Raw genomic sequence first — 72,089 nt, forward strand, 5'->3', positions numbered from 1 at the left:
ATTTCTCCTATACCTACATCTGCTGGTAAAGAGGACAAACCCGTATGTGTAGTAAATGGCACCGTCAGTTTTGAATTATATTCATCCTAAGAAATGCTATTTTTTCTTTATTTCTTATGTGGTGTAAATAAATACAGATAACATTTGTTAGAGGTTTGAAATTGAAACGATACTTTCTAGTTGTCTATATATCTTCTCATTGAACTAAATGTATGATCTTTTCCACTATGAACTGTGTTTCGTCTATTTCTTTCTCGTATTTTTAGCAGCCCTTTACCTAAGCTGATCTAAAATTATGTGATATTTACTACCTTGTTTTTCAAAATCGTCATATTTTTCTTCATTTAATAAATCCATGTCAATTCTATGGAATGTATTCAATGTTTTTTCCCTTTTACATTTGCAAATTATTTTGATTTCTGGATAATCTTCTTGATTTTCAATTTTATTATAGTCGCTTCTAGATAAACCGAGATTTTCTATCTCAACATTTCCTGTATCAAGTATAAAAATAAAACGACAACTTTCAAGCAGACTATCAAGTGGTCTGTTTTGTTTGTTATCACAAAATGAGATCCAGTAGCCTTGCTGATTGCTTCCGAGATTATCTGCAATATCTTTGAGTTGAAGAATGGCAATTGTCACTTCTTTTTCAAAGCCAAGAACTGCAATATCTGAAATGAGACACACATGAATTAGTTGATGTCACTAAATAATAATGGATATATGAATGAATTCTAAATTAGGGTACGTGTAAATAAGACATCCAGCATTAGACATGAGATACGCACAAAAACTTAAAAAATCAGACACAAAATAGCCATGAGATCTAAAAGATGTTTTCTTTTTATCCGAGACCATTCATGATCTATACCAATAAACGTCAGATATAACTTAAGATTTTAGAAGTTCCTGAATTGATAGACTTTTCCCGTGGCCCAGGTTTAATATAGCATTTTGCGGAATCGCTGCTACTTTCAATCTTGGTAAAATTACAAAAAATAACATTGACCGACGTACAAAGAAATCAAGATAGAAAAACAATTAAATTAAAAATCACCAGTATTAAAGAAAACCACAACTCAGATACAAATGAAAAAAAAAAAATACATCGTTAAAAAAAAATTCAGGACAGAAGCACAATTCAAATAATTGTATAAATATCACTTTTATTAAAGAAAACAACTCATATATAGTTTTTTAAAATAATGGACGGAAAAACAATTCAATTAAATATCACTGGTGGTAAAGAAAATAACAAGTCTGAAACAGATAGAATACAAAATTTATTCCGTATGAATAAACTGGAAGCAACAATAGTTTACCGATGCTCCTACTATCATCATTCGCCATGCGAATCTTCATTCAGTCAAAATTTCACAATCGATAATAGGATAAAAATAGTAAAATTACAGATCAGACGACTATTCTGGTATTCAAAGATATAAAACTGCATAAATGTTCTGCTTTTGAGTTGACACAGCGTGTCGGTCGTCGTGATCGTGACCTTAAAATTTAGGTAGTGTCGATTTCAGTCGCCCCTTCTCAAAACTCTGTTTGAGCTGTTTTGTTTCAGGAGCGCACTTTTGATTAATTCCTGTTAATGTGAATATGAACGACCGTAACGTATTAATAAAATAAACTCTATACGTTGGGACAGAAGCTATGTTAATGCTGAGAAATGGAAGTTGGCATTTACAAGTTGAAATCATTACGTTCTCCGTTGCTTTTAGTTTGAAATCGATCATCTTTGCACATCATAAAGCGTCAACTTGAAATAATGTTTCAATACTGAATTCTAAATTCTTATATGCTCTCATATATATTATCGAAGTAAACTTCGAACAGAAATCATGCATGTTTTAAGAAAACATTGTTTTGTGCACTTTTCGACGTAAGACTGTAATATGTGCCTGCGCATAATTTATCATTTAATTGTTTAATTACCTATGATTTTCCAAATCTTGAAGCAATAGAGGTTTGATATCACATTTATAATTACTAAAATGTATTCAGGTTTACGTATGTACAAGAAAGTAATGTTAACTTCAACAAAGTATTACATGTAACATATCTCATTTCAATTCATGGTATAATACCATTTTTTTGTGTTTTCTTGTCCCTCCAATTTTAAGTTTAAAATTTTCACAGACTAAATCGATGTTGACATTAAAAAAATAGGATTATCATTCTTTGGGCCACTCAGTCATATTCGGTAATAGGGTACAATTGATTAAAGATTAACGACAGTGTTCTGGTATATAAACATCAAAATAATGTAAGTACAAAGGATACGCGTTGGGTCGTTAAAAAGATACCACGAACCCAGGTACACAATCCAACGCTTATCCATTGTGTCTATCATTTATACTATTGTTGAGACGACTTTTCAAAATAACAGTTCTTTCATTAATTAGGCCCTTATTATCAGGGAGTTCAAATAACTATCAAATGATCTTGAATGATTCACTTGGAATGTCCCAACTATGTACTGGCTTCCGAAGCTGCACATAACACCTTACAAATATAGATTTATTTCGTCTTCAAGCCGTTGTTCCACAACTTAACTGTCTGTTCTACTTACTTGTGCACCTGGTACAATCAAAAACCTGGTAATGAATTTTTTTGTTAGAAATAGTGGAATCATTTACTTTTGGAGTGTCAAACATTTGTGGAAAGTAATTGATAAGTTGCATGCTCATATTGGTGCTTTCAATTTTGTTCAAAGTTTTGATTTTTCTACCCTATATACCACTTTGCCTCATAATCTCATTAAGAAAAAATCACATACATAATTGGATGGGCATTTAAAAATTCAGAATGTGAATATAAATATTTTCAAACTCTTTTAAGTCATTTTGTAGTAATAGCGGGGATCAAAAGAAATGTGTCAATTTGACCTGCTTTGAATTTTTAATAGATAACATTTTTATTCGCTATGGAGATTCCATATATCGCCAAGTTATCGGAATTCCAACGTGGACTAACTGTGCACCACTTATTGTGGACTTGTTTCTGCATTGTCACGAATCACAGTATAAGTGTAAAGACCCATCGAAACAGCATCCGATACTTAAACATTATCGATGTTTTTTTTTCTAACGGGAGAGTGTTTCTCAGCAACCTACAATCACATCGAAGGGCGACAGCCCTGAGATTCGATATTGCCGAAAAACATCCTCGAGTTTGGAAGATCATTGGTAATCTGTTTATCTGTATTTTGCCTTTCATTGACAACGGCACGCGCGCCCTTAGTTTCTGACGATAATTTTCTATCTCAAGCGAGTAACATGATATGAAAAATTATCACAAAAAAAGGAAAAAGGAAAAGTACACAAAATAGCGATAAAAAATTAAATAACACTTTCAGATATTTGGATGATATTTTGGCTCTCAATAGTGACGACAGTATGTACACTAAAGAGATTTATACGTTGAACTTACTTTGAATAAAACTAATACTAACAATAATGAACACAGACCTTTCCAAGATCTTGATATCTATATCTCTAACGGGAAGCTTAACGCTAAAATGTACGATACAAGAGATGATTTTTCATTTCCAATTGTTAATTATCCGTTTTTAGATGGTGACATCCCTTGGCATCATCGTGTTTATCTATATCTCAATTTGTTCGATTCGCACATGTATGTAACAAAGTATGTTAAACACTCATCCGGGAATAACCTTTATGCTGATAATTTACTCTTATGAAATATTCTTATCATAGCAATTTAAATTTTATGAAATAAATATATATCTGCAAGTATTGACAAGCAGTTCTTTTATTTGAGATCGTAAATATATTGATGAATTGTCATTTTCTATGTATTTTTTTTTTAAATTTAGTTATCTTTTCATTGAACTAATACTGAAATAAGAATAGGAGAAGTCGAGATCTACAATAATAACTCCTTTGTATATGCTATATATAAAGGTGCAAGCCCTGTGTGTCCATTGTACCGGTTTGTATAATATTTTAAAATTGATGTGTTCGATATGATGGAGATCAGTCATACATATCATAAATATTTTCAATTTGTCCAAAGCGGGAAAGTCTCCTGGTTGTGATGAAATTCCGATGGAGATGTATAAAAATCCGACAGCTATAAATGCCCTTACTCATGTGTTCAATATTTATTATAATACCGGAACTATGGAGTAGAGGAATAATCACCCGAATACCAAAGAGATCGACTTCCGACCCTCGAGACCCAATGTCTTACTGAGGAAATACATTGGCGCCAACTTCATATAAACTGTATTGCGGAGTACTGAATTCAAGATTAACTGTAAAGCTTGATGAACTAAATTTTATACATGATGAACAAAATGGTTTTAGGTCAAATCGTAGTACTGTTGATCATTTATCAACAATTATTAACATTATTGAAACGAGAAAAATGTGTAAACTATCAACTTTTGCAGCTTTTATTGATTTAAAAAAAAATTGATGCTGTAAACAGATTTTTATTATTTTGTAAACTTGAGTCAATAGGAATTAGTAGTAAAATGTTAAATGCTTTAAAATCTTAATACCATAAAGTACAGTCATGTGTTAAAGTTGATGGGAATTTAACCCAATGGTTTGATGTTAAATGTGGTCTAAAACAAGGATGTGTGTTATCGCCCATTTTATTTAATATTTTTTATTAATAACTTAGTAAATGAGGTTAAAAGTTTAAATGTTGGTATTCCGCTAGAGAAAGAGAAAATATGTATTTTGCTATATGCTGATGATATTGTTTTACTTGCTGATATTGAATCAGACTTGCAAATGCTCTTAGGTGTTTTACATATTTGGTGTCATAAAAATGATACTAGTATTTATCTAAATAAATTTAAGAGTATTCATTTTAGAACACCTTCATCTCCAAGGTCTATTAATAAATTTATGCTTGGTAGTGATAATATTGAAATTGTTTAAGAAATAATTAATGGGGGCTTGAATATATGACAAATATTTTACCCTGAGCGATAGCGAGGTTTAAAATATCGGCATAAACGGACAACCCGTGGTAAAATCACGATATATTCAAGCCCCAATGAATTATTTCGATTCTAATAGGACAAATACGGCAATTCTTTTGGATCGAAGCGCTCTTGGTGAAGGCATTATTTGCCGTTCCCATAAATAAACGCACCATTAAATTGACGTAAACGAACGGAGCAAACTGAATAAATGGCATGCTTAAACTATTTACAATGACATATTTAGATAGGTTTGGATGAATCTAAATGATAATTGTATTTATATGTCTTATATGTAAACAATAAATGGCGTATATAACACATTTAAGCATCGTTTGTTTACGTTTTCTTGTTGTGATGATTTTCGGTTTCACAAGCGTGTATTTTCCCGTAGGACAACCGGGTGTGCCTTTTCGGCCAAAATGTGATTCGGCGGCGCTCAGTAGTCCTACGCCGAAATTGGACTATTTTGCGTCGGCCGACGTCAACTGAAAAATGGCGCGCTTTTGTATTTTTTTTCCGTTCGTTTGCGGCAAAGTACCGACGATAAATACTGTTGATTGTAAGCAAATTTATTTGAGAAAAATATATGAATTTACATATTATTTTCATTTTTGAACATTAAAATAAAAGGAAATCTCATTTTTTTATATCTAAACATAGAATTTCGGATATTGATTTTCTGCACTCTAGGATAAAATGGCTATATTAAAAATGGGAACAAAAAAATACCTATCCTTCGATTTTCTAAAAAATTTTACATCACACTCTCGCTAGTTTGTGGCATCGAAATTCGTAAAGAACAGGAGTGTTCAAGCCAGGGCAAAAATCTGTTCCCATTTTAATGTAGGGGTCTCAATTTTTAATAGGTTTTTCCTTGCATGGTCGGTAGATTTAGAAATTGGAAGAGTTTCTGTTTTTAAAGTAAATATTTATTCAATTCTCATGGAAAAGTGAATCAGTAGATATTAAACCCCTTTTAAAAATAACAATATGTGTCAATAAATTGCGAAACAATAGATTTTTTTCGAAATTGAAGAAGGCGTCATTTTCGTCTATTTTTCTATTACGTCTATTGGTCTGCTAAAATTATTAGCTGTTTCTAAAAAAAATTCTCTGCCTCGATTTTTTTTTATACTTTCATATAATTATCTTTGGTACATAATGTATATGTTATGAAAAAATTAGGCACTTCTATCGAGTAGAAATGGAGAACGGTCATCTTTATTTTGTATGTTCCCACTATGGGGGCGTGGTCCTCCCTAAACCTTGTTTCTGAAGTACACGATAGCTATTCTTCTCTCAAAAATAATTATCCACTAAAATTTATTGAAACATAACAAATATATTTTAAGACATCAATAAATTCTAACTGCTGGAGATTTTTTGAAGCAGAATTGCCGGAATCGACCTCAACCGATGTTGTGTCAGTATATAGACCAACGTTGTTAATTTCCGGCGCCGAAAATGTCACCGAAAATGTCATTAAAAGTTGGGTTCTTTACTTCTTTTTAGCAATTTTGTTTATCTGAATGCCAAGGAAGTAATGCGATATGTTGAATTCATATCAACGTTATACCAAAACAGGCCGAGCTTGGTAAACTAACAGTTTTAGGCCTTCATCATCATGGGATTGATTATTTGTTGATATCGTACTTCGTTGATCCATATTTATTTCGTGAATATTGTTAGTTTGTTACCGTCCGATGAGTTTTTAATGAATATCTAATCTGAATAGGCCGTAGAAAAGCTATCGGTTTGATCATTAAGTAAAGTGCACAACTGCCGCAAGATTTGTCCCACCAACTTTCATTTGTGATATAAATATCCATTTATTCAGGTAGAATATACAAAAAGTATTAAAGCAAAATTGAGTTCTTCTACAACATATGGGTAAATGTCTAATTTTTCATGAATAAAGTCCAATAATTCTGGAAAGGCAAAATTTGAATTCGCCAAAAGCAAAGTGAGCTTTCTGTAAATTACACTCGTACAAAATAAAAGGAAAACACTTGAGGCCAGACATGTCAGAGGGAAGATATATTCGGTTGTCAAAAGTATAAAATAAAACATTTGGAATCTTATTAATTATATAACAGTAATATTGCTTTGAAAAAAAAATTCATGAAAACAACTGAGTCAATAATCTGAATTTTTTACTAAATATTGTAACATTTCACTTATGCACATTTTAATGTTGATGAGTCTGTCATATTTAAAAATCCTCTTTTGACTTCACTTTGGAGCCCATAGTCTGCTAAAGCTTCATTTATTTAATTCTGCATTAGTTCAACTAAAATGTCTGCTAATAATCATTTGAACCACCTGGGTTATTTGGTGGGGTTACCATTCTGTACATGAATATATATATCTCTCTTAATAAATTGCATATACATTTTGTAAATTGCTGATTCCAGGTATTTAATTTTTTATCCCCCAGGAAAATTATTCTTCTGACATGATGTGTTGTGTACTGAAAAAAAGAAAATATTTTGTTTTTAAATAAAGTTTGTTAATTCAATCAAAACGTAATGAAGAATGATAATTATAATATATTGTATTTAATTGTTATGGCCATCTATGACCCCAATACAGTCTGCTTAAGTCATTCTCTTCTCTGAAAAACATGGACAAATTCATTAAAACACTTCATTAGGATATAATGCACATCTTGTAAGAGTTACTTCCCTTATATTGTTTTTAATCATTTAAATTTATTTTAAATTACTGTATCCTTCATTCTTGAAATTAGGTTTTAAATCCAAAAGAAACAATATTGACATTTATACAGCATAGATAATAGAATAAAATCTTTAAACTATTTAAAAGTATACCGTTTGGCATTAAAGTCCGAATGATTCCTTGGCCTATATCCTAAAAATTTTAAGTTCCAGTCCCAATTTATTCCAATGGCAACTTTCATGTCTGACTGTTAAATGCAGAATATTTTCAGTCTGTTTCCTTTTGAAAACAGTTTAAATACCATGTATATTATGTTTTTGTTTCATATTTGGGGGATTGAAATCATAGCACATTGTCAACAACCCCCTTTTGTAACCTAAACAGACAATTTTGGATTACTTACCTTTAATATGATGTAGTCTTATTGTTTTCTGTTAACAAAAATAATTTTGCTTTCAACATCACTGGACATTCCATTTGATTACTGTTTTCTTGTTGTATGTACAGAATATCATACATGTACTGTAAGTATTTTTGTTTGAATATATACTAAATTATTCAAAGCAAGATTAAACTTTATATTGTTATTATCAACACATGAATACAAATTTGCCAAATAAATAACCAAGAAAATACATGAACATGTATTTATAAAGTATTATAGATAATTATGCTCCCAGCATTTTTGCTCAATACATGTACGTGTACATAAAAGTTTCAGACAAAGAAAACATTTCAAAAGTCTTGAAACATAATGGTTAGGTTTAACAAGGAGCAAATTTATGTTATACCAAACCTTTTTATAACATTTATATATTTAATAGTTTGCATACACATCATAAGATCATAACATGTCCATTGTACAATGCAAGCTGAAATTTTATACATTTTGGGGGCACTCACAACCCAGTTTTATTTTAATTTAAATCCTGGAACCACCACTGTCATGACTGTATTGTCACTAAATTGACACCAATATTAATGAAGTTTTAGAAAGTAATATTGTTAATGGATTATCATTTCTAATTAGATTGTGTATATAATCATTGGAAGAATATAACATGTCAGATATAACATTTATAAAGAAATTGTAAATTAATTAGTTTCTGGGGATTCATGTAATGCAAAGCAGCATGTGTACAAGCTTTTCTAATGATTGGGTGATTAGTTAATTTCAATGTGTAAATTTCTTTTATAATTTCAGAGATATGATTTAGAGGATGGCTATCTTAATTAATTTTTTTATGGGAAAGATCTGGTACATGTCCATGTAATCATGGTAATAACCGAACATAAAATAAACATTGCTCAAGAATGCTGACACAGGATGAACATGAATATTCTATCCAATAAAAAGGAAAGAACAATTGTGTACAGATTGACAAAAAATTAATAAGCCATAATAGCAAAATAAGAAAATGAATATAATGTCTCCTTAAATTCCTCCTACCCACCCACCCACATAAAAATAAAAATGTTCGTTCGAGTATGGATAGTGAACCCCCCATTAACAGAAACAAGTGCTTGTGATTGATTTCCCTTTGTATTATATGTTAATGTAATAATGAAAGTTTTTTTAAATATTAAATTTTGGTGTATATGAAATGTGACGAATCTATTAATATTAGACCAGCTATAAAATATCCAACAGTTGAAGTGAATATGTTTTACATTCTAATGATTTGCAGTGGCGGGTCCAGAAATTTTAATTAGAGGGGCCCACTAACTGCCTAAGAGGGGGCCCGTCCAGTCATGCGTCAGTGATTCCGTATATAATCAACCAAATTTTTCCCACAAAGGGGTGGGGGGGCTGACCCCCTAAATCCGCCTCTGATTTGATAATGGACTTTTGAGTTGAATTTGAGACGGTCAGCAAAATTAATGTGTATTTGGGGGAGAAATTACTCCCCTTTTTTTAGAGAACTTACAGTCGGCATTACACGTGATCATCCGTGCTTTCAAATTTGATTAATTTTGGTCTGTATTTGCTGTTAGAGGTTTACAATGTTCTATTATCTGAGCACGAAGTGATAGCGTGAATATTTTCCAGGGAGATTGTGAAGAACACTTTGAACAGTTTGAAAACGGATGTTGACAACTTGTGTGGGTATAATATTCCCGGAGACAAGGACGGATACCTAAGACCGAAATCCGAATATAATTCACCAGTGGTTGGTGTAAAAAGTGTATTCAATATATGAAAAGGAAACGATGAAAAATGGGATTTCAATTTTCATATTTCATATAATTTTACACTTTATTTTTGCCGTTTAAATCATTTTTTGAGATCCCACTTATTTGACAATAATTAACTCGGTATATCTGTAATAATCCTTTACCTTTCATGTTGTGTGGCATTAAGTTTTAGCATCCAAGAATGTCATAAATGCATCTTTACAGCGTGGAATGCCAAATCCAACGTCAAACAATGGCCGCCATTACGTGTTAACAACGTCGTCTAGTGAACCGTATCACTGAGCACCGAAATTAATACACAGGTGCTTCCGGTTGTCCTACTGGTTAGAATACACAATATACTTACCTTGGTTTACATCTTACAGAGTTTTTAAATTACGATTTAATGCCAAAAGCTATTGCCAAGTCTGCAAGTAGAGCTCTTGGGTTATTGATCGCCAAATGTAAATCAAATGGTGGTTTTTGTTACTCTACTTATACAAAGCTTTTTGACACACTTGCATGGTCCGTCATCGATTATGGCGCTTCAATTTGGGGAACAAGAGAAATGTCTTGCATAAATGCAGTTAAAAACAGAGCGATCAGATTTTTATTGGTGTACGGAAATATAGTTACACAAAACTTATCTCTGTATGGTGATATGGGCTGGATTTCATGCAATGTAAAGCAATGGACATATGTTTTTAGATTATGGTCCAGATTTTGTAAAATGGACAATGATAGATTGAACAAACGAGTATTTATGTGGTCGTATAAGTATGGAAATAAACCAATTAAAAATTGGTGATTCAAAGTAATGACTAAGTTTAAAGAGTATTATAATAATCTTGAACCATATTGTAATTGTGATATATTGTTAACTAAAAATGTAATTAAGGATATAGAATGCTTAGCTATTGATTTATATAAAAACGAATGGCATAATAAGTTGGTTTCGAATGAATATGCCAAACTAAGTACTCATAAATTGTTCAAAACAGAAATTAAGGTAAAAAATTATATTTGTAAAAATATTGCAGGGAAATATAGAAGCGTTTTTGCAAAATTTCGCTGTGGTGTTGCACCCCTAAAAATTGAAACGGGCCGGTATCAGAACTTACCTATTAATGATAGAATATATTTTAATTGTAATGATAATACAATTAAAGATGAGAAACATGTAATTTTTAAATGTCCACTATATTCAGATTTTCGTGCTGTTTTGTTTAGTTATGCTTATTCTTTTTGTCATGATTTTAATAGTATGTCAGATGACGATAAATTTGTATTTTTATTTAGTGATGAAAATGTTTACTTTTATACTGCCAGAATCTGCTATGATATTTTATTGATAAGAAAATGTTTATTATATTCTTAAAATGTATATTTTTATTATGTTTTAAGTTTTATATTTTATGTGTGTATATATAATTTATATATATTTTTTATAGTCTCTCATAACTCTTTAGAGTGGCTCTTGTTTTATATGTGAAATTGTAATATTATGTAAATGTTTTGTAAGAGGTGAGAATTTAATAAAAGATGGTCTTGTTTTGTCTTGTCTACATAATAGACTCCAAGGAGGGTGTTCCATTCCCAGTGAAGGCAAATGCAAATTAAAAAAGTTAAAGGTAAATTTAAGAACTTCTCAGACCGTGAAATGGTACGAAAAATGTCAAAACGTTTGAAGGGTACCGGTTTCTGAATAAGTCAGCAATTCCCACCTGAAATTTTGGAGAAAAGGAAAAAACTGCTACCTGTGATGTTCCAGAAAAGAAAAGAAAAACTCTCAGCTTACTTAGTTGACGATAAATTATATGTCGATGGTAAATTATGGGAGAAATAGGAATCCGAGGAGCATGATACTAGTGAAAAATCAATTTCGAAAAATTTAAAAATATGCTCGTGGAATATTTCAAAGGGCCTACTACGTAAATTAACAGACGAAGAATTTGTAAATATGTTGTGTGAATACGATGTTATATGTTTTAATGAGTGTTGGGTCAAATGCCCTAAGGAATTCAATTTAATTGGATATGAAAAGAAATAATTATCTAGAGAAAAGTGTAACGGGGTGGCGTAATAGTGTTCTATAAGAAATGGTTAAAGTCTTATTTAGAAGTTATCGATTGTTGTATTGATTGTATGATATGGATAAAAATTGATAAAAATATAATGTTCGATAATGAAAATTTCTATATTTGTGCTACAAAAAATGTTTATTATAGAAAGTATGATATTGACGTTTTCGATGTTTTACAACAACAAATTGAAATTTATTCAAAATTTGGTAACATTGCCGTTATTGGTGATTTAAACGGCCGAGTGGTTAATGAACCAGACTACATTTTACAAGACGGGTTAAACAGAGAATTACTGGACAAAGTTGACAATTTAATTGAGTATACTGCGGATGTACCGTTAATTAATGGATTGAATGAAGATTTTAAAAAACCGAACTCTTTTGGTAAACGCATATTAAATTTGTGTAAATCTGCTGGCCTTAGGATATGTAATGGACGTTTTGGTGACTCAAGTAGACAGTATACATTTCAAAATAAAAATGGTTGCAGTGTTATAGATTACATGTTGTTATCTTGTAACTCATTTTCAATTGTTAACAGTTTTATTGTAGGAAATTTTACAACTTTTTCATGTCATGCTCCATTATTTGTAGATATTAAATGAAAAGATTTATGTCAGAAAACTGTATGTACATGTAAAAAAATAAAGTATAATACGATACGATGGAATGAAGAGTTCAGGGATGAAGTCAGAGAAGATCTAATACATAATGCACAAAAATTCGAAGAACTGCACAAAAGTATTACTGAAGATGCTGATGCTATTAATAATGCTGTGAATGAAATGAATGTTATTTTGACAAATATTTTTGAAAAATATACACATAAAGAAGTAGATGTACTGGATTCTTCCCAGAACTTTGGGTGAAAAGTATAATAGTGCCGTTATTTAAAAAAGGTCCGGTTAATGACCCTGGAAATTACCGAGGTATATCATTAGTGTCTCATATAGGAAAACTTTTTACAGCCACTATCAATACTAGACTGTTGAAATGGAGCGAGGAACACAGTATCATCACAGACGCGCAGTTCGGATGCAGACCTGGCCACGGAACTCATGATGCAATATTTGCTCTTCATTCCATCATATCAAAATCTTTGAGAAACGGAAAAAGGTTATATTGTTGTTTTATTGATTATAAAAAGGCTTTTGACAGTGTTAAGCATTTTAAATTATGGATGAAATTAGCTAAATGTGGTATAACCGGAAAATTGTTACATTTAATAAAATCAATGTATTCTAACTTGAAATCATGTGTTAAACATGAGGGAATTTTTTCTGAGTTCTTTAACTGTGACTTTGGTCTAATGCAAGGGGAATCCTTATCACCTTTTTTATATGCTATGTATGTCAATGATATTGAAATAGAATTAATAAAACAGGGTTGTCAATCATATGACATGAGAATGCTCAATCTTTACTTATTGATGTATGCTGACGATACTGTTATTTTCAGCGAAAATATAAACGATCTTCAAAAAATGATAGATGTTGTACAAATATGTTCTGAAGGGTATAATTTACATATGAATATGTTAAAAACTAAGATTGTTGTATTTAGAAACAGAGGTGTTATCAAACCAGAAGAAAAATGGTTCATTAATGGAGAGAATATTGAGTTATGTGATGAATTTATATATCTGGGTATACTGTTAAATTATAATGGTATTTTTACTAATACTCAGAAAATGTTGTCAAATCAAGGTAAAAAAACTGTTTTTAGTTTATTCAGTAAAATTCAAGAAGACTTTTTAATACAGAAACACTACTGTCTTTATTACAAATTACATGGTGATTTTGAACTAGGTAGAGTCCCATTGTATGTTCATAGATACTGTAAAATGATGAAATATTGGTGTAAATTGTTAAAAACTGACAATTGTATTCTGAAAAATTGTTATGCAGAAATGCTGGAGGCTAGCAATGTAAAAAGTAAAAATAAATTGAATTGGTCATGTAAAATAAGAGATTTATTATGTAATTTTGGCTTAAGTCATGTCTGGTTGACACAGAATGTTTTAAATGTAGATGTTTTTATATCTGATTTCAAACAGCGTGTTACTGATAGGTTTATATCTGAAGCAATGTCATTTTTTGAGTCTTCTAAATGTCAGTTTTACAAATAGATATAAGAAGATGTGGTATGAGTGCCAATGAGACAACTCTCCATCCAAGTCAAAATTTATAAAAGTAAACCATTATAGGTCACAGTACGGTCTTCAACACGGAGGTTTGGCTCACACCGAACAGTAAGCTATAAAGGGCCACCAAAATTACTAGTGTAAAACCATATATGACAGTCATGGTTTGTAGTTTTATTTTAGTAGACCTGTTAATTTTAGATATAAACCATTAATAAGCAAGTACCGTATACATGCACATAACTTGAACATTGAAACTGGAAGGTTTTTAAATATAAACAGAAACGAAAGAATATGTAATGTGTGCAACTGTAATTCTGTTGAAGATGAATATCATTTTATTTTGGAATGTATTGGACACAAAGATATTCGTATGAAGTATATTAAACTTTATCATTGGAGAAATCCATCAGTATTTAAACTTATACAATTGTTATCTGTTCGTAATATAAAAGAACTTAATAATTTTGGGAAGCATTTATATATTGCCGAAAAAATTCGTAATCGTTGCCGAATGTGTATATCATACTTTAATTAAGATTGTTAAATTATGCTAATTAATATCATGCTCCTACATTTGTTTTTAATTGTATGAATTGTATATTAATGAATTACCTTATTGTAATATGTGTTGCTTACTATATTTAATGTGATATTTATTGTACTTGATACCTATAAGCTGTATTGCTTTTGGAATAAAGAATGTATATATATATATATATATAACTTAAATTATTTCTGTTAGTGAACAGAAAGCAGTAAATCAGCAAACTCAAACTTAATGAAATTAAGCACAAAAAGGAAACAGGTGCATATAATTTGGTGAGTCCATTCCAGCGACATATTAAGGAAGCGTTGATTTTAGAAAAGAAGCAACGGTTAATAAATAGTCCTGACTTCACGGCAATTTAGTTGTGACATAGACATATCGTATTGGTCAAATAATTGGTGATGGTTGCCGTAACTCGTATGAAGTGTTGATTTCAGTCGTTCTTCCTCATCACTATGCTTTTGCAGTTTTATGTGTCAGGAGCACACAGTTGTAAATGAAGTCCGTACAATGTGACCATTTGAAACGGGAAACTCTACACACGAAGTTACGACATAAGGGACGATTTTTGGTTCCCAGGCGCGTAGCTACGTTTACGTCAAAACGCATGGGCGTACACATGGATTTTGGAGAAAAAATATTTTAATCTAAATAAATTAAAAGATCTGGCTAAAAGCACATGAGCCTTGTAGTTCTTTCTCCACTGACTTGTAAATGAAGCTAACAGTCGGAAGAAATTTACTTTTTAATCAAATGGTATCATATTACTTATTTGTTCGTTTTCTGTCAAAATCTGAATCTACTGTGAATTATCCTCCCTTTCCTATAGTTTAAAGCAATTTATTATTGCTGAGATACGATATGCAGTTTTGTCGAGCCTGCGAGACATTCCGTAATCGGCGTTGGCGTCGTCAATATTTACATGTATGTTCAGCCTGTGGTTAAATTTTTTTTTTAAACATCAATAAATTTGTAAAACCTTTATGAAATTTTACAGAATAGGCAGAAACTTTTTTTATGATCAAACGAGTATCCAGAGCATAATTATGAAAATTTACTTTTAATTTTTCCGCATTTTACAGAAAAGAACATTGTTTTTATTAGTTAACAAGTAAATACTGTTTGTTACGCATCAATTACTTTGTCAAAACTTCATCGAATTTTCCGAAAAATGTTAACACCAACTGTACAATTTTCTTTTACACCAGATGCGCATTTCGACAATTAATGTCTCATCAGTGATGCTCGAGGCCGAAATATTTGAAAATCCAAAACCTAATAAAAACATTGGAAGAGCTGATCAAAATAAAACGTACATAAAGTATAGCCAATTCCGGATAAAGAATCAGAGATATAATTATTCCTTTATTTTTAAATGATTTCAAAACTTTTATAACAGTCGGCAAATTTCAGTCTAAAAATTATATTTTTTTTCATTTTTCAGTATTTTACCATTTTTTGGGGTCAATTAACAGACGGTCTTGAATTAAATATTTTTCACCTGCTACATTTGTAAACTTTCATAGATTGTTATGAAACTTGGACAGAAGCTTATCTTCCAAGATCAAGAAAAACATTTAAAGAAAAGTTTGATTTCTTTTAAATCCTGTATTTGACTGATAAATGGATTCACTTTTTATAGTTTAACCGACAGCAGCTATCCCAGGCGAAACACAGGATTCCTCGGAACCGTTTGAGTATGTTTATATCACACCTGACCATCTATGAAAATTTATAATTGCATGTACTTGTCCATTAACGAAATTTACGCATAAAAGGGGAGAAAACTGGATTCGTCATGATAATCAAAAGAACGACACCATTGAAAATGTAGACTTGTTTTTTATATTTCGAAAGGTTTGGATCTTTGGCCGATTGATTGTTTTGCCCCACATCTCCTTTTAAACATATTTCATAGTAACAACTATTGGCCATTAGATTCCATATCAACACACTGAATAAATTATTATACATGAAAAAATCAAGAAATTAGACTTTAAAGTATGTTGCTATTGATGAGTTTTAATGACAGAAAAAGTATCTCTCTCTCAATAAATCGTTATCTTCCGTCGGACCCCTGATGGGAGGTCCCTTGCCCTGTACCCACTGGGGACCCTCAAACCCCTCGCCGAGGTTCGGGCGTACACTTAAAAATGGCTTATCTACGCCACTGCACACACAAAAAGGCTCCAATTCATTATGTTATATATATATATAACACGCCTTTTACGAATTAGCGTATTCAATTCACGAAAAGCTTTCAATGCAAAAATGACTCTAATTTTCAGAAAATGATCTTATGGATCGGACTTTTTGGATTTGATCTAATGATAGATATACATGTGTACATGTAAATGAATTGTTGCCGTGATACTTTCATCATGGTTTCATCAAGACCAGAGAGCGAATTATGCGTTATTGAAGTGCCCCCCCCCCCCCCCCCCCCCCGGGCGAAAATTCTTGAGGGGATAGATGCAAAATATTGTTAGATGTAAACCATGCTGCCAGCTTTCAAAACCAATAGTACGTGTAGTTTTAGAAGAGGTAAACGAAGGAAACCTTTTAAAACTTATTGTGAAGGTATTCTGCCTTTCCCAACACCATGGAAATGATCGATTAATAGATGGACTGTTGATTGCGTAAGATCCAGAAATAAATATTTTAAGGACGCTCAATTCACGGAGATATACCTTTAAAAATAGGAGGAAATGAAACGACTAAAAATCCAGTAACAATTTTTTGGAATATTCATTTTGATACGATAAAAACAAGTATCCACCAATTTATTAATATCGCGTCTTTTTTTTATAGACCACGTTATTCCTTTTTGTAGCTTTCCTCGAGCATTCATTTGTTTCAAGTATAGGAAACCCGTTTTAATTTATGGTAAGGTTTACAAGTTTGGCTAGTTTTAGGGACCCCCCCCCCCTTTTTTTCTAGATTTTTATCATATTTACTGCTGTCTATGCATTTTGTTTACTAGGCCAAAGAGGCGGAGCTTAACAGTGGAATAATGTACTGCTTTCTGAATCTAAAAAGTAAAATCACAAAAATACTGAACTCCGAGGAAAATTCAAAACGGAAAGTCCCTAATCAAATGGCAAAATCAAATGATAAAACACATCAAACGAATGGACAACAACATCGTTAAGCAGCTATAAAATTTAATAAACAGCTGCGCCATGAGCGCATGATACGCCCGTCGTCTTGTGTGTGAATTTTTATGCAATAAGCATAAATAGTTTCTGACATACGGCGTGACATGCGAAAACCCCCCTTTTTCTTTTACAAAAAACTCAATATCTCTAAAATAAAATTTTGAATCAAAACCAAAAAGTATACAGATCTTTAGATTAATATAACTAAGAAGTGTGTAAAATTTTTAGCAATAATCATAAATCATTTTTGAGATACGGCGCGACATGTGAAAACCCCCCCTTTTAAAAAAAAAAAAATCAATATCTCAAAAATAAAATTTTGAATCAAAACCAAAAAGTATACAGATCTTTAGATTAATATAACTAAGAAGTGTGTAAAATTTTAAGCAATAATCATAAATCGTATTTGAGATACGGCGCGACATGTGAAAAACCCCTCCCCCTTTTTTAACAAAATACTCAATAACTCAAAAATACAATTTTGAATCATCACCAAAAAGTATACAGATCTTTAGGTTAATATAACTAAGAAGTGTGTAAAGTTTTAAGCAATAATCATAAACTATTTTTGAGATACGGCGCGACATGTGAAAAACCCCTCCCCCTTTTTTAACAAAATACTCAATATCTCTAAAATAAAATTTTGAATCATCACCAAAAAGTATACAGATCTTAAGATTAATATAACTAAGAAGTGTGTAAAGTTTTAAGCAATAATCATAAATTGTTTTTTGAGATACGGTGCGACATGTGAAAAAAACACACACCTGTTTAGTTACTAAGTCCCGTAACTCAAAAAGTTTTAATCTTATTTTCACCAAAAAGTATACAGATCGTTTGACCATCATAAGAAACAACTATATTAAGTTTCGTGAAATTTGGATAAGTCATTCTCAAGTTACGGTGCGACATGTTTACGCCGGACAGACAGACGGACAGACGGACAGACGGACGGACGGACGCCGACATTTGTATACCATAATACGTCCCGTCAAAAATTTGACGGGCGTATAAAAACCGCTTTCATTGCTTCGCGTGTCTGACGTCAGAAAATGTAAACGTCACATAGGAAGGAATTTTGTCGTTCAAAGTATTTAAAAAAAAAAAAAAAAAATTATAATTTCACATGGGAAATGGTGGTATACAGGGTTAAAAAATCAAAAGTTGTGGTAGAACTAATTTCAGAAACAGACAGAGATTTAAAATTATCCAGAATTTCTTTAGAATTTTTAAGAATCCACATATACCACTACGCGAGGAAAATAATTTTGTCGTTTGTGGTTCAAAGTATTTTCAAATTATAATAGAACAGTAACATAATGACATATAATAGAACAATAACATAATGACGGGATCTTTAAAAGTACAGAGTCACGTCATATGAACCAAAGAAACACAAAAAGTCGCACATACAAAACACACCAGCAAAAATGAAAGATAATACAAACACATTGACAGGATGTAAAAACAAGGCTGACAGAATGCATTAGAATGCATTAAAACACTATAAATTAATTATGAAAATTGGATATTGAAGTAAATCTTAAATATATCAACATTTATTATAATAGTTTTCAATTCATCTGGTTGTAATAAAGATCCACAGCTTTCATATACAGACACATTCATCCAAAATACACAACATTATACCTATATTGGCGTTACTTTCATTGCATCTGGCAGCTTTCCGGAAGCCATGTTATATAAAAAAGGGTTAATAATGTGAACGTGCATCTCAAACTATGCAGATTTGCATTAAGAGTGATTAAACACACACCTAATTTAGCCATATTTTGTGAATTAGCTCCTTATCCCATAAGGTTAAATATGATCATGTTTTCAAATATGATCAACTGTTGAAATATAATTCGTATTTTAAATAATTTTATTTATTACATTGTTTGCAATGAATTACCGTGATTTCCCAGTGAAATAAAAACCGACAATTTCACATGTGAAATAAAAGCGATTATTTCACTCCTCTGACGTCAAACAACAATAGGTCTTGCCAAGACGTCAATAACGTCGCATCAAAGAAAATTGTGAATGCGTAGAAAAAGATAGTTCCTTACATTTTCTACTTTAATTCCATTATTGAAAGGCCCATTGACAATGTAATAAAAAGAATAACTAATCAAAGAATTCAAATATAGAAAAATATTCAACTCGTGACCGAACAAAAACACTGATAAATAACTCATGCGCTACGTTTCTACTAAATGATTGTAAGATGCATTGGTTGATATAAATCGTACAGACCAATAAACCGCAAGGGTAACATAAGTTAGCATAAACAAATAAAATATCAATTACCCAAAACATTTGTAATTGCCATCTTTCCATGACATTAAGCTTTTTTGGAATTGGTACATTATAATGAGTTTATTTACAGGCATTGTTATTTATGTCTATCTTCTTTGAATTGTTGAGTGCAATCAGTGCAGTTTTTTAAGTACACAAGTTCTAATTCATATTTATATGTTTTTGTGCTTGTAATGTCGATGTAATTTTGATACAGGGCGAACCATACTCGAACATGCATCAATAGAAAAGTTATTCAGTCAGCTGTTAGTACATTGAATATTTGGAATATAAAACCAAGATAACTGGAATCCAATTAGTTTTATAAATGTAACAACAACATACCAGCAGCCGCTTCTGGGATGTGCACTTCTTCCTGTTCTATGTCTACAAGAAATGAAAAAGTTGCATTGGTTCTACGAAGAGATCGTAAAATTGTATGGTGGTTGTCTACTCCAGAACTAATTGGAATCGTTCTCCAATCGAATTTTAACTTTGATATTGCTACAAGTACACTTTGTTTCCAACCTTTAGTATGTACAGTACAATATTTTCTGGACCACGTTCACTTTTCATTTTATATCGACAAATATATCATTGTCAAATGGAGACTTATCATACAGAACAATTCAACTGAAAAATAAATTATTAACCATCACAAGACGCATATTAATATTTCCACACATTTTACTTGCCTGGCATGGACACAGGTCAGTACATGAACGGTTCTACTCAAAGCAAAGATATTCTTTGAGCAAACAGATTTTCCTTAAAGTTTACAAGAACAGACAAGGCCTTGTAGGAAGTCCGAAAACATGTGACCCTCAAAAAATACCGACTTCAAACCATCCTTATCAATCAATTTAAACTTTAACGGAGATCTAAGAGGGGATTTAGGAAGGTATGATGTCATCCATATACTTGTCTGCAAAGATGGTCGAAGAAAATGTTACCTAAATGTTGATTCACAAGGGGAAGCATGACCAGATAAGCATCTTTAGTAGTCGCAAGTTTTACACGTAATTTATTGAGGTTACTCTGTACGCTTTTGAATTAACTCTTTTATCAAAATCATACGCGTATCAACTTCCGCATGTGTACTGTACGCAGTCAATGACAGTTTTAGCACAATTGCGTTTTACGATTTGAGGATCGGAAAAAGTACCAGCTAAAATAAGCTCACTATTATTTGCTAGTGCATTTGCTTTCTTTTGGTGGTGACAAACAATAAAATTCACAAGAAACTGGAGCATGCTTGCTATATTGGAAGATAAAAACGTTATCCAGTCTGGAAGGGAACGACCTTCAATCACTTCGAAGACCTTTGGTGTAAAATTGGATCCAAAGTTTTCTGTGATCTAACGTTCTGAAGAAGTATTTCAATGGCTTGCAAAAACATGTCCCAGAACTTAAATGTGGGAGACTTTTCATAACCCCATCTCCAGAAGTGTCCAAGGCAAATGTGTTTATTTTTTTTTTTTTAAAACCTTCACCTCAGCAAAACGTTTGGCATTGGCATTTTCCCTGTTTGAAACGATGTCATGAAAGAGGAAAAAAGGGTCCATGTATTTTTTGGAAGTTGTTCAATCTTATCATTTTGCCAAACGAAAGAAAGCAGCTAACCACAGGGAGCAAAGTGCCTCATAAACTAATTTTAAGCCTCTTTCTGCACGATTAAGATGTTTTCCAACTAACATATGATCCACAGTTGCAGCATCATAAACAGATGAATCCACTAACAAGTCACGAAGACTTCATTCACCCCATTAATTACCAATTGCAGGAAAAAAGCAAGATAAAATGTGAAATCCGCTCATTCCTAAAACATGGTAGTCAAAGGTTGTTGCCAAAGCCCATTTTACTTGCTGGGCAATTGCGTACAGCTGTTGGTCAAATGTCTGAATAGAATGATCTTGACCAATAGACTTGGTCATGTCCAAGCATTTATTCAAGGTAGTAAATACTGTTGAAATATCTCTTTGCGTAAAGTCAATGATATAACTGAAAATTCTGGCCTGGCATCTGAAAGAGTGCTATTGTATCCACTCCAGATAGGAAGTTGGAAAGTGTCAGATGGAAATAAAAAAGGTAATTCAAGAATACCTCTGGATAGAGATCTCAATAACATTCATTAAATATCCTGTGCATTTATTCTTTCTGAAGCACAAAGTGATATTTTCCCTATGCACTAGGAACTATGGGTGGTTCTGTTCGAATTTTTGGTTTATGGAAAACAACACAAATCATCATGGACATGGCATCCTCTGTCAGCGTCAACGAGCTCTCGGTGCCACGTTTTATCTTAACCGGTTCAATAGAGGATTCTTTTGCATTACTGTCTTGAAAAACTGCCCGTGCCATTGAATGAAAATTGTTTTTCCATCTTTTGTTTCCGTATTCAAATCAATATTATCAGCATCTTCTAGAACAAGACCTCCACCGTCGTCAACCGGGGAAACATTCTATGGAACGTTCACACCATCTTGAATTCGCTCGATTTCATGATTGGCAATACTTGTTAGATAGCGTGAAACATCACTGTACGAAGCACAAAATCCATTAGCATTCAATGTTTCAACAAGGTGTTTTGAACAAAACTCATGATATATTTGTAGAGCAACAGAAACAATTGACTTAAGCGTTTACGAAATTTCTCTGGTGCTATTTTATGAGAATGGACTTGGCTGTATTCGGTATTATCCAGTAACCATGAAATGAGTTGCAATAAAGTCGAAGGCATAGATTGGATTGAAGAAGAAAAACACAATTCATCAGAAGTTTGGTATACTTCTGTGGAAATCTGTAGAGTTTCGCTATCTTTTTTAAGTATACTTGCAGCGGAATGCAATTCATGTTCCTTATTTGTGTCCATTACTGTTGATATTGATGCCTGCATCTCAGAGATTTTGAGGTCAGCTTTTAATGACTAGCAGCTGATATGGCATCCCAAATAGTTATGTTGCTAATGAATATTATGTTAGATTTTCCTTGACCTTATTGTGGTTGTATGATAACTGAGTTTCCATAGAAATCAATGAGTTTATACTGCAGTTACCAAGTAGAACATTTTAACTGAGAATGAGTAGGAAGGAAAGATCTACATTTATCAAGTAACGTTGTTATGAGGAATGCTTTTTCACCATTAAATCGTTGTCAATAGCCAATATAAAATTAGTAAAAGCAGTATCGTGATCTGTGATTTCTCCTTCCAGGGGTTCAGATTTTTGTTTGTTTTTTTTCGTTTTTAGCAAATATTTTGTAATGATGTAACTATAATGATATAGTGATAGAAGTTTAAAAAACGGATGAGAAACTATTTCAACTTTCAAATTATAGTCATTGCTTTCTGCCACGGCTAAAATATTCTAAATACGTTCATCTGAATCAAACTTGCGGATTTTCCGATCTTTCTTAAATGTTTTACTGCAACCATGTATACACCCGAAACCGATGGACGACAGTCCGATGATTGTTTGTCATCATCAAAAATCAGGACAGAAGCTTCCTCAATCTTAAAAGGGGAACAGTTTTGTTTACTGGTGTAACTTCTGTAGCATGAACAATGGTATAATGCCTGTAATTCTTCAAATTCACAACTACCAAATGAAACAAATTCATCTTTAACCTTGATGTAAACCTCATCCAATCTTTTATTGCAGATACAAAAGTCGACTTCCCTTTACCAGAAAATTGACTGACACAAACTTTCAGTCGAAATTTTTATCAGGAACAAGTTTTATGAAGTAATATGTTCCTAAAACATTATTAGGTAGTAATGACTACTACTATGAAGAAGAAACTAAAGTTTGTGTCTGAATTTGCAGTAAAAATTACTTCACTTTTAATCAGACAGAACTTTCCAAATTTCATAGTTAAGGTGAAAATAAAATATTGAATAAAACATTTTGACATATGATAATAGCAAAACAAAAAATATATTATTTAAATGTTAGAAAATATATTCAAATTTTCAATTTGAAAAAGGAGGGTTGCAAACTTTCCAATATATTCTAGTCATTAAAACGATTTTGTTTAGAAAAATATGACCACACGAAATATTACGACAGGGTGGAAAATAAAATTGACATGTTTGCCTTTAAGGTAAGACCATGTTTAGCCGTGTGTTACTTGGGGAGATTAAACTCGAAATTTAGACGACTTTTTACACTTCTGTCACCGCACTAGTACTGTAATATTGAATAATTAATTAAATCATCACTAATCATATTATACTTTTTAAAGTCTATTTTTATTTTATTTTTTATATCATATTTAAAAATAATTAGTCTGCTTTTTGTGGGCGCCGCGATTGACAAATACAATATTTGTTTTGTCTTTATAATGAAAAAAAATAAAAGTATTTTTTATAAAAATGATGATAACTGATGATGTTTTAACTACCAATATAGGGGGAGGTGACGGCTAAGACTTTTCATGATCATGCCAAATAAAAGTAATCACCCAATCAAATCTTCTTGTACTGTAAATCTTGTATCATTGATTATAAGCTTTCAAAATGGGTTCATATATAACTAGATATTTATTTTTCCCATATCCCCTTTAACTTATGCTTCTTTTCATCTTTCTATTTTCCATAATGAAGGTAAAGCTTTCAAGGATGTGTATCAAGTGCCTTCATGTAAACAATATGATAATAGTCATTGTCCAATCAAATATCTATATATGATATACAGACTATTATTCCGCCTCTCGTTTGCATTAAGGTGCCAATCTTAATTACAATGACAATTCCAAAATTTGTAAGCAAGCCAATTAAAATTTGTGTTCAACTACATGTAGGAATTGTATAATAGCTCTAAAAAGTAAAATAACCAATATACCGAACTCCAAGGAAAATTCAAAACGGAAAGTCTCTTACCAAATGGCAAAATCAAAAGCTCCAACACATTAAACGAATTGAAAACAACTGTCATATTCCTGACATGGTACAGGCATTCTTTATGTAGAAAATGGTGGATTAAACCTGGTTTTATTTCTAGCTAAACCTCTCACTTGTATGACAGTCGCATACAATTCCATTATATTGACAACTTTGTTTGAGCAAAACAAACAGGACATAATAGGTAAAAATGTCAAAAATTGGGGTACAGCAGTCAACATTGTGTTATAATCATGATAATCTTAATCACTATAAAAAAAACCAACTATGTCAACAAAGAAAAACAAAATGGCATGTAGACACTCTATAGACAAAGCACATCGCAAAAATGAAAGACAAGAATACAAAAAAATGACCATAGCACAATGACACAATGGCTGTATGTATAAATACCGAGCCACGCCAAAAGGATATTACCAAAAATGGACTAAACAGGAAAGTTTGAAAATTTACAAAGACAAATAACCTGATTTGTAACGACTATCCTTGTAGGATTTTGATAGAACTTTAAAGGTAGACTCGGGCATCCAAATGCATAAAACACTGTGTTTTTCATCATTTGTCAATGAAAGAGAGTCTACAATCAGTGTATCTTAATCTTTACGTCATATCGAATCAGTACTGACAATTTATTTAATTTTTTTGCTAAAGTAATTATCAAACTGCCCGTGAGGTCTAATAGCGAAAATGTATTTAAAATGTTAATCACAGGTTACCCGAACTGACAATGACATCAATTGATCAGATGTTCTGTTAGCATTTCTGTACACTATAATTTAAATATCAAATATGTTCTACCTGATCAATTATATTTTATTCGTGAATACAGAAAATTGTTATGCAATATACCTTGCTTTATATAGGATGGCTTGTTCAATTCACATTAATTTTAGAAACCAAGAGAACTTGTTCAATAGTCCCTTCAAATTTTTAGCGTTTCGTATATGACAGTATGAACAAGATAGAATATAAAACCCCAAAACAACGTATGAACTTTGTACTTTCTTACTAACAATCAGGACAGTTTATAAACATAATTATATCCAATATGAATGAAATGTAAATATTGGATATACGCCTTAAAACATTAACCAATCAACACTAACAAAATTAAACAATTGACATGTGTATCGAACTTAAATGGACATTGCCTCCCTCCTTTTACCGCATCCATTTTGCTTCATAAGGAAAATAAAGTCTCGTTTATTTAGCCAGAAACGTGTAGACATGCTATAACCTTATGTTGTTCACAATTTAATCAAACAACACACAATTATTGCAATAGATGAAACTGTTTTCATAAATGTGCATCCAAAGCGTCTTAATTACTCCTCAGCGAGTAAATATAAAGAACGTTTTTAATTTCCCTTGATTTAAATATAAAATGTATGTAAAATTAAGATCGTATATTGATAGATTAAGCAAAATGTTTATATAGTTATTTATAATCATACCACATGTATCAGCTCTTTGATTCTTTATATCATATACTGCAGTCCACAGACATTTAAAAGCTGCATCTATACATCCAAATATGGTCCCTGTAAATGTCAGAATATTATTGCCTTTCGTGAAACCAATGTGATAATATATTACGAGAATCAATGAATGATAACAGTTCAAGAATTTATCATCCTTGTCAAAATTGAGTAAAGTTGTCATGAGCAATAACATTAAACTGAATACATATATTACCTTGTAACTAAGTTTGCAAATATTTAAGTATGATGACGTAAACTGTAACGTAATCAAATCAACAGAGATTCGTTGATGTCAACATGTCAAAGAAAATATCATTAAATTTTACTCATTTCAGCAGTTTATAGAATGATGCATACCAACATTAAAATACAAAATAAATCTACTGCATAAGCTGTCTAGAGTTTAAGTCTTTTTTCTCCTAACACTGCTTAAAAGTGTTTGCACAAAAGCAAATACTAATTAATAATGTTTAATGATACCGACTGTTATAATTGAAGTCCCCCCTCGAAGGTTGACGAACGCAATCAAAAATACTGTATATGTACTATTTTCGCGTGTACTAATTTTTGCCAAATCAGTATTGCAGATGAATTTGCGTGTATTAAATTTCGCGGTATTGACAAAAAAATATCAAAATATATAAAACGGACTTTCTGCATTAAGAGATTAAGAGTTTCAACTTAACAAGGTAAATACACGTGAGGTACACAGGAAAAATTGCAACATATGTTTTTCATATGTTTGTCCCAAACATATGAAAAACATATGTTTACGAACATATGTTTACATATGTTTTGAAACATATGAAAACATATGGAAGCAAACATATGTTTTCATATGTTTTAAAAAATATGTTTACATATGTTTGTAAACATATGAAAAACATATGATTTTCATATGTTTTCATATGTTTTAAAGGGCATTTAAAAAAAAAATGTTTTGAGAAAATGTCAAAATTTGTCATTTAATTATCACATACATTTTTTCATTCATTATCTATATTGTGTATTTCTCAAACAGGAAAGTGCACTCAATTCTAATTTTTTTTTATCAATAATCCCATTATTCTCTATGATTCTTTATTCCATATTTCTGCTTCTTTTAGTATCTGTTCTTTATTTTTTTTGTTCTTTATTTTGCACTTTTTGTCATTATTTTCTATATTCTTAAACCCCAATCTTGATTCCAGACCATCATATATATATATACGTAAATGTACGAAAGCTTGCATGGTACGTCGAATACGGAAACCCGGAAATCATTTCACCGTTACCGTTTTTTTATACTATGACGCAAAATCCATGGACGCTCACGCGATCTGCTGTTGTCATTTAAAAAGTTTGAATGGACAGAGATAGATGATACAAAGAACTCTGGTTTTTCAAACTGGTGAATCAAAATTTATTATAAACAGATAAATTGAAATGGGTGACTTGTCGATTAACTGGAAGAAACCGGGGAACGAAACATAGAAAATTTATAGCAAGTCAACGCAACGAAACAGCGAAACTTCGAAAGTGTTTTTGTTTTGATGGATAGTTTTACGTACCCTAAAAGCACAACGAAAGGTAAATATTATTATGCACATTTTGTTTAATTGTTGGATAAAAGCAGGAAGATGTGTGTGCTTTATTTTTCACGAAAAACTATTTGACTAGATATTTCACATACTTGTAAACCTGAGGCTGAGTTTGAGAACGATATTGTAATATAAATATAATTGCATTGGGTAATCCGTTTCATTATCTATTTATATGTCAGAATGAGAATGTTACAATATTAAGACACAAATACATCCAAAATAACCATATAATTTGTAAACCCTTTGACAATAAGACAAACTTGGAAAGGGGGGGCATCATATACTTGATGTAATGTATTGAAATTGTTTATCTAATGACACTACAGAACTTAATTGCTTTAACTGATGCAGACCTGCATAATCGTGTCTTATGGTGTGTGATATTTGTATTTGTTTATCAGTTGTTTTAAAACCATGACACTGTGCAGAAGACTTTATAATCTCTTTAGCAATTAGTAGCTATTTTACAATTAATAGGTAAGGGTACCGGTGTCCCTGGGGATCAATTACTCCCCCCTTTTCATTTAATTTACATTTAAAAAATGTATATATACCTTTTCATACATTGAGTAGGTAATAATCATGATAATGTACATGTAACCTTTTCCAAATTTTAATTATGAGCATGATGAGTGATTCCAGGACATGCTGGAGCGGACAAGAATCACATTCTGGCATTACCGAGAAAATCATCACATTTGATTATAGCTCAAATCTGAGGCTCAAATTCCTTATGTTATGTTAACTTAAGGCAAAACAAGACTTGCAACTAAGAAAATTACAGGGCTTTCCATATGACAAACTGTACAATAAGCCTAATTATCCTGAGTCTGAGACTACTATTACTGAGTACTATAACAATAAACATCTAGTAATTCTCAGCCTTATCATACATGTATTATACTTCTGATAGTTTTCCACACCTATTCACATATTTTTAAGCTGAAAAATATGACCCAGGCTATTACAGCAGCAGGTCTTATCACCTTGTACATTATAGAAGTGGACTCCTAGAGTGCATGAATGGTTTACTTTACATATACTTTAATGTGAATATAAAAATAAGAAGATGTGGTACATGTACATGTATGATTGCCATTGAGAAGAGTCCAATTCTCCACCAGAGATCAAATGACATAGAAGTTAACAACTACAATAAGTTATGGTACAAGATGACTTCAACAATGAGCAAAGCCCATACCACAAAGTCAGCTATAAAAGACATTTAATGAAAATGACAAATGTAAAACAATGCAAATGAGGAAACTAACAGACTGATACATGTAATGATTTATAAACAAAACAAGGAACAAATAAACAAATATGATATACAGCAACAAAGTGAACAAATGACAACTTGAACCGCTGAATTACAGGCTCCTGACTTGGAACAGGAACATACAGGATGTGGTGGAGTCAGACTAGTTTATTGGTGCCAAACCTTCCCCTTAAGGGAGCTATAATTTGTTTTTTATGTGTGTGTGTGTGTCGGGGGGGGGGGGGGGGGGGGGGGGGTCTAGGATGAAATTTGGAAAAAGGCAGGATGAGACACTTTGCCCCCAAAAAAAAGGCATGATGACAATTGATGTAAAACAAAAGTCAGGATAAACTATAAATAAAAAAAGACAGGACTGAATTGAGTGGAAAACTGGAAATGCAGGACAAACTTTTTCATCCTACGCCCCCCCCCCCCTAAATCAAATGGTAGCTCCCTAACATGGGATAGTGGTGTGAAAAGGCTTAACTCATCTGACATGAGATCTGTGCAAAGCAGATTTAACCACTTTGATTCATCACTTCATACAATGGTCATATGAATTTAATAAACATACATTGTAAGATGGATTAGAACATTCAAATAATTTAATACTTTTTACATAGTTAATTTTTTTTTCATGGCAAGTCTACTTGTAGATCTGTTGTTCTTGTTTTCAAAGATCAAAATAAGCCAATTTTGTCATATAAAAAATTTTAAGGCAATAAATTTGGCAGATATATTAATATTGTAACTTCATTTTATTATACATTTGTACATGTCATACATTATTTCTTTTAGCATTTTCAATGAAAGTACATTTTGTACTTCAAGAAGTAGAAGAATCTAAGCAACAGAACAGAATTCATTTGAGGCATTGCTTTCTAGATTATATAATGGGTTCATAGATTGTCATATTGATTTATGTGCATATAAGGAGCAGCAGGCAATAATTATTTTGTGATGAGAGGTATGTAATGAAAAGGATAACTTTGTTTAAATATTTTGTTTATTCATGTAAAATAAAGGCAACAGTAGTATACCGCTGTTCGAAACTCATAAATCGATAGAGATAAAAACAAATCCGGGTTACAAACTAAAACTGAGGGAAACGCATCAAATATAAGAGGAGAACAACGACACAACAAAAACACAACATTAAAATGTAACACACACAGAAACGAACTATAATATAACAATGGCCATTTTCCTGATTTGGTACAGGACATTTTAAGAAAAAAATGGTGGGTTGAACCTGGTTTTGTGGCATGCCAAACCTCCCGCTTTTATGGCAACGTCAAACACAACACCAAAACGACAACATCACATGACAGGACCACAATACAAATAAATGGGAGAACATATAGGACAAAGAACCACACGAATAATAGCTAACAAAAGGTACTAGGCTTAAAATTCAATACGCCAGACGTGCGTCTCGTCCACACAAGACCAACCAGTGACGCTCTGATGAAAAAAGTTTGAAAGCCAAAACAAGTACAAAGCTGAAGAGCACTGAGGACCGAAACTTCCAATAATATTTATGTATACCAAAGGTTTATTATATATACCAGTAATGTCTTGGATAAATTATTTATACAGGAATTACTTCACTTTGAAATATAAATTATATCGAAGATAACCAGTAAAGCACTGTTATGGTTACATTTTTTTGTCAGATATTTTTGTAATTCATACCATACATGTAGGTCTATATCAGCATAGGCTTTTATGAGTTAGAAAATAAGTGCTGATCAAATATGTTTACAGGAGTTATGCCTCTTGGAAATAGATATTGTAAGAAAAATTGCATTGCAAGCAATCCCACACACGTCTTCATTTCTTTTAGATTATTTATAATTTATGAAAAAGGTTAAAAGAACATACATATTTTTTGCTTTTTGATAGCAAATTTTATACATGTATATCCATCAATTGGCGAGGTACATTGAAAAGCTGTTCTTTTATTAAATCGATTAAGTATGGATGGTAACACAAATGACAACATATTGTGTTCATGAGTTAAAATTTCCTTGTCGTAAAAAAGTATACGCTAAGTACTAACATTGAACTATGGTAATGTTGTAACCCTAACGTTGTAGTGAATGACGTTATTGTATAGATTTCATAGCTACAACGACGATTAAACGAACATGCAATCATAAGTATTTATTGAGATTCCACAACATGCCTATAAATGGTGTATTTAAACAATTTTGCCTATTTAACAGGAAATCAAGATTTACTAAACATCAAGAGTTAAGGCCTTTATGTTGTTTTTTATACGACTGCAAAAAAAATTTGCAGTCGTATATTGGTATCACGTCGTCGTTGTTGTCCGCGTCGTCGGAAGACACTTAGTTTCCGGACAATAACTTTGGTTTCAGTGAATGGATCTCTATGAAATTTAAACACAAGGTTTGAAACCACAAAAGGAAGGTTGGAATTGATTTTGGGGGTTATGGTCCCAACAGTTTAGGAATTAAGTGCCTAAAAAGGGGTCAAAATAAGCATTTTACTAGTTTCCAGACAATATAACTTGTGTGTAAGTGTATGGATCTTTCTGAAATTGTACCACAAGGTTCCATACCAAACTAGAGGCTCTCAAGAGCCTGTGTCGCTCACCTGTATTTACTGATGCTTTGGAAATCATGTAAAATAAGGTTAAAATCATAATTAATAGTATAAGATATTAGATATTATAATGATATCTAAGATAATAATAAAAAACTGCAAAATTTCTGTAAAATTACTAACTCAGGGGCAGCAACCCAACAACTGATTGTCGGATTTTTCTGAAAATTTCAGGGCAGATAAATCTAAATCTGGTGAACATTTTTGCCCCTGTCAGATTTGCTCTAAATGCTTTAGTTCCAGAGTTATAAACCAAAAACTGCATTTTACCCCTATGTTCTATTTTTAACCAAGTCGGCCATGATGGTTGGAAGGCGGGGTCATCGGACACATTTTTTAAACTAGATACCCTAATAATGATTATGGCCAAGTTTGGTAAAATTTGTCTCAGTAGTTTCAGAGAAGAAGATTTTTGTAAAAGAATACAAAAATTTACGAAAAATTGACTATAAAGGGCAATAACTCCTAAAGGGGTCGACTGACAATTTTGGTCATACAATGTACGACTTATTTGTAGATCTTACTTTCATGACTTTGCTGAACATTATTGCTGTTTACAGTTTATCTCTATCTATAATAATATTCAAGATAATATCCAAAAACTGCAAAATTTGCTTAAAATTACCAATTCAGGGGCAGCAACCCAACAACAGGTTGTCAGATTTGTCTGAAAGTTTCAGGGCAGATAGATCTTGACCTAATAATCAGTTTAACCCCATGTCAGATTTACTCTAAATGCTTTGGTTTCAGAGATATAAGCCAAAATCTACATTTTACCCCCATGTTCTATTTTTAGCCATGGCGGCCATCTTGGTTGGTTAGCGGGGTCATCGGACACATTTTTAAACTAGATACCCTAATGATGATTGTGGCCAAGTTTGGTCAAATTTGGCCCAGTAGTTTCAGAGGAGAAGATTTTTTGTAAAAGTTTATGGACAACAGACGCCAAGTGATGAGAAAAGCTCACTTGGCCCTTTTGGGCCAGGTGAGCTAAAAAAGAAGGTTGGAATTGAATTTGGGGGTTATGACCCTAACTGTTTAGGAATTGGGGGCCTATATTAAACAATACTTTTCTAATACTTTGTATAAATTGCTTATTTCTTGACCAATTTCACTGGGTTTTATTCTTGAATTCTTGGGGTTCTTTAATATGCTGAATCTAACCATGTATTAAGTTTTTGGATTTTGGGCCCTGTTTTTAAATTGGTCCACATTGAAGTCCATAGGGTCCAAAATTAAACTTTGTTTGATTTCATCAAAAATTGAATTATTGGGGTTCTTTGATATGCCGAATCTAACCGTGTATTTAGATTTTTAATTTTTGGTCCCGTTTTCAAATTGGTCTACATTAAGGTCCAAAGGGTCCAAAATTAAACCTAGTTTGATTTTAACAAAAATTGAATTCTTGGGGTTCTTTGATATGCTGAATCTAAACATGTATTTAGATTTTTGATTTTGGGCCCAGTTTTCAAGTTGGTCCAAATCGAGTGCAAAATTTAACTTTGTTTTGAGTTTAACAAAAATTGAATATATGGGGTTCTTTGATATGCTGAATCTAACAGTGTACTAAGTTTTTGAATTTTGTGCCCGTTTTTAAATTGGTCCTCATTGAGGTCCAAAGGGTCCAAAATTAAACTTTTGTTGATTTTATCAAACATTGAATTATTTGGGTTCTTTGATATGCCGAATCTAACCATGTATTTAGATTTTTAATTTTTGGTCCCGTTTTCAAATTTGTCTACATTAAGGTCCAAAGGGTCCAATATAAAACTTTGTTTGAGTTTAACAAAAATTGAATATATGGGGTTCTTTGATATGCTGAATCTAACCATGTATTAAGATTTTGGATTTTGGGATCCGTTATTAAATTGGTCCACATTGAGGTCAAAAGGGTCCATAATTAAACTTTGTTTGATTTCATAAAAAAATTGAATTCTTGGGGGTTCTTTTATATGCTGAATCTAACCATATATTTAGATTTAGGATATTGGACCATAATAGGTAAATGTCTAATTTAAAATTTTTTAAAGTTCTTAGACCACATTCATTCTGTGTCAGAAACTTATGCCATGTACAACTGATGTATGCTGTGTCAAATATTTAATCACAAACCCAATTCAGAGCTGTATCAAGCTTGAATATTGTGTCAATACTTGCCCCATCTGTTTGGGGTTCGACCTCTGCGGTCGTATCAAGCTGCGCCCTGGGGAGCATTTTATTTTAAACTGTAGACAGCAGAATATATCATCTTATATTAGAAAAAGTTCATACTATACTAAGACGGGCTTAGCCTATACATACCGGTATATTATTAATATTAGTTACACTGTTGATCTTTTTGTTGTTTGTTACATATTTGTTTCCATTCACTCAAATGTAGAAATATAAATAAGTGAGCATCAGTTTATACTACGTCTACAAAAATGATCTTGTTTTTGTCTGGACTTCTGGATTGAATTAAGATTTACAATTTCAGCTTGTTACCATGGTTACCAAATGAAAGGAAAGTACAGTATTAGAATCACTGGTGTACATGTAGGTGCGGATGTCAGGCAAAAAGAACTGGTATCAAAGTAAGTTCATCTGTAGAATTGCAGTTAATTTAAAAAATTTAATGTTATCTATTTAAAACTTTTTCAAGTGTAATTGTACATGTTAAAGCATGTATACCATGTATACTTGTTGTTTATTTATGTCTTTCTGATGTCAAGTATGCATCAATTTGGTGGCCTTCGGCTGTTGTCTACTCTATGGTCGGGTTGTTGTCTCTTTGACACATTCCCCATTTCCATTCTCAATTTTATCAAGGAATCCTTCTGCTCCACACACACACACGCATAAGATGTCAGAAGTTAAAATAATTATAGCATTTGCTTATATTATCATATGAATTGTTCATATTTAAAAGTTGTTCTCGTCTTGAATATACATAAAATATTTGCCACTGAATCTTAAATAAAAATTATTAAGCTAGAAAAGTCAATCAATTATTGTTTTTGCATTATAAGAAAGAGTTTTCAAACATATAACAATTGAATAATTTCCTTTTAAGATTTTTTATGAACCAGCATATAGATATAACATGTTTAACATGTATGAGGAGATGAGGTACATGTATGATTCTCAATATGACAACTATCAATTAAAAAACCAAAGGACGAAGATGTAAACATTTCCTGGTCACTGTACAGCCATAAACAATGATCAAAATCCATACCATAAAGTAACCTATTATGGCTATAACTTGTATAAGGATGAAAAAATGTGAACCAATGAAAAAAATAAAACTACACACAGTATGGCAGACAACACCCAACATAAGAAACAAATGTCAAAATCAGCCAGAAAGGGCTGGACTCATCAACAAGCACTTAAAAAGAAATAACAAAATAATAAAAGATGCAAAAATTATGTTTTCCCAAACTAAAATATCAACCAATTCACCTTCGACAGATTTAATCAATTAATGTAACAACAAAACATTTGTCATTTCAAACAGTCTAAGAAAGTATGACTTTGTGTAATGCCAAAATATTGAACACACAAGAATATGTAGGACCATAACAGCATATAAGTATTAATAATTGCATAGAATTTCTATTTCTGAAATACATGTTCTGCTTTTTGTCAAGCTTGCAAATTTATTTCACGAAAGTGAGACAGTGATCCTAGATTCTGCCAGGGGCGGCGTCGCTGTCCTAAACTTTAGGTTCAGTCTGTGGTTAAAGTTTTTTTGTAATGTTAATTTCTCTCTTATTAATATTATTTATAGTAATCATGGTAATAGGATATTTCTATTTACTTAGTATGTGGGTACCTTGCAAGGTCCTATAGCTAGTGTCTGTCTACTCTGTCAGTCAATATCTCAGGTATTATAAGCAATAAGTTATACTTACTATATTTGGTGTATGGAATTATTGTAAGGTGTAGATGTCCAACTGGCAGTTGTAATGATGGCCGATTGAATTTTTTCAAGAGTTATGCCTCTTGGAAATATTAAATTTATGGAAAATGGCCTCGTAATTGCTCTCAATTTTTTTTATTAAACTTATAGTATACTATTATAGTAATGCCCTTGAAGGTCAGTTTGAAATATTTAGTATACAAGAAAAACAACTTTTTTTTTTCCCCAAGCACATTTTTTATTTATAAATATTTTTGAGAACAAAAAAACATGTTGTTTTTTTTTAATCATGTTAATATTGCTCCTTGATAGATAAACTAGAGGCTCTCAAGAGCCTGTGTCGCTCACCTGACTCTACTTGGGTTTTTGAAATCATATAAAAAAAGATAAAAATCATAACAGATACTTATAATAATGTTTGAGGCCAAATTTGGTTTAATATTGCTATGTTTGCTTTCATTCCATTCAGTGGTTCTCTAAAAGAAGACATTTGTATGTATTTCCCATAGGGTCCTTTGTTAAACTAAGCCCCCAGCTGGTGGCCATCTTGGATGATGGATCGGCTACAAAGTAACAACACTTGGTCAGCACCTCATAAGGAACATTCATGCTATGTTTGGTTTCATTCCATTCAGTGGTTCTCTAAAAAAAGACATTTGTATGTATTTCCCATAGGTTCCTATGTTAAACTAAGTCCCCCCGCTGGCGGCCATCTTGGATGATGGATCGGCTACAAAGTAAAAACACTTGGTCAGCACCTCATGAGGAACATTGATGCCATATTTGGTTCCATTCCATTCAGTGGTTCTCTAGAAGAAGTTAAAAATGTAAAAAGTTAACGACGACGACGGACGACAACAGACGCCAAGTCTAAGAAAGACTTCGGGTCAGGTGAGCTAAAAATGTACGACTAGGTGGACATTGAAACTCTGTTCTTTTATTTCTACTTGCAGGAACTGAAAAGTAAAGAAACAGAACCAAAGAACATTAATTTTAGATTAATACAATATTGAACTCAAAGTCAATCTAGTTGTCTTTCTTAATCATACAGGATATTTACAAAAAGCAGCTGCATACACATGCACCAGTAATAGCCAGCAGTGAAGACAATTAAATATCTGTGTATGGTGATATAGCAATAGAAATATCACATACATCATAGGAAAATAGAATATAGACAATAGAAATGGAGTATGTCAAAGAGACAAAAATATGAAAATAGAATATAGACAATAGAAATGGAGTACATGTCAAAGAGACAAAAATATGAAAATAGAATATAGACAATAGAAATGGAGTATGTCAAAGAGACAAAAATATGAAAATAGAATATAGACAATAGAAATGGGGTATGTCAAAGAGACACACATATGAAAATAGAATATAGACAATAAAATTGGGGTATGTCAAAGAGACAAACATGAAAATAGAATATAGACAATAGAAATGGGGTATGTCAAAGAGACACACAAAGTCATATGAAAATAGAATATAGACAATACTAGAAATGGTGTATGTCGAAGAGACAAACAAATGAAAAAAGAATATAGACAATAGAAATGTGGTACAATGTATGTCAAGGAGACAAAAATGTGAAAATAGAAGAGACAACAACTTAATAAAAAAAAAATTCTACTTGATATAAAAATTATGGAGCACTTATTGTTTTTTATTTGTTTGAGCTTTTGATTATGCCATGTATTTTCTGTGGAATTTGGTATTTTGGGTTTTTTACTTTTCAAAGCAACAACTCATCACAATGAAGTATTTACACTCAAAATAAGTTCCTGACAGAAAAAAAAAGATAACAAATTAAAGAAAAACATATTACAAAACATCAAAACGTTACCCTTAAAAACCTATCGCAAAAAAAAAATACATATATATACAAACCATGTTTAGAATCTATGAGAAAATAAATGCATTTGAACAATTAAAAACATATTAAAAAAATATATATTTAGGACCAAGATAAAATCATATGAAAACATATGTTTGGGCCAAACATATGAAAACATATGTTTAGGACAAACATATGAAAACATATGTTTAGGCCAGGTATGAAAACATATGAAAAACATATGTTTGTAAAAAACATGAAAAACATATGTTTTTCATATGTTTACATCTGAGACTACTATAACACAGAGATTGGTCACTATAGATTTATCGGATTATCTGAGTCTCCGGTAGTTAGCTACGTTATTTTAATGTAGTTTCGTATTCGACCGTAGCAGACGACATATATCACCTATCACTGAGAATACTATAACAGTATCGGATATTATTATTTTTCTTTTAAAAATAATTTAAAAACAAAATTGAATTAATAAAAAAAAAAAAAGAATATAGTTTTTATCTTTCAAATGCAGTTATCTCTATTCATATTTAAATTTTTGTTTTTAATCATTAATAATTTGTTAATAGTTTGTTATTATGCGGCCACTCTTGAAAATGTGAATGTGATTAATCTTATCAATCTTACAGTTACATTGTTTTGCTACACGTCCGTTAATTGTATCTAATATACAAATATTTTACCTGTAAAGACAGGTAGTCTCAAAAGCATGGGAGATGAATTTTGTTTCACAGCTGGGTGCCCAAGGTACACGAGGCCCCGTTTATTGCAGTTAACTTTTATTCTATACTTGTAAGGTATTTCACTGCTGAGTGCCCAATATACATGTTTATTGTAGTAAACCTTGTCAAATATCGTCGGTGCACTTGTGGTAGGATTCAGGAGGGTGTGGATGGGGTTTTATAGAATGGAGAAATAGGGGCAAAAAAAGTATAGAATGTAGAAAAATGGACCGACAAATAAAGAATAGAGAAGAGAAAATAATAAGTTATTAAGATTTAAAGAATAGAGAAAAATCCAACGTAAATTTTTTTTTCAAACAAGTTTCAACCCCCCCCCCCCCCCCCCCCCCCCCCCCCACTTTTTTTAAATTTCCGTCTGATAATTAGGTCAATTTTTTGCAAACAATGTAATAAGCGGCGATCACAGAAGAGAGAAAAAATTTCATTAAAGATAAATGAGTAATTTCCTTACGTAACAGATCAGCAAAGAGATTATAACTTCAATGGATACATAAAGCAAACATAAGCCCTACAAATTATATATATGTTCCCAAAATATCGCCGGCATTTTCATTTTTCAATTCACAATGTCCAGTAACATTGATTTTTTATCTTGGGATGATAGTGATCTCAATCTTGATCTTTTACGTGGTGAATATACTGCATCAGATATTGAATCTGAGGATGACTATACGTCCCTGCTGCAAAGACTGCAAAAACTACAAAAACTCCAAAAGAAGCATCAACCGCAAGTACATGTAAATCAGAACGAAGAAGCTTCAAAATTATGTGACTGAATAATCAAATTATCTCTATGTTAACATAAATAGAACCACATTAGTGTAAATTACGATGACATTTTTTCAACACCAGAAATATGTGCCCTCTTTCAAAATCCCAGACAAGAAATTTTGTGCTTCAATACAGAGCCGTAAAGTTTTTGAAAATTTGAATATTGTCTATTGTTAAAGTGTCGTATGTTTTAGTTATATCGCTATGCTTTTTGTAACCCTAATAATTGAGCAACTCAGATGAAAAGAGTTGTGATTTGCTTTAGTTTTTTATAGCCACAGCAAATATAAATGTGCTTGTTCAATGTTTGGTGACAAACCATGTTAATTGTTGTCGGCATGATGCTTTGTAAAAAGGTTCCCCATAACATTTTTTTGTTGGGTAACTGCTGACGGTTTACCATGTGAAAATTCTGAGAAGCCAAAAATAATGCGGAATGTATAAATATGTAGCAATGTCAGATCTAAACAAAAATGTTAAATATGATAGCATATATTGATGTCACCTTTCTGTAAATTCAACTTCGATTCACAACTGCTTGTCAATGGCAAATATTTCATGTACAGTCAGCCTGATTAAACCGAAATGAACTATTTTCAAATTATGTTTAAAGTTTGTTTTTATGTTATGTCGTTACACCAATGTCCCATGCTAGTGGTGGTGATGAGCGCCTAAAAATATTTAACATTGTCACTTCTTTATGTGCCCGTCTCAAGTCAGGAGCCTGTAATTCAGTGGTTGCTGTTGGTTCATGTCTGTCATATTTGAATTTTCGTAAATTGCTTTGTTATTGTAGACACTTCGTTTTCTCTAGTGAATTGTTATATATTTTCCATGTCAGGGACTTTTGAAGCTAACTGCACGGTATAGGTTTTCTCATTGTTGAAGGTAATTACTGTGCATTCCAATAACTTACATCCACTTCATTGAACTTCATTTGGACTAAAGGAGTTGTCTGATGATCATTAGCAAAAATATATAAAAATCTCCATAAAGTTTGCTTCAAGTGGCTATTCCTTTAATATATAAAGATATGTGGTTACTTGTTTTTTTTTCTTTCATTGAACTGTTATCCAAACTGAGCGTGTTAGTGAATTTCTGCATTCCTGTCTTAGTTTTAATGTATATAATAATAAAAATGTATATTCAAAGACTTAAATATTTATTTCTCCATGTAAGACAAGCATGACAAATTCAATGAAATTAAAAAAAATACTAAAAAAAGTCATTTTCCCCTGTAGTACTTCTCCCTTCTTCTAATGCGTGATTTCTTTCTGGGGGTATTCCTACAATAAAAAATATATTATAAATAAAAAGAAATAATCTTTGTCAAGTTTATAGCATAGGCAATTCATTAATTTTTAAGACAGTAATCTGAGACTTGAGACTCAGCAGTAATTGACCAATCATGTCAATGTGGATCAAAATAGTTAAACTGATAAAGGATGCAGACCAAAGGTGCATGTACTTTTTACATCATGTTTGGGTCAATTATTTAAAAAAAATACATCTATTTTGGAACTTATGATGTACTGGTATTTCACATGGTGACACATTTTTATTGCATAATATTATTATACTAGCATGTATAGACTGCATATATATTATCAAGGGAACCAAATATAAATCTAAATTTCTTTCACTAACAATACAAATTCACCTATCAGACCTCATGTTGTGTGTGTGCAACTTGTCTCGTGTGTTTCTCAGTTCTGCAGCGGGAACTTACTGATACAGAAAAATTGGAATTTCATATAATTACAAATTTTACATCATTACATCGGTTAATTACTAAGGCTTGCACATACATTATCCGGAAAACAGATTGTTCATCTGAATGTAAGTTATGGGTGAGTTGCTCATTGACCCTGTCCCACGGACTGGTAATAACTCGAGGTTACTTTCCGGTTTGGTCGGTAAATTCAAGTCTATAACTGCACTTATTTTATTTAAAGTGCTTATAAACCAACATTTATGAACATGTCAAATCTTATATTCACACTTACCGGAACATAACACTCTTTATAAATCCACATTTGTTAATTATTATTTTCTCTTTCGCTGTCAAAAATGGCGGTCGAATCCTTCTTGTCAATCATTGCGAGTCACGTGCCGAGTCATGTGATCGAAGACTTACAATTAATTACTATTTGACTGGTCAGTACGGGAAGTGACCAATCTCTGTGTTATAGTAGTCTCAGGTTTACATGTATGAAAAACATATGTTTTTCATATGATTTTAAAAACATATGTTTTTCATATGTTTTCCATATGTTTTTCATATGTTCGAAAACATATGTTTTCATGTCGGGCCTAAACATATGTTTACATATGTTTTCAAACATATGAAAAACATATGTTAAACATATGAAAACATATGTTGCAATTTTTCCTATGTACTAGTGTCAATAGTGAGTAAACTTTAATCTATACCTTCGGTAGTATTTAATTCATATGTGAAATCTAACTATCTATCAATATACATATTTGTGTTTAAAAAAGTTTTGTATTTGTAAATATGTTCCTAAAATATTAAAATTTCATTTATTATGTCTTAATTTTTTAGCAAAATATAAACTAATAAAGATCAGGTTAGTGATAGTGTTTACAAAATAGACAAAAGATTATGCAATCAACAAAACAGTCGTTCGTTTGAAAGAGATTATTCTCCGATTAAGTTGTAGTTACACAATAAATAAAGGCAACAGTAGTATACCGGTGTTCAAAAGTCATAAATCGATTGAGAGAAAACAAATCCGGGTTACAAACTAAAACCAAGTAAAACACATCAACTATAAGAGGAAAACAAATGAACAACAGGAATACCGATGTGCAACAAAAACAAACGCAAACACACATAGAAACGAACATTTTTGTTAACAACTGCTATATTCCTGACTTGGTACAGGACATTTTAAGAAAAAATGGTGGGTTGATCCTGGTTTCATGGCATGCCAAACCTCCCGCTTTATGAAAATGTTAAAAAATATCGCTTAAACACTACGTGACAGAAATACAGCGCAAACTGCCAGATGTAGCTTTGGTCATTATTTGTTACATTTTGTTTTTAATTGATTTTCGGTGTGAATCAATGGTGTTTTTTTTAACAGCTTCACAGTTCAAACGAGGTAATGTAAAGCGAAACCAAGTGAGCGTACAGTTGTTAATTGACACTTATGAAATATCTATTTCACGGATGACCATAGGTATGTTCCAGTTTTCGTTTTTAAAATGCCGTCTTTTTTGTCCTCGCTTTTGACATCACCGAATGATGTTTGTCAACGAATTTACATTTTATAAGCCTCTGACGTGGACTATATGTAAGGCAGGATCAACTTACACTTTCCGAGCTCAAGCGGTCACCCATGTTTTTTGTGGTGATCGGGTTGTTGAGTCATTGGTTTTTTATCGCTAGCTCAACCTCCCACTAGTATGACAGTTGTTTATAGTTCCGTTATATTGAAAAAAATTGAGTGGGCAACCCAATCAGCCATAATAGATTAATGTGACAATAGTTGGGATCCAGCAGCCAAAAACTGTGTAAACGTATATCAGTTGACAAATAAATCTAAGAAAGACGCCAACATGAAAAGTTTTTGTAGTAAGTTGATAGTAAATTTGACAATGACGCCAACAAAAACGTTTTCGTAGTTGATCGTACATACAGTATATAGCATACAATCACCAGATAAAGTAAACATTAAGTATAATATAAAGACAAGTGTAAACAAAATGAAAACAACACTGTAAAACCTTCTTGCGTCCGAATTGCACCTTTGGACCCACCTGCACCAGGAATGCCTAACGTATGTTACTACTGAGAAAACGTGTGTGACTTTGGACTGAACTTTCAACACTTGATATCGATCGCAGTTTTATTGTTTTATTGCTTGCTTTTCTTCCTGTGGCAAACATTAGTTCCTTTTTCAGGACGAAATCATATTTACAATTCATATAAAATGTAGGTTCTTCAAAGCTGGACAATTGCAATAAAGGACACCTCGTTTAATTTCGTTATCTGTGTCAATTTCAAGAATACAACTCTAGATAATTATGAAAAAAAATTCGTAATTTGAAAAACTCATAATAAGGTGTTTTTTTTTTTAAATCAGGAGTTGCCTTGATGCGGACACAAGGGCCATTAGCTTTCAAATTCAAGTATTTTAGACTAGACGCCATCTGCTTATTCATCGAAATGACCTGCCGATGGTCAAATAACCAAATATAAAAAGACAGACAAACACATACAAAATCGTAAAATAACGATTTTTTTAGGCCTATTTGAATTCATGTAATAGATTAAAAAGTATATGTAAATCTCAATTTTACCTGTATAATAATAATTTTTTGTGGACCGAATCAATCAACGAAGTGGTTATTCATAATGGTTTTCACTTTTCAATGTTGACATTCTCATCATTAAATGTTGCATGGATACGGATTTTAATAAGGTTGAATGAGTGACTTGCAAGCCGTTAATACATAAGTAATTGAATGTTAAAAGTTCATTTTTTCGAAGTTTGCACCAAGCTAACTGCCAATAGCGTTATATTATTTGTATATTGCTCTTTTATAAATGTTTGAAACAAACACGTACAGTTTTAATTGTTTTACTAATATGTAGCTCATGCCCTTTAAAATATAAACGCATTTTGTTAATATTGCTGAGGTTAAAGAAAAATTAATGTTTTGGTTGTTGCACAATATAGATGAAACGATCATCAACAAATTAATACTTCGGTTAGAAAATAGCACGTAAAAGTCGTAAAATAGAATTAAAGATCATTGTTAATTTACTTACCGATAAAGATTAAAACCGTGAATAAAGCTCCAGCCAATGCAAATACTGCGAGAGGTAAGGTTCGACCAGAATAGTGAATCAAAGGCTGAGAATCTAAAACAAAAGTTAGTAAACAGGAAATAGGGACATAATTGCCACATAGAAAAGGGATTGTTCCCATGTTATACGAAAATTATTGCATCACATGCGCATTTCGACAATAATGGTCTCCTCAGTGATGCTCCAGGGTAAAATAATTTTAATTCAAAAACCTTATACAAACGTTGAAGCGCTGATAAAACAAAAAAGTATCAAAAGTAAAGCCAAACGCGGACAAGGAATCAGAGATATGTATAAGTGAATACATTTCTTAATTTAAAATGATTTCGAAACTTTATAAAAACAAATTGAAACAGAACAATATCCGTATTTTCATCCCAGTACCGATGTACTGGCTACTGGCCTGGTGAGATCATTTGTGACTAACAGTCTATGCCAACAGCAGACATATCGACATTAATGGTACCAATTTTAAAGATGTATTCTGACGAAAATCAATGTCGAAGTTTATTTCTTACTTGCATCTTGTTATTTTTTATGTAAATAATGTTATGTAAATCAAAATTTCTATTGCTTGAAATTGGGGAAAAATCTGTTTTCGACCTCAGTTAACTCATGAGAAAAGGTATCGGTTGGTATTATTTACAATTCTAGTTTTCGTCGATACTTCATGTACAATGTTTTTATAATAATTCATATGTTGTACGTTATGTCATATTTTTCAGTCCATTTTTAAGAGTTATGAACACCCAGCATTTACAATAAATACTGACCCGGGCGTACGAGTACAAATCCCAAAAAGGCGTAATAGTTCGGTAATTGTTTATCAAATTTATTTGATACTTGTTAGTGCATTGTACTGGAGTTGTAAGTGATAAAGACTTTTTTACTGAGTGGTAAACTCGGTCATTTACTCTCAAAATACAGACTAAATAAATTGTGGCTGAGTTGACTGAGTTTTCAAAAATAACATAAATGGCAATATTATGGTCCTTGGTCTGGTTGCCATTTAATAATTTATTGAAAACTTAAACAAATCAGGGTACAAAAGAGGGACGAAAGATACCAGAGGGACAGTCAAACTCATAGATCGAAAACAAACTGACAACGTCATGGCCAAAAATAAAAAGACAAACAGGCAAATAATAGTGCAGATGACACAACATAGAAAACTAAAGACTAAGCGACACGAACCCCACCAAAAACTGGGGGTGATCTCAGGTGCTCCGGAAGGGTAATCAGATCCTGCTCCACATGTGGCACCCGTCGTGTTGCTTATGTTATTACAAATTTGATTTCATCATATATATATATGTATTCCATTGATGATGCAAAGTTGAATTAAATTTAATACATGCTTATTCAATACCAAGCTACAACTTTATTCAAAAATGCTACAGGACATCTGTTAAAGTCACATTTTAGATTTGAAGCGCATTATTATATAACGGCTTAATCAGTTAATAAGGTACTACCAATTAATTTAAAATCCTATAATATGCCGAAACGACACTTATGCAAGACGAACTAATTGGTCTTATTCATGTTCCAGAGAAAAATGTTGCTTATGAAAGACGTTATCTACTGAGTATGCCAAGATGCTGCAGAACTCAACAACTGGTTTAAGGTAGATTCACTGTATACCGCCATCTTGAATTGTACAATAGCAGTACACAATCGGTCTAGTTCTTTGCCTAAATCTTAAAATTTTGAGAGAGATTTGCAATTTATGTGCAAGACTGCTTATTTGTATAAAGAAAAATAGGTGATTCATCGCATTATCCAAAATGTTTAAACAAAACCAAATATTTATGTTTTTAGAATAAATTTTTCAACTTGGCCATTTAAGGGGAGATAACTCTTATAGTAAAAATTTTATACTGGAATGATAGTGAAATTTTCATTTTTTACTTGTAGCAAGAAAACAAGTTCGGTGACACCATTTTTTCTTTTTATTTTCTTAAAGCATATTATGATTAGGGACTTTCCGTTTTGAATTTTCCTCGGAGTTCAGTATTTTTGTGATTTCACTTTTTATAAAACCTATCTTCGCATATTTTATTTCAAAATTCTATAAAATAGATTTCTTTTTATTCACAAAAATGTGTTTTTTCATGAACAATCTATACAAATTTGGGCAATTTTGCATGACTTGTAGCTTGCAAATTAGCATGGTGACCCATGCTTTTTACTTTATTTTAGAAAAAAGCATTAAAAAATATTCAAAGTATAAAAAAAATCTATTTGAGGAAATATATTCCGATGATCCACCTTAATTGTAGCTGTTAAACTGTCAGCTGTAGAGTGTTGTCAATCTAAGATGATTTCTCAGAGACATAAAATAAAATTTTCCATCTAAATAAGTAAACTTTTAACTTATTAATCATTTAAGCAAATATTCCTCAATCTGAAACTAGAGAAATATTGAAATAATAAATCCATCTTTGTTTCATACAAAAGAATGACCTACGCACATGTTGATTTCTGGGTGTCTTTTATGTGTTTGCTAATCACCGAAGTCTAGGTCTAGATAATTTCAATTGATTATGGTGTTGTTACATCACTGTTCCATATGAAGGAGAGGGATTATCGCTTAAAAATTTGTTTAACTTCACCACATTCCTCATAGAAATGTCCTGGGCTGGAGACTCTTATGAAGTTGTTGGCATTGCTGCTGTCTGCCATAACTGTTTTCTTATACTGTTGTAGTATAAATCAGGCCATTGATTCGTTTCATATTTTGTTGTTCCAAGACCTTTTATAGCTAACTTTACAGTATGAGTTGTGCTCATAGTAGTTTCAATTGCAAGTATACGTTCTGCTTACTAGAAATGACTTCATCATATTGACTTGATTCTAATTTATGTTCACGAAAGACGACTACAGATAAATCTGATAAACCTGATTGATACCTGTTTTAGGTAACACGACGGGTGTTACTAGCCGGGCGAAAACTGTTTTAAGCCGTAAAGTGCACCCCTAGTTTTAAATTGAAATCATGAAACTCATTCCCTGTTTACTCTGTAGTTAGTTGTACACTGTTGTTGTTTTTTTATTGGCCTTGTTCTCTTTTCTACATATGTATTACTTTGTATGTCCCGCTTCAATTTACGATTGTTCAGTTGCCAATGTTGTATTATACTTACCTTTATAATCCCTGGATTCTGTTATATATTCTTCATCCCGTTCCCTAGAAAATTGTTGGGTTTATGTATTGAAACAATTTGAGGAAGATTAAAAAATATATAGGTATTTGTTGATGACATGACAAATGGTATTATATACATACGAAACATTTCAATATACAGTAATTTACACTTTATGGAATGATTTAAAGAAACATATTTTTCGAAATGACAATTTTATAGAAAATAATACTGGAAGTGAAACACTACTTTCGACATAAACCAATAAAAAGAAAAGAAATAGAGTCAAGTACACTAGTATTATTTCAGTAGTTGTCGTTTGTTGCTGTATATCATATTTGTTTTAGGTACATTATTTTGTACATAAATCAGCCCGTTAGTTTTCTCGTTTGAGTTGTTTTATAATTGTCATTTCGGGACCTTTTATAGCTGACTATGCGGTATGGGTTTTGCTCATTGTTGAAGGCCGTACGGTGACCTATAGTTGTTAATTTCTGTGTCTTGTGGAGAGTTGTCTCATTGACAATCATACCACATCTTCTTATTTTTATAGTAAAACTGAAAACGGTCATTTTGATCTGTATAGCTCTCAAAAGACTGAACCATAAATCATTTTGTCAAATTCAGTCTTTCAGTCAGTTTGAAGCCTTATCTACTGCGGTAAATTCAGTGCTTTTCAGACAATTCGCTTGCGGCTAATTTATGTCTATCCATGTTCAGACTGTTCAGTATTTGTTACCTACCTGTACAAATATATGGAAAAAAAAACTACAAATCTTTTTGGGTTCAAACTGGCCTACATGGATAGTGCACGAATCTGAATTAACGATCTATATAAACAACATCAGTGTAATAAATGAGTTAGGAATCCCTTTTGTACTAAAATTTATACTACTTACATGCTATTGAATCAATGGTTCCAAATGGCAAAATTTCAGCACCGGTTTTTGATAAGGTTCCGTTTGCTAATTTTTTTGTTTCTATGTAACTTTTGTCCTTGCTGTTTTTTTTTTTTTTTTTTTGTCGTTTTTCTTTTGATCATGGCATTATTATTTAACTTATTATCTGTAATTGCTGCTTGGCATCAGTTGTCTGTTTTGAACATCATCGCGTAGATAAATACTTACATTTGCTCGATCTCCGGGCACGTTTGGTTTTGTCTGTTTGATTTCAATTTGTCTCGGCAGACATAATCTGGAACAAAACATTATGATAGTTATTTATCTATGAATGCGACGTGATTCTTGATTAACCAAAACCATAACTGTTTTAAGGACATAAAACAAAATTACTTTGCCTAAATGGTAATACATCAATTTTATTTCCATATATTTTAGTTTTTCAGATTTTATTTTTTAATGAAATAAATTATTATATAGATATTAGAAAAGCTCTCGAGCTTTTTATTGTCTATCACTCTTAGGATCATTTGCATTATTCTCTTTATTACTGTCGTAGATTAATTGAATGTTCATTTAAGAACGCAAATTTCTGTTCGTTGTGGGGCATAAGAGAGCACATGGAGCCTAAACATCTATATGTATGGCTAAACAATTCCAAATCAAAGATAGTATCTTTGGGTTTATAGAAGATTGATCATATATATATAATGTGATCTACAACGGCAAAAAGAAACAAAATGCTATAATAGGGTTCCAATTTGACACCAATCAGCTGCGAAAATTTAACCGACAGCATAATTTACATGTATCTAAAGTGCAAACATCAATACAACTGAGGAGAAAATTAATATCGTCAAACAATTTTCGCCATCGCTTTTTGCTTTTTTTTAAAGTTTATGACTGTAATAGAAATGTTAATAACAAATGAGGCATTTACAAAGAGTGTAATACAATTAAAAAGAAGAGTGTTTTTATTGAATTCAAAAGATTTGACAGTTTTTCAAAATTAAAGGGCTCTTTCATATTTTGAATGATCTGCTAATTTGGTCCGGCCAATAAATTGACAGCTTAAAACGTTACATCTTTTTTGCAAACACATACATTGCAAAGCTGAGTCTTTTTCAATAAATCTAATGTTAATGTGTTTTCTAAAATCTTTACCTGGATTTAACTCTTTATTGTATCCACAATCAACAAAAACGCATGAACAATCTTCTTGTACTGGATCACAGTAACATATCTGTCGAGATTTTGTCACAAACAAATAGCCTTTTCTATAATCACATCGGCAAAGGCTGTTTGCACTTGCCGTCCCGTTGCTAAAAATTACCTGACCTTTTTCTGCACACAAGTCTTTTTTGTACTGACATTTATTGGCATTATTAGAAATTATAACAAATGGTTGGAATTGTTTAGGAATACATCGTTCGTCGTTTATATTCATGTTATTTAAGACTCCATATGTACCTGTAAATGATAACACAAATGTCAATATTATTATTGATTCATTGTTAGATTTGTAACATTTGGACGTCAAAATAAGCACAGTCACATATATGAGAATGTAGAACGATATGTCATATGGTTATGTTAAGTACAGTGAGCTTGTTTCCAGTTTTATTCAGCATTCCTTGATACAGCTTGAAATATGTATTTTCACAATGCTGATATGTACTGATTCAGATTATGGATTAAGTAATAAGAAAAATCAAATTACATCACGTTTTAACTTTTGTCTATTTGTTAACGATATCCGTTTTTGACACTGTTTGTATTTGAGACATCTGCTTGTTTTGTTAAAATAGATAAGGAAAAACCTCCGGTCGAAATCAACAAGGAACCGTCAATAGAAGTAGTTGAGTTTTTCATATAAAATTACTTGAATTGTATATTGATTTATTTAAATTTGCAGTGTTGAAAATCAGAATATGGAATGGTATTGGTTGCAAAAATTTGATATTTTTCATTTAAATGCAATATTTTTTATTTAATTGGTATATTCCTTCATTTAAATGCAATATTTTTTTATTTGAATGGTATATTTTTTCATTTAAATGCAATATTTTTTATTCAGATGGTATAATTTTTCATTCAAATGGTATAATTTTTCATTCAAATGGTATAATTTTTCATTCAAATGGTATAATTTTCGTTCAAGTGCAATATTTTTTATTCAATTGGTATAAAATGTCATTTGAATGCAATATATTTTATTCAATTGGTATAGTAGTTTTTTATTTATATGCAATAATTGCATTATGGGAAATTCTTTGACGTCATAAGGTCAAATTTGCAACAACGTTTGTGATTGGTCGGTAATTGTTTTGATTTCTTCCCTTTCTTTCTAAACATGGGTGACCAAGAATTAAAAAACGCGTCAGAATATCGCCCTTCTAACTAAATCTTACGTTCGTGCGAGTCCTGCACTGGCTGTTAAAATCTTGTGGTCATAACTAGTATTTCTATTGCAAAATTTCGATGGTCAAAACGTTCGGTCCACTTTTCAAAAACCGTTTCATTGTATATGGATTTATATGCAAGTATATCGGGTTTTTTTTTAAATAGATTAGACATCATTGGTTTTCCCGTTTGAATGGTTTTACACTAGTAATTTTTTGGGGGCCCTTTATAGCTTGCTGTTCGGTTTGAGCCAAGGCTTCGTGTTGAAGACCGTACGTTGACCTTTAATGGGTTTACATTTACAAATTATGACTTGGATGGAGAGTTGTCTCATCGGCACTCATACCACATCTTCTTATATCTATATACAACGTAAACCAGACGTTTCTCAGACTGTTTTCTTTTTTTAATAAATCCTTTGCCGCGCGTTGTGTACTGATTGATAACTCAGTCTGGGAGAACAAGATTTATTTCAGTACCAGTTGTAATTAGGTTTGAGCAAACTTCCAGTAATTGCAAATACTCTTATGTCGGTGCTTTGTGTTTATTGTCTTAATGTTAGTTTTTTTGTGTGTCTCGTACCGATCTTTTGAGTTAAATTGCTGATTTGTGCAGGTTGTTATGTTATTGTACTGTAACACCACTGTCGCAGCTTCGGGATGGGTTGCTCACAAACATGTTGTTGTACTGTTACACCGCTGTCCTAGATATGGGGAAGGATTGGGATCCAACTAACATGTTTAACCCCGCCACATTCTGTATGTATGTGCTTGTCCCAAGTCAGGAGCCTGTAATTCTGTGGTAGCCGTTTGTTGCTTTGTTATACATATTTGTGTTTCGTTCATTTTTTTGTACATTAATTCGGCCGTTTGTTTTCTCTATTGAATTGTTTTACATTTTTGATTTCGGGGCCTTTTATAGCTGACTATATAATATATGCGGTGTAGGCTTTGCTTATTGTCGAATGCCGTACGGTGACTTATAGCTGTTGATTTCTGTGTCATTTGATCTCTTGTAGAGAGTTGTCTCATTTGCAATCATACCACATCTTCGTTTTTATATCCACCCTGCCATATTCTTTATTTGCCTGTCCCAGGGATGGAGCCTGTAGTTTAGTGGTTGTCGTAGGTTCCTGTCTCGACTCATATTTGATATTTTGTAAATTTTTGTTATGTATAATTAGGCTGTTAGTTTTTTCGTTTGAATTGTTCACACTTTTCATGTCGGGCCTTTTATAGACGACTTTACAGTATCAGGTTTTTGTCATTGTTGAAGGCCTTACGTTTGTCTACAAAAAGCATTAGTCTACATGACGGCAAAAAGCTCTACAGAGCTTATGTTTGTAGTATTTCATGTAACCCGACTTAAAATAATTTTTCTTATCTTATCTTATCTTATCTATAATTGCTTACATCCACTTCATATTTGAACTCCGGTGGATAGTTGCCTTATTAGCAATCATATCCCATCTCTTCATTTTTATATTATATACGTGACTTCTAAACTCGTGTTTTCCTGAACAAGCATGAAATAATTTTCACTGGGCGTTAAAATTAGCAACAAACAATCAATCAATTTAAACTTGTGTTAAATAAGATGAAAACCATTATTTATTTGTTGGAGTGGGGGACAGAAGGATTTCATATATGAATATGGTTGCCTGGTAAGAGCTGAAAAATGGGCATGATTAGCGACAGATTGAAATGAATAATAATGCCCTCTCTTCCCTTCCCCATCCTTCTTCTATAAATCTAAACTGACCACCACGGAATAGCCCAATAGTGTTGAAAGTAGCGTTAAACACAAATCAATCAAAATTCCTTCCCTAGAATATCAAATAATCTTCCCTTAACTGTTATTGTCCGTGTAGTTCTTATATTTATCCAGCTTATCGTCCTACAGGGATGTCCTACTAAGGCTGTCATACCATAAAAACGTTTATAAAACAGCTCACATTCTTATATATCTGCATTCATAAATTTATTAATTTCATTTAGACTAAACGACGCCATGTTTGTTATGTGCCTCTGCCGTCAACCTATCAAAAAAGAAGAGGTGGAAGAGAGCCAGAAGATCTTCCCAATGCCAAAAAAAAACTTCCGAAGAACAAAAAAAAAAAACGCGCTCCATTGATATGTTTTAAAAACGCCTTGCCCCTACCCTTTTTTCCAAAACAATGGCATTATTAAATATATAAACATATATATATAATCATCAAAATTAAAATGCTATTGTATTGTTATAAGACCTACTTTATTACATGACCTGGGACTAATGACATCTATCTATAAGTCCTAGCATACATTAATCATTATAATATGAATATGTTTCTTGTTTTAATAACCACATATGATGCTATGCATGAGTCACCATTTATCAGGACATGAATTGGGTTTACATAGAGAGGATAAAGGACGACATCAGAAAATCAATGAAGGATAAAAAACTTAATTCAAATAGTTATTTTTTTTTGGGGAAGGGGGGGGGGGGTCAAAATTGCTGCAAGTTTTGTTTAATTAACATCGATTTTATATATATCCTTATTGGTCAATCAATTTTTCCCAAATTAAGTTAAGGAGAGGGAGGGGGTAGGGGGTCAGTGAAAAAAACTATATGAATTAAGTTTTTTTTATCCTACATTGAACTTTTGATGTCGTCCCTAATGTGCAAAAAAATAGATAAGGGGCGGGACCAAACCTATAGATAACATAATAAAGAAATGATGAAATATACAGAATACGTTGATTGACTTTTGGTTGCCTTATGTCCAGTGGCAAATATGTCACGCATGTTTAAGACAAATATAATAGAGATCAAAGGAGATAGAATAGAGTGAAATGGTAAAAATTAAAAGATATAGAATTATAGAAACGATCTTTGATCTGAAACCCCTACCCTCACACACACACCATAACCATAACTGCCAATACTCGCATATATACATCTCTATACAAATATCTAAATTTGAACCTCCTCTCCCCCCTCCCCCCTCTAGACACCGAGGTTTTGGATCCGCCCCTGTTAAATGTGTCTAATTATATACATTTTGTACGGGTCTAGATAATAGCTAAACGTACAATCATATAATTTGTTGGATACCTAATTATGTTATATAATGTGTCACAAAATAAACTTGTATACCCACCTTCCCAATGCAGTATTGAAAAGTAAATCATTTAAAAGTTCTGAAAATAAAATATGTTTTGAAATATGCCCTGCATACTTATTTATGCAAAGACATATAGTAATTATTGAACTACTGTGGGGCTTGAAAAAAAATCTATTTAAGGGATTCGGAGACGAGAACAGTAAAAAAAAGCTCAGTAACGAATCATAAAATTAATGTAAAATGATTTGCAGCATAAGACATGAGAGCACATATTATAGATTGTATAAAATATGAAGTTCCCGTCTCATATAGTGAAGTCCTATGTCATAGGACTATTGTTGTAACATGGGTTAGTAACTGGTTCCAATTTATCCTGAATTGTCTTTATTAAAGAATTAGTTCCGGAGTATAACAGCTTATGTCTCTACTTGTGGGTTTCTGGTTCTGCTGTCGTAATTAGGTGATTTTTTTTCTACATGTAGTAAAAAAGAGAGGGCTTAGTCCAAATAATTGTAACGTCCTGGATGCTTTTTATTTTTTTTTTCATGTGTGCCTTCCTGCAACGTCTCTGAGGATCAAGAAAAGTAAAAAAAGATATAGCACTAGAACGTCATGATTACATTTACTGGACTTAGAAGAGGGAGGGGGGCTAGCTATGTATTTTTTTTTTTATTTCAATGTGTAGACTGTAGGAGAGTTTCTTCAGAAAAGGTTTTCATTGGAGGTGTTTTTGCCATGCACGCAGGCATCTGTTTCTATCCATGAACAAGTTGTGTGTCAAATTATTATTATTACTTGTCACTCGCATTTTTTGCTCGTCCTGGCCATTATTGGCATTAACAGCCAGTGCACGAACTCGCACGAACGCCAAATTTAGTTAGAGGGGCGATATTCTGACGCGTTTATTTATTCTTGGTCACTCAACTTTAGAAAGAAAGGGGAGAAATCAAAACAATTACCGACCAATCACAAACGTTGTTGCAAATTTGACCTTATGACGTCAAAGAATTTCCCATAATGCAATTATTGCATATAAATAAATAACTACTATACCAATTGAATAAAAAATATTGCATTTGAACGAAAATTATACCATTTGAATGAAAAATTATACCATTTGAATGAAAAATTATACCATCTGAATAAAAAATATTGCATTTAAATGAAAAAATATACCATTCAAATAAAAAAATTTGCATTTAAATGAAGAAATATACCAATTAATTAAGAAATATTGCATTTAAATGAAAAATATCAAATTTTTGCAACCAATACCATGCCATATCAGAAAATGATTTTGATTAAGGAACTTTCTATTTATCTATAAACTCTAGTGTCTCGTCCGATTACGAATTTTCTTATGCTTTTGTTCTTTTATCGGGTATATCACTTCTTCAAGTGTTTTAGAGTTTTTAATATATTGACCTCGAACGTCTTTGAAGTCGAAATTATCTTCTGATGCATTCCCATCAGGGCTACTCAATTTTTTTTATTAGTACTGGTTAATTTCTGGATGACAAGAAAAAACGCAATTTGTTTTACGAAATAAGAGAAGTAATAAAAGAGAGGCGAAAGATACCAGAGGGACATTCAAACTCATAAATCGAAAATAAACTGACAACACCATGGCTAAAAACGAAAAAGACCGACAGACAAACAGTAGTTCACAAAACACAACATAGAAAACTAAAGACTAAGCAGCAACACGAACCCAACCAAAAACTGGGGGTGATCTCAGGTGTTCCGGAAGGGTAAGCAGATCCTGCTCCACATGTGACACCCGTCGTGTTACTCTTATAAAATACGTTGATAAGTTATATCAAGTGATTACACATCACGCTATAGCGGATTGGTAATAGACTCTTATCTTACCCTGAGACATTACCATATTCTAATCCATCGGTCATGTAAAATTGTCTAACCCTGAAACTTAACCGAATGTGAAATTTTGAAATTGAGACGTTTTTCAATACAAGGGATAGACGAGACTGGTACCAGCATAAACAATACAAATATTGAAAAATTAAAAAGCACAAAGAACAACACTTATAACTAAAGCAAGAGCAAAATAAAATTACTCATTAAACGTTGTAATTTAGTACGATAGAAATGGAGTCACCAATGGTGCCTTTGGCTTAACAGTTGTAAAATCAAATGATTAACAAAAATGACGACCCAAAACACCGAAATATTTTGGTAATCTTTTCTTTTTGGATACCATCGAGATAGTAACGTCTAGTTTTTTATATGCCACGCACGTTTTTCTACTAAATGGGCCATAGTACGTTAGAGTTCACTATACATCTTCAGTAGTAATATATAAAAATCCCATTGTTTTTAAATGTTGCTTTTTTGCAGTGCATCATTAATTGTATAGTATGCGAATTGTGACAATTAATTTAATTTTTTTGATCAAGTAATTCAGATGTTACACGTTATCAATTTCATGCGTCTGAAGCGATTTTCTAGATTTACCTTCATTAGGAACGCTTAAAGCCGAATATTTGAAAGCAAAGGATGTATAAGAACCGAAGCAGTTGAAGAGCTATATATAAAAAATGACCTAGAAAAATACCCAAAACCATCTAGTGCCAACTTTGCCAGAGGGAGTTAAAACTTTAGTTTCTTTATAATTTCACAATTTATAATCGGACATATTCAAAAAAGGTTTTTATAAATCATGTCAGTACCGAAGTAAAAAAATCACATTAAAGATGCTTTGTTTTAACAGAAAAAAAAATGACGGTATAAACAGTAATAATATTTTCAATCTAGAATAGTAGAATAATAAAAAGAATGCAGGTCAAACTCTAAATTGTAACAAAATTAAAAGACAAATCCACTAATCATTTGCCCCTTTCTAAATAGGGCATTTTGGCTGATGCGAACTATTCTATATTACATCTATAACAACTTCCCAATAAATCATACCTTCAACCATCCAAGAAGATTGTTTGCACATCTCAGTATATTGTTTACTAGTGTAGTTTGTCAGACAATGATATTCTAACGGATTTTTGCAGACATGTTTTGATCGTAAGTCTTTTTCTTTGTTTTCTGGGCATCTCACAACATAACAAAACATACCACTGATACCAATCTAAATAAAGCAGACCGATTATATAATTTGTTATGAAATAAATCTCATAGATCATTTTGGTAGGATGTTTTGATTTTTATTATACTATATAAGCTCTTTTTATAATTCCCATTGAAACGAATTTATAATTCAATGATTTTGAATCGATTTCTATCATTGGGTAGTAATTGTTCTATGCGTGCATTAATTATTTTACATCATTAAAATGGTTATTCATGTAAAACCAATAAACTGATTTTCAAAGAAAAAATATGATCTGGTGTGTAGGGAGTATGATTTAAGGAAGAATTTTGAGAACCTTATTTATAACATTCTATTCAATGAAAAAAAAACTTTGTAAAGTCGTGCATCCGAATCGTATTATTGGGTTTATCTTCACCAGAAACGCTCAAATCCTTGCATTTGAAAGCCAACGATTGATAACCACCAGCTGAATACAAGGGGAGATATTTGATCAGAAAGCACATAATACAAATGTCCACATCGATTCATGTAGCATGTTGTAGCAAAAAAAACCTTTTCCCGGTTAAAAAATATATGTAATATTCACTATTTACTATGCATTTTGTTGGTTATATTCACAGCTGAAATATATTAACAAATGGAATACATAAAATTTATATGGTCTAACAGGGACCTCTGTCATTTGTATAGCGGGAACTGCGGCAGCGGCAGCAGAAATCCTTCTCTGTGGCAAAATTTATTAGAAAACCTGTTTAAAACGGGCAGTTATGGCTAATCCCGAACGTTTGAGTATTAATCTAATTTCGGCTGTTATCAAAGTTTCAGCTAAAGTATTGTATAGCTATATTCATTCTAAATTCATATGCATTTTAAGTGACCGATTCATCTTTCTTTTCTCAAAATCGAAAATAGCATTCACTAGTTAATGAATTTTAGACTGACTGGTAATTTTGATCGTAAAAGGATCTGAAAAGTCTGTACAATAAATCTATTCAATCATGTTCAGCTTTTCAGTCAATTTTCAAACTTATCCACTGCGGGAAATTCAGTACTGGGGTTCGCTTGCAATCACTTCAGTACTGTTTAGCAGCATTTCAGACTGTTCTGTATGATGTTGATATACAGGTAAATAGCGCTTACTGAACATAGACTGAACAGATCTACTGTAAATTGACTGCGAGAAAAATGTCTGAAAAGTACTGAATATATCGCAGTGGGTAAGTCTGAATATTGACTGAAAAACTGAAAATGACGCAATTATTTATTGTTCAGTCTTTAAAAAGCTGTTCAGATCTAAATGACAGTTTCAGATCAAAATTGGTGTACTAGTTATTGTCGGTCCCGAGGAATTTGAAATTTGTGGACATTAAAATCATTTGATTTTACACTATTCCATTCCTTGATTCCTTCTGAAACGTTTTTACAAAAGGTTCGAAATTCCATGTAGTTTATGCCGTAAAATCATTAATAAAGGTTTGTTTTGAATTCTGGCATTAACTTGAGTGTTTCTGGTCCAATTTTTAGGTCCTTAAAAAGGAGAAAACTTATCAAGGATAATAATATGCAATCAAATGTAAATGGTGATGCTTTTGTGTATTAATTTTGTTCACACATTGCTGTCAATATAATGGAATTTTTTGCCACTGTCATACAAGTAAGAGGATTAGCTAACTATAAAACCAGGTTAAATCCCCCATTTTTTACATAAAGAAACGCCTGTACTAAGTCAGGAATATGACAGTTGTTTTCCATTCGTTTGAAGTGTTTGAGCTTTTGATTTTGACATTTGATAAGGGACTTTCCGATTTGAATTTTCCTTGGAGTTCGGTATTTTTGTTATTTTACTTTTTACTGATGTATTTTCTATGCAGTGACAACAAAAGTTATTGAAACTTAAAATAGAATGGTCTTTTACCTCACACTTTGACCCAACCTTCTAAAAGTGGTTTACTTGACACAGTTGATACAATGACCCAAACAAAAAATACCTAGATGAAACAAATACTCATCAGAATATGGTATATATGTACTAAACATTCTTACAGTTAGTTACTAAAAATGTTTTAATCCTATTAACAATACTAATAGTCAAACACTCCCACGGATTCCGCACGACATATTCCATTATGTATAAACAAGCCATAAAATGGCACTGTAGCATATATATCCCTATGTAGACCTCTATACATAAGAAATTAGACAGAATAAACATTACAGATTTTGTAGAGATGTGTGCTATTTTGGTTGATCACCATCCTTCTGAACTTGACCTACATCTTGCTGTTAAAAATAAAAGGGTAGGTTTGATTGATTTGATTGATTGGTGTTTAACGCCTCTTTCAGAACTATTGTGCTATTTTGTGGCGGTCAGTTTTTATTGGTGGAGGATGCCGGAGTGCCCGGATAGAACCACCGACCTTCGGTAGGAAAATCCTAGTTAGTTAAGATTGAAGTCGAGCGCACCTGCCACGTGCGGGATCCGAGCTCACAAAATCCGTGTTGAAAAGTAGTGATACGGTTTTTCGACTACTTAGACCACTTGATCACTGAGGCCCCAAAATTCAGAAGAATTGTGAGGCTTCTTTTTTTCACGAAAATAACTTTGAAAAAGCAATGCAAAATGGTCATGCTCTTTCCTGGAATTATGGTTGCTAAATCCTTCATATTAGGGCCCACAACAGAATACATTGGTTAAATGGTCAGAAACGAACTCAAAATTCCAATGATATAGCACGCAGTTTAAAAATGGGAAGTAATTCACAAACAACGTAAAAACCTTTGGTACAGTTACGGTCCACACCGAATATATGCCTCTGCCAAATTTGGCCCCAAACAAGACTAATTGGTCATGGTGTTTAAATCATCATATGGAAATACTGGCATTTCTGACGAGTATGCAACTGCACAATTTCTGCTTTAAATGAGGGTATCTATCACACAGCAACCAACTGTGTAACCTTAATTACAAAGTTCCCTAGGTAAATACAGTATTTCACCGATGTTCAAATCTTATAAATCAATTAGGAAGAGACCAATCAAGGAAACACACAAAAGCTGGAAGATCGCATGAACTCCAAAAAGAAGGAGACCGGATGTAGACTAATCGTCTCCTGTTACGCATGCATCACCCACCATGTAAATCCACGCTCAGTTTAAATCAATATAAGATTTACTAGGTTTTAAATTGGACAACAGTTTCTGTTTGACTGCTGCTTCACAGTTGGACAGAATGCAAAATGTTTGAAGAGTTTAGTACTGCTCTTGAATGGAAAGCACAAAAAAGTAGATATTAGAGCTTCGGTTCAGATTTATTTAATAAGCATACTTTATCAAATTTTACGGTTATGAAGATGGTTCATTGCTTTAATATACTATCAACATAACACCCTTCTCAAGGCGAAACACTTTATTAGGAAAAACACACTCAGGCTAATAAACTATCCCTTTTACAGGTTGACCATAACTTAAAGTTGGCTCCGAGTGCTCAACGCAATCAAACGTTTATACCATAACAGTTCCTTCCACAGAACTTCTGGAGTACTTGTACATATCAACGCAAGTAGCAGATCAAAGACTATTAAATCAGGCGTGCATGGTCCTCTCAGAAATGAAGTTATAACTTCACTCCCCGTTTTCTGTTGCAACTATCTCATTATATTCTTTGCATATATGTTTAAAAAAAAAATTGCAGCATCAACAATATCAACAGATCTTTCAGCAATAGCACATATATATAAAATGTTAACCCTATTTTGATATTCAATCTTTCTTGATTGATAATCAGAAACATAGAGATTTTATCAGTTTGAAGGCATCTCGTTAAACTTAACTGGGCCGTTAAGTGGTATTACATACAAATAGTCAAAACCAATTGACGAGATTACAACCAGAGAAATCATGTCCTTGTGAAAGAGGTAATACGACTTTTTCCTGTTTTAATTATAACAAAGTAGAGTTTAAATATACATTTCACATTTCGTGTCAATCATATGTTCATGACGTCAATTAAAGAACCTACTGAGGCGCGCTCACATACCCCACGTCCCCACATTGTCATTGGAGAAATAAAATATGTGTAAGAAAAAAAAATTGTACAAGAAAAACAAATTGAATCATAATTTCCTGTCAATATGCACATCTACATAGTATGTCCTTATTATCTACAAAGTTTCATGAAATTATATTGTGTGGTTTCAGAGGAGTTGCGATGACAAACTGTTGCAGTAGTACATTGAAGCAAATAAGTTCAAAGGGGCGTAACTCCTAGAAAAAACTGAACCGTAATTTCCTGTCGATATGCACATCTACATAGTATGTCCTTATTATCTAAAAAGGTTTCATGAAATTCTGTTGTGTGGTATCAGAGGAGTTGCGATGACAAACTGTTGCAGTAGTACATTGAAGCAAATAAGTTCAAAGGGCGTAACTCCTAGAAAAAAAATTGAACCGTAATTTCCTGTCGATATGCACATCTACATAGTATGTCCTTATTATCTAAAAAGGTTTCATGAAATTCTGTTGTGTGGTATCAGAGGAGTTGCAATGACAAACTGTTGCATAGTACATTGAAGCAAATAAGTTCAAAGGGGCGTAACTCCTAGATAAAAAATTGAACCGTAATTTCCTGTCGATATGCACATCTACATAGTATGTCCTTATTATCTAAAAAGGTTTCATAAAATTCTGTTGTGTGGTATCAGAGGAGTTGCGATGACAAACTGTTGCAGTAGTACATTGAAGCAAATAAGTTCAAAGGGGCATAACTCCTAGAAAAAAAATTGAACCGTAATTTCCTGTCGATATGCACATCTACATAGTATGTCCTTATTATCTAAAAAGGTTTCATGAAATTCTGTTGTGTGGTATCAGAGGAGTTGCGATGAGAAACTGTTGCAGTAGTACATTAAAGTAAATAAGTTCAAAGGGGCGTAACTCCTAGAAAAAAAATTGAATCGCAATTTCCTGTCGATATGCACGACTACATAGAATGTCCTTATTATCTAAAAAGGTTTCGTGAAATTCTGTTGTGTGGTTTGAGAGGAGTTGCGATGACAAGAAACGGGACTGACGGACTGACGGACGGACAGACAGACGGACGGGTCAAAAACATTATACCCTTCGCAACTCGTTGCGTGGGGTATAATGAACACTACTGATAGATTCAATATGCTGGTACATACCAATGAACAGTCAGTCCCGATCACAAGCTTCTGTACTTCTTGCTTGGGTTGGTAGTTCGAAATTTATCTTTTCTCTTTTTGATTGCCGATGACTTAGAAAAGGTAGGGCAAGGTAGGTGTAATTGCATAACATTTTTCCTATTGGCATATTTAATGCCATACCACACCATGAAAGAATATAACAAATTGCTGTTTTGTATGTAATTTACTTATGTCAAGTAAGAACTTTTTCACTTATCATTTATATTTTGTCCATAGTGTAAAGTTTGTAATACTTCCTGATCCGACAATTTTACTTTACTAAATAAAATTTTGCAATATCATCTTGTGTTCATTATGCTGTTACAGGCGGGCGAGTAGGGGTTGTGTGTACTTTTATTCAAGTGTTGATTATCGATAGTGTTCCTCTAGATAGTCGTGTTTTAAGTGTAGTTGGTTGACTCTAGCAAAATCATATATAAATGAATCCAGCGTGAAAGAATTACTTTTATTCTTGTCCAGTTTGTATTTATCTCAATAAATAACTCATATTACTGTAAAAACTTAGTTAGTATAGATTAAAAGAGTAAGATGATGGCCGTCCGAACCCCATATGTAACTTTCTATAGATATTTGCAAGATTTTATCATATCAATCGTACTAATTCAATAATTAGAAAAAATTGTGAACATTGAACTGGTTCCGCATCTTGTCTAATATGAAGCAACTTCCTGTTGAAGACCTGTGTAAGCGGGAATATTTGAAAAATGGTATTTTTGTTTCCTGAAAGTCTTTGAGTAAGTTTTTGATTCAATATTCCGAAAGATGATCAAAGATTAATAGTAGCTTAAAATAGAACTTGAAATGCTATCGCATAGCTTAAGGTAAAAAGTAAAACCATAAAAATACTGAACTCCGAGGAAAATTCAAAAAGGAAAGTCCCTAATCAAATGGCAAAATCAAAAGCTCAAACACATCAAACGAATGGATAACAACTGTCATATTCCTGACTTGGTACAGGCTTTTTCCTATGTAGAAAATGGTGGATTGAACCTGGTTTTATAGCTAGCTAATCCTCTCACTTGTATGACAGTGGCATCAAATTCCATTATATTGACAACGATACGTGAACAAAACAAACAGATATAATAAGTAAAAATGTCAAAATTAGGGGTACAGCAGTCAACATAGTGGTATCATCTTAATCACTATAAAAACAAAACAAATGTAACAAAGAAGCACAAAAAGGCATACATCAAATTTAACATCCTCATTTAGCTTTTTTATTATACGATTTTATTTATCTATGTAAAATCCACCCATAAAGGATGAAAGGTTTTAAGTACTGGCGTAGAATCGCGCGTTTGACGTCACTCAGGTAGATATAAAATAATTTTGTCGTTCAAAGTATGACGGGATACATAAGTACAGAGTCACGTCAAATGGATATCACAAAAAACAGACTTAACAGTAAAAGTAATATTAATAAAATAAAATAATTTTGTCGTTCAAAGTATGACGGGATACATAAGTACAGAGTCACGTCAAATGGATATCACAAAAAACAGACTTAACAGTAAAAGTAATATTAATAAAGACAAATAAAAGAATACTATTACATGTTATTAAGATGATAAACAACGTCAGTACGCAGAATCTATACTTCAAGACCATCGTGTATTATTTTTGAAGTTGATACGGAATATTTATCAACAAGGTCTTGGTACCTTCCGATGATTTTTTTTAGAAAAAGGACGAGACGTTCTTTGACATACCCCTGGTTCATCAACTTTTTGCTCAGACACTGGTGACGATTTACAAAGTCTGAGTAATAGCTTTATATCAAAAAGCATCCTGTACCTTGTTAACTTTGTTGACTCGAAAGTTTGTTTATTTTGACGTTCTGTTCAGCTTGACAGCCAGATACGATATACCGAAGTGCTAGTGCGACGATGTATTTATACTTGACGGTGAGATACATGCGCGACTCAGAGAACTGAAAATCTATTATAACTTGGAAATGCTAACGAATACTCTGGCTCATGGCACAAAATGCCGTTTTAAATCTATAAATCTGCGAAAGTTTGCCCTTATTTCCAAAAGACAAGTGACATATTAAATATAAACATTAAAATTCCACACTCGCACTAGCCTTGTCATCTACGTTTCTATGTGTCGTCACTGAAAACAGAAAATAGTTCCTTCATGGCGCTTGACAAAAACGTAATTATCGTAACTAGTACCCTAAACAATAAAAGGATGGCCAGCATGTAATTTGAACATATCTCAACAATACTTTATTGAAAACTACCCCAACGATGTGTCAAATAACGTTTAGAATGAACGAATAGTTAACCACAAACATGTTTTTTTCTAAAACCCTTACCCCCTGAAAGAGTGAAATTAATGTTGACCCGCGAAAATCGTGATCGAAGTGCTTGTTCACTGACAGTTGAATTTTACCGTTTTAACAACTTTGTCAATTTGATAGATATTATGTTGTGTGTCATGTTAACTGCTAAAAACGGAGCAAGTTATGAAAATATTCAATTTGATCCCCATAATTTAAGTTTGCCAAAGCTGTCTTAGTGAATAAAAAAAATCAGATAAGACTTATTTTTCAGGTTTACAGATATTGATCCCAAATAAATTTTGAAAGATTAAATGTGTTGTTTCTTTATCGTTATTGGTGATACCCATCTATAACAATGCATTTACATTTCTGACTTTATTCATCAACAACAAGCTTATTCACATAACAGAGTTTCCAGCCAATTGCTTGTTTTGAGTTACATGAGGAGGGCATACAGGCAAATTATTTAATGACTACTTTCATCTTGACGATTATAATTCTTTTTTATTATTATTTAAATGGTTTATACTTTAAACGTTCTTCTTTCGCTTTGCGATAAAGCCATGTTCAAATTTGAATAGAACATGGGCTGCACGTGATTGACGTCACAATTGAAATTGTAACGTTAGTTGTATTTTGAACATTTTGGAGATCAAAATAGACATTTGTGTTGGTTTTGCTTGCTAGGACATTAAATAAAATCATTGTTGAAGTAAGTTTGCATGCATCTGTTCATTTTTTTATCGTAAAACGGTTGATTTTTGCTTCATCAAATCAAAATGTCTGCCATACGAATGTGTGTTATAGATCCGCTTCGAAGTACAAAAGTTCTAAATTTTCATATTAGAATCGAAATATTTCTATAATGCCATGCTCTATGCTCATTTTAACATGGGGAGGCATTATATTTGTGAATATGTTACACCTTGCTAACGATCGGTATAAAGATATAGACAAATTTAATGCCTACCCATGTTAAACTGAGCACTGAGCATGGCATGAAAGAATAATTTCTTAATATTCCAAAACTCATTGAAGGGCTCTCTTGGTTAAATATAGCCCTGAATGCCTCGATTGGTCAGTTATATATGGATCTTACTTAAGTTATTTTTAAGACAGATATGGGTCGATATTATTTGTAATCAATTATATATCTTTGGTTTGATGATTTTCCCACCCTGTTAGCCAATCATCACCTACTTTTAAACTAGAGTAAGGAGTTTATGTTCTTAATTTCATATCTATACTTTTTATTGTCTAATGGTATTGCAGCATGTTTTCCTATATAAGCTTCAGTATAACTTTATTTTAATGTTGCTTTTTTACAAATTATCTTCATGTAGATTGCTATATTCTGTTTACCATTTCTGCATGCATCTATGACCCCATTTTAGGCCAAGAGTTTATATTACATAATGGTTTTTAGTAATTGTATTGATAAGTTGTTTACTTATGTGAATTAAGGAATTTTTTCACTCATATTTATTATTAATATGTTTTACTTAGTGGAAACTTGTTATAATGTCTGAATTGACAATTTTACTATAATAAGTAAAATATTCACACTCCCATCTTGTGTGATCACTGTGGATTACTATTTGCGACTAGATTTCTCAGCAAAAAGCTTAATCATTAAAGGGGTGTTAAGACAATGGTTTGTTGTGGGTTGAAAACGGAGAGAATAAAGATAGTTTTAAGAACTTTATTCATCAAGAATTTTGATACATTCTATGAAAAACTAATGGCTCTAATAAATTTCGTACATCCTATATATAGATATAGATGCACTTTAATAGATATACCTTCATCAGGAAGTCTGAAACCCAAACATTTGAAAACTAAGGGTGTATAACCACCTAATTATGTGAGGAGCGATATGGCCAAAGGGCACCTAAATGCAAATATCCATCTATGTATTCATTTTTGAGCAACCACACAAAAACGCATTTGGATAAATTATCTTTCCGATTTTCAGGTTCAAAATGTCAATGTTGTATGCAAATTATAAGAAAAAAATTGGATGTTTCGTGACTTTCAACAACATGTCCACTTTAAAAAAAATTTTGTGTTTATGTATATTTGATTGGTGGTATATCTGGAATACATGATGCATATATCAATTTTACGACATTTGGATGCAGGTTCTAAATACATACAAAATTTCTTTGAAATCCGAAATCTGCTCTTAATTACGTATACGCCGCCTTATGCATTAATCGTATCTCAGATTCATGGGAAAATTTAAGACTGGTGTTAAAATGTCTGTTTCAGGTGGTACTTTTTTACGTTATGTGACCCAACCCATATAGGGATATACTAAATTAACGTTTCCCCTAACTAAAAACTGAAACCTAATCTTAATGCACAGCCCCAGCCTGTTATTATTTTACTCACGTATGTGGCTGCAATAAGTAGTAATTTCAAGTCCATGGAGCATTCCTGCAATACAATAATTCAGCTTCGTCAGAATAGGACTATCATTGTATAATCAATGTCGCTTTTGTGGCAAATGTGGCTTTAATGTACGTAAAAATCTGTAGTACAGAAATGTCTAATGAGTTGCAAAACGTTCGTTTTTAGATTAGAAAAAATTGTATTCGGAAGTATACCTCATTAGATTTTTTATAACTTTTTGAATGCAATTAAAACTCGAAAAAGTGTGTCTGAATAGCGAAAAACGATTAAATATTTTGCATTTATACTTTTAGATGTTGACGGATATGTTTCAATTGTTACCACAATCCCGTCCTCTTTTCCTAGAATGTGAACTACCAAATTAGACTTAGCACCGGGTTTGCTTATCCTTCGGGACCACCTGATTTCATCCTCTGGTTTTGACGGGATTGGTGTTGCTCTGTCTTTGGTTTCTATGTTGCATTTTGTATTGTTGATTGTCTTTTCGTGGTTTTTCGTTTTTTTGTCATGGCATTGTCAGTTTGTTTTCAACTTATGAGTTTGAATGTTCCTTTAGTATCTTAGTCTATCTATTAGAGTTACAATAGATTAAAAAGTAACAACACAGGTCTATTAATAATTTATTAAATCTATGTCAAAAACTACGAACAAAATACTTTTTCACTTAGAATTGTAATTTCTCGCAATTCCGTCCACATATTTTGTACGAAATTATATATTATTGTTGTGATGATTTCCGTTTTAATTATGTGAAAATATTATTTGATCACTGTATTAGTTCTTCAGCATAATTCAATTTGTCTCGGTTCATAGAGTGAAACGTGTAAAAACGACAAACAAACATTACGTCGTCACGATGTAATATTGTAATTTTTCATGTTTTTCATATATCACTCAAACTAAAAAATCTAAATAGAAAAACTTATCATGCTAATGTAGTGATTGGTATATACCTGTTGATGGATAATGATATACTGATATATTATATGTTTTATTGATTATTTGATTCTTAATGAATGAAAATTAAATTATCACACCATATGTTATATCAGAACTTTCAAGATTGTCTAAATTTAGAATTCTAGAACTTTCTTTTATGGCCAGTAGATATAGAGAAAATGAGATAACGAAATGCATTCCAGTTTTAAATGGTACTTCTGCTTTTCCTTTTTGGATTGGATATGTATGTCCTTGAACTCATAACCAAATGAGAAAAATATCATCTGTGAGATTAAACAATTAATAGTGGAATGCATCATCTGTGAGCAGTTCGCTTGTGAACTGTATAACAATTGCATTTATAAAACTGTACAGTATATATGTAATTTTTTTTTTATCATATCTGACTGTCATATATCAACTGAAGAGTATAAAAGCTTCATGTATCTAATGAACATCTGAAATACCGCCAAATTACGTATATTTTGAACACATTATTTTACCATTTTCATTAGACCCAATGATAATTTCTACCTCTACGTGTACTTAGGCCAATTCCCGAATGATACACCATTTTGAAAAATACGTGTTTGTCTTTTTGTCTGATAACCTTAAGATAATCAATTTGTTTGAATGAAGTTGATTGGCTTAGGAGCCTTGTATTCAAAGAATAAAATTGCAGTTTTATTTTTGTATTGTTTACAATATTAAGTTGAAAAATTTAAATTTGCTGGTTTTAAGTATTGAGCAGTCAACAAAAACCAAATATCCTGTCATAACTTCTAACCTTATCATATAATGCTTCTTCATTTTTTATTTTTAAACTTGTTAGTTTAATGAAACTATAAACCAGATTAGTTTTCTTTTCTATGAAGTTCTAAATGCAATAAACTGTTTTGTCTACGTTTGCTTAGTACTTATAATTTAAACTCTGCTTTTTACTTGTAATGTCAACTCTGATTATTACATAATGAATGTAATTAAGTATTAGTTTTTTCGAATTTCCTAAATGCATGACCATAACACTCTAGTTCAGTAAATATATCAATTACAATTTTACATATTATATATATTGTATACAAAAAAACAGATAGTTCTTAACTTTTTATAATATAGTTTTTTTTAATAAATTGGTTGATTATAAAAGTATTGAAAAAAACAATATTTTCAATGGAAAGTGAAAAAATGGTTCCGAATAAAAATAAATTGTTTATTTTCTTTTCGATACAGCTGAAAATATTTTTAGTTTAAAGAAAAAAACCCATGTCCCAACCCCAAAGATGAATGGTTTGAAAAATTCAGAATAATTTTTATGAAATAACTTAAGCAACATAAATTGATTACCCAATTTAAGGCCGTGTTTCCATTTAGCTAAACTCGATGGGTTGTTGGTGTCCTCAACACGCAGACGAAATCCACTACGTCCGCATTAATAAAAATCAATGTTTACATGTAGTTTTACTCTGGGTTTATTACAAGCAGTCGATAGTGAATGGTGGCCTTGTGAGGGTTAAGTGTACATAAAACTAAATATTTAGAATTTAAATTTTATTAGAAATAAAATTTCTATTGAATACAAGAAAGTATATTACTATCAACCGATTTATTTGTCCTAAATTCAAATTATGACTCACTTATCAAATAAAGTTAAAGTGTTATTACGAGTGGCCTTATCAACCACAGTTTAGACTCAAAGCAATCATTAAAAACATCGGTCAATTAAAAACGTCTTACCGAATTGAGTGGATGGACACTGAAAATGGGGCTTTACTTAATTTATAGCAGCAGGACCATATGCAGAAACAAGGTATAAAAGAGAGACGAAAGGTTCCAAAGGAATAATCAAACGCATGTGTCGACAACAGACTGACAATGCCATGGCAAAAAACGACCAAAAAACAAACAACAGTATAAAGAACACAACATAGAAAACTAAAGACTGAGCAACACTATAATAATATTGGAGGAAAAACAAAATTTGGTGGGACATTAACGTATAAAATGCTGTAATCCAGTGTTATGAAATAACTTGAACATTTAATCTTTTTTCGAGTATTATTTTGCTGCTGTTGTCTGTGTCTTTTTATTACGTAATCGTGACATCCTTAGCAATCAAAGTTAAAAAAAAAATTCAGATAAGAAGAACGGAGTTCATAAGGCACCTACCATTAATCTTTTTTAAATAAGTTTTTTCTTCTTCTTGATACAAACAAATATTGTTGAAAACGTCCCTCTTCCCCCGCCGACATTAAAGAAAACAGTTGGAGCCTACTGCTACAGACGTTGACAGAAACATTTTTATTTTAAATCTATATAAGTTTTAACTATTTCTAAATCTAGTTTACTAGTGTGAACAATTCTCATGTACAGGTAATTAAAACCGATGTACAGATGAGAACTAAGTGTAAACATTTTTTTAAATTACACAATGTGTGGTGTGAACACGGCCTAACACACATCTAAACACATTCAGAATGTAAAGAATCTGTTAAGACACATTAAGAATGTGTTAAAGAGAGACGAAAGATACCAAATGGTTATTTAAACTCATAAGTCGAAAACACTATGGTAAAAAACGAAAAACGACCAAAAGACAATCAACAGTATGCAAAACTCAAGACAGAAAACTGAAGACTGAGTAACACCAACCCACCAAAACCAGGGGTGATATCATGTGCTATGGAAGGGTAAGAAGATCTTGCTCCACATGTGGCATCCGTCGTATTGCTCATGTCAGTACAAACCCCGTGATAAGTTTAGTAAGTCGGTAGGTCACATTCAAGGGCAGAGTTAAGAATTACCATGATAATTTGGCTGCATCGTTATAATGTCAATTCTCATCCCTACACATTTAATTTCAACTAGATCTTATAATAAAATTAAACATTCATCGAATTAACAAAAGTTAAATTTTATATTCTCATTCAAGGTAAAATTATGAAACGTTGATGAAGGAAGGGGACATTTTGAATACAAAATTCTTTAAGTAATATGGTTTTCGTCTATTAGTTGTTCTGTTGCTGCAGACCAATACACAATTCTCTTAATTTACCTTTTGTTTGTTTTTATACGGAAAAGAATTATTCCGGTTCAATTTATACAATACTTTTTTGTACTAATTTAAATGCTTATCCGACAACATCCTGCATTGACATGAAATATTATTTACTCGGTCATTTTATGTCTATTGTATGTTGAAATCGTTCGAAATAGAAGTGTTTCTTAACCTCAAGCACATACAACTTTAGCAAGACATGCACAATTTTTGGGAATATTTGGTTTTTCAATGTTCTTTAATCTTCTCATAAATTTGGCACCACTGACGAGACTTATGTAGACGAAGCATGCGTCTGGATAACTTAAGTTATGGTTATTCGTCAAAACTATGTACACAAGAAATGAAGTTACAATACCTTATCATGATGATCTAGGAATATAAGAAAACATTTTAAACTCGAAAACCCATTCTGGAATCAAGAATTAACTGAGTTATGGGTAACTATACACAGTTGCGAAAAACAATTAAGGACATCTAAAACCACTAAAGGGAAACGTGAGACACAAGTCACGGTTGTTATGGCGGAAAAGAAATTCGATAAATGTTTACGATTTCATGAACGGAAATACAAACAGGGTTTAACTTTACAAATAGAAAATTTGAATACGGAAGATCCGGAAAAAATTTGGGCAGAATTACAAAACTTGGTCCTAAGAAGAAAAAAATGCTATTCCGATGGAATGTGTTAATGACGATGGTTCCACGTCATTCGACGAGAAAACAGTGATAAACGAATGGGAATCCGGTTTTAAAAACTTGTACATGAACAACAATGACGATTACGATGATGAATTTTATAAAAACGCATTACGACACAAACGACTTTTGGAAGACAACATGCTTGATCCGTTGTATATACCAAATGATATACTGAATCAAAACATTCAAATAGACGAAATACAAAAGGTTGTTCTACATTTGAAAGACGAAAAAGCTCCCGGAATATATGGAATTTATAATGAAGTGCTAAAAAATGATCCAATTAATAAAACTATTGCAAGTGCTATATATTCAGTTCTATTTCGACATTTGACTTGCATGCACTGGAAAAAGGAACAATCGTGGACCTCTCAAATATGTATCGCGGTGTGTCGTAACAAACAGAGAGAATGTTTAACCCATTATTAATGACTTACTATAATATGATTCACTGATTTAAAAAGGTCTAACTTTGACATGAAAACTTCTATTCTAAATAAATTTTGTAAATAAATAGTTCAAACATTGTTTTGTAGGTCAAAAATTTTTAGCTCTGTTTTCTAAAAGCAAGTTAGTGTGTAACTGTAATTTGTATATTTTTTCTAAAGCAATTACTGATCTGCTAATATAAAAGGGAAGTAATTTACATTACTGTAAAATCAGCCAAATTTTGATCTGTCAAATATCAACTTCCTTCATTTTATAAGTAATTTGTTTGTAACATTTTTTCCATGATTATTAAACTATTATCCTTTGTTCTGAAAAGAACACTGAAATTTATTTTTTAGATGATTAAAATTTTGAAAAAACTG

The 72,089-nt window shown here is 32.0% G+C and overlaps 2 long non-coding RNA genes across 2 annotated transcripts; one reads left to right on the forward strand and one right to left on the reverse strand.

Annotated features, from left to right (window-relative positions):
• Positions 1 to 27,939: 27,939 nt before the first annotated feature.
• Positions 27,940 to 37,371, forward strand: LOC127725840 (uncharacterized). Its single transcript, XR_007993223.1, has 4 exons — positions 27,940 to 28,014; positions 30,085 to 30,253; positions 34,394 to 34,490; positions 36,775 to 37,371. It is a non-coding gene; the product is annotated as an uncharacterized LOC127725840 (long non-coding RNA).
• A 2,967-nt stretch (positions 37,372 to 40,338) lies between these two features.
• On the reverse strand, positions 40,339 to 41,393 carry LOC127725838 (uncharacterized). The gene is made up of 2 exons (XR_007993219.1): positions 41,200 to 41,393; positions 40,339 to 40,479 (listed from the first exon to the last, which is right to left on the reverse strand). It is a non-coding gene; the product is annotated as an uncharacterized LOC127725838 (long non-coding RNA).
• Positions 41,394 to 72,089: the final 30,696 nt, after the last annotated feature.

Source organism: Mytilus californianus, unplaced genomic scaffold (assembly GCF_021869535.1).
Source record: "Mytilus californianus isolate M0D057914Y unplaced genomic scaffold, xbMytCali1.0.p SCAF_15, whole genome shotgun sequence".
NCBI lineage: Eukaryota > Metazoa > Mollusca > Bivalvia > Mytilida > Mytilidae > Mytilus > Mytilus californianus.